At 34.7% G+C, this 60,948-nt stretch overlaps 1 protein-coding gene across 1 annotated transcript; it reads right to left on the minus strand.

Annotated features, from left to right (window-relative positions):
* Positions 1-21,334: 21,334 nt before the first annotated feature.
* On the minus strand, positions 21,335-43,644 carry LOC132543234 (GTP-binding protein REM 1-like). The gene is made up of 4 exons (XM_060206714.1): positions 42,744-43,644; positions 33,626-33,711; positions 30,112-30,295; positions 21,335-25,150 (listed from the first exon to the last, which is right to left on the minus strand). The coding sequence occupies exons 1-4, from the start codon at positions 43,459-43,461 to the stop codon at positions 24,876-24,878; spliced, it is 1,263 nt and encodes a 420-aa protein (XP_060062697.1). The 5' UTR covers positions 43,462-43,644; the 3' UTR covers positions 21,335-24,875.
* Between the last annotated feature and the right edge of the window lie 17,304 nt (positions 43,645-60,948).

The following is a 60,948-nucleotide window of genomic DNA, read 5'->3' on the forward strand; positions in this document are numbered from 1 at the left end:
GAGCGGATTTTGTAACAAACACTGCTGATAATCCCACTGTTTAACACTAATACCTACACATTTCGATCAGGTTCATCGACCGTGTTTATGCTTATGAAAACCTGTGTATCGTTGTACGATATTTATGTAACTACCATTGATAAATTCATTTACATCAAGAATGTTTCTCCTAAGGTCAGTGATCAAAATAGCTAAATGTCTTGAATAGTATCTAAATCCATATCTAGTCTTTGAGCGTGCTAATTGATCTGGTCACTGTTCCCAATAACCATTTAAAAGTTCAATGACCATAACAGATGCATTAATCTTAAGCTACGTTTAATTGAAACAAGAATGAATGAAGAAGAGGATAATGCTTCTATGTTCAATATCTAAATACCGTATACCCGGCTGTCTTTCACGGGGATGATATTCTCGTTATTTCACGGTACATTAAAGCAATCACGAAAAGGAAGCAGGTGAAATAATTGGACACGTGTGCATAAGATGTCCCTTTTACAAACAGAACGCGAATTTTGATTAAAATATAATTGGATCGCTTTAAACGGAGATCTCGAAAATTATGACCGCAAAACTATCTAGCTATACGGTATGTTTCCTGTAGTTTTGCTCATCGCTTTAATCAGGTGTCTTAATACTCGTGTTTACAAATTTATATATATATATATATTTTTCTATTTCAGTTGTATTTCAGATGTCATGTAATTTATTCTGACAGAGACACTTAAACTACAAGTCCATAATAAGCGTTTGTTCCTGATGTTAATAACCCTCCAACCCAGGATAAAATTCCATTAAGTGTTTGCCATTAAGTATACATATGCACTAGCCCTGAATTGTTGGACACATATCCACCCATACTTCAGCAGTGGTTGACATTGAAGTTAATACTGACTTAATATTTTGGAGTAAGGAAAGTTTCATATGATGCATGTATATAAGTTTATATATATTGCGATAATTACCAAGTGATACATATCTGTATTTTATAACCCGCAACTGCGGTAAAATTAGTTTTATTAAATCATTTAAACAGAGAGCATGTAATCGAAGCCTTTGTCCTATTTCTTTTGTTTTCTGCGTTTCGACAACAAAACTATGAAAAAAGACAATAGACATCAGATGAGGAAGTTAAATAATACCCAGTTATGCATGTGAGGAGTGTCGTCAAGTCATCAAACCATGTCAGGTATTCACTGATATATGTGAATTGTATCAAAGATTATACTACTGACACACAAGTGAATAACACCTTTTGATGAATAAGTGTTTGATACAGTAGAGCCAAACAATGCATTAAACTGCATGATACGGCTGTTTCGTCCTTCTAGGGCTCATCAGTGACGTTAAGAGCCTCAATTGTGAAGCTCAGGAGGCGACTGTGGAAAATCAAAAGTGATCAACAGAAAAGTCGAACTCTAGGCTGGTAGATGCAGGGGACACATAAGCAATTTTTTTGTGTATCAGAGTCAAGTACATGTGTATTTAAACGTTGCATGCAGGATACGGCAAACCTCGTGGACTTAAAATCCACCAGTAGTGCCCACTACCTGCTTTCTCAAAGAGCGTACAAAAGACACAAGTGAATAAAGCCTTTTGATAATTTAGAGTTAGACAAGGCAGAGACAAACATTGAATGAAACTGCATCATACAGCTGTTTCGTCCATCTAGGTCACGTCAGTGATGCTACATCATACAGCTGTTTCGTCCATCTAGGACTCGTCATTGATGCTACATCAGACAGCTATTTCGTTCATCTAGGACTCGTCAGTGATGTTACATCAGACAGCTATTTCGTCCATCTAGGACCCGTCAGTGATGCTACATCATACTGCTGTTTCGTCCATCTAGGACCCGTCAGTGATGCTACATCATACTGCTGTTTCGTCCATCTAGGACTCGTCAGTGATGTTACATCATACAGCTGTTTCGTCCATCTAGGACTCGTCATTGATGCTACATCATACAGCTGTTTCGTCCATCTAGGACCCGTCAGTGATGCTACATCATACTGCTGTTTCGTCCATCTAGGACTCGTCAGTGATGTTACATCATACAGCTGTTTCGTCCATCTAGGACTCGTCATTGATGCTACATCATACAGCTGTTTCGTCCATCTAGGACTCGTCAGTGATGCTACATCATACTGCTGTTTCGTCCATCTAGGACTCGTCAGTGATGTTACATCATACAGCTGTTTCGTCCTTCTAGGACCCGTCAGTGATGCTACATCATACTGCTGTTTCGCACTTCTAGGATGAATATTTTTAATATTTATGATTACTTCATCTCGTGTAACGTTATTCTTCTATGGCCGTTTCTTAATTAATGGACAGCAGGTTGGTAAAACCTTAAACGAAATTAAAAATCAACGAAACTAGATATATGAACGAAACAAAAAAAAAGCAAACGAACAAATATATATATGTATAACAGTGAAAAAAGGGGCAATGAGAAAATGACCAGGTATTCCGGATGGAAAATTATCGATAATGCCCGTTATGTAACTTTAATAACATTAGAAATGCGAACCGGGCTTATAACATCGGAACCTTTTGCCATATTATAATCGAAGAAATCTGCTCACATTATGAGAAAATGAAAGAGAGAACGAGAAAAAGAAAAAAAAAGAAAACACCAACATATCGACATAATCATAATTCAAACTAAGATTCAATCCAATTAGGGGAAAATATAACCAAAAGAATGATTTACACGGACATTACTGACAAAGTACAAGGAGATTAAGCCCAGATGTTCCGGAAGAGTAAGCGTGTTCTGCTGAATCGCCGACATCCGAAATGTAAATTAATTTATCGAATGCGTTTCGTATTACACTGACCATTCATTGTAATCAAACAGATTAGAAAACTGCGTGTTCTGAAACATCAGTCGTTGACGTATTATGATATGTTTTACCATTTAGGTCGTCATCACGGTAAAAAACTTTGATATTATCGATGCAGGTGAGGTTTTGTGTTGATAGAAGGTTCATAATAAGACAAACGATATTGGTCCTTAATTATATTATTTGAAAAATGAATTAATCTTATCGCAGTTCCATTGTTACTAAAAACAAAATATAGCTACTATAAATAGAAAAGTAATCACGGATAAATGGAAATTTAAAGGACAAAGCTTTAAAAGAAATTTTACACCACATTATTACCGAGTAATTACTGTTTTCAGCCAACTCATTTCCGATAGGATATCATTTTGTCTTCAGCGAAAGCCTTTTATAGAATGATGGCATAGTATATATATAGTGCCCTGTCAGACATATAGAATTTTTGCGTATAGGAAACATGCCTGATATATAAACATAATGTTTTTGGTCAAATTGATGGATATTTTGGATATTTTATGGATTGAATCTAACTCTAACAAGATGGTCTTTGTACTGCAATATAAAGTATTCTAAATGTCATTCTGTGCAAATATGCTACTTCAGGAGTTTACGTATAAAGGAATGTGTTTATATATTGTGATAATTTGTGCCTGATACCATTTGTTATATTGAACAAATAAAATATGTTTAGATCAAAAATAAAATTCCGTGTAAATCTTCCTTTTGTTTTTATTTTTACCTTGTTTCATGGGATTTGTGTTCGAATTTAGATTTTATTTCATTTTTGCTCTTTTACCGTCTAGTCTGGATAACTATCCTCAAAACACATATAATCATATATCGGAATAGACTCTCCCTATTAAAACAGTCATTATTTCTCGTGGTATTTATGTGTTTGCATTTGTCATAACCATGTAATACCACGCCAAATAATTAACATTAAAATGAAAACAACATCATAGTGTCCAACAATTGACGTATTTCGCCCTTTTAATGGGTATTAAGAAGTAATCTAACAAGGTTTCTTGTACTGCTATAGAGAGACGCAAGCGTGTCGTTCTGTTGTTATCATTGTCTGATAATTCGTCCACTTAACTGATATTGTACAAATATGAATAAACCACATTTTTAAATTGAATTGATTGATGAAATGAAAATACGAATATCTGATATGCAGCTCATTTCAGGAAGATAGTGGTTTAAATATAGATGTACGCTCGACATAGACATGGTAAATATAGTGCCTCTATCAGGAACTGAGGTCCGACATAAATGCACCAGAACTAGCAAAATAAGCGGTTTCTGTTTATGTATCGCACGATTGACCATAATATTGATCTAGCGTATCTTTCGATATCAGGCACGCTTTGTAATATCAAGCCGAAAGCGACAGTCAAGTAATTCGTTTTCTGTTGCCATCGTGATACCATGTCAACGTCTGTGATACCAAATAAATATGCAGTAAAGACGTGTATGTTGATATATCTTTCGCTATATAAAGTCACAGCTAATTTTTGTTACATCAACACAACAGTAAAATTTTGCAGATGTCTTCTATATCAGGAACTGAGGATTTTATCGATAAGAATTCATACATACACGTTGGACAAAAAAAAACTCCATGAAGATATCAACATGTCAACATAAATATAATTCAAACCCAAATGCAATAAAGCTAAGGTAAAATATGAACAAAAGAAAGATTTACACAAAACCCGTGCAAAAGTACATGTAGTGTTAGAATAACTGTCCCAGATGAGTAAACCTCTTCTTCAACATCGACGTCATATTCACAAGGTAAAAGCTTAATAAGTTGATAAATCAATGTCTTCATCGACTTGGTCTCTCGTTTACTATTCACTGCTCCAGCGTTTTGCTCACTGTAGTTTTTAACAGAACGGGTTGAAAAAAACAAGGATACAAACACAATTATTTTGGCTTCCTTTCATTTGTCTCTGATTTCTGGGCTCCAAACAATGCCGTCTTTATGTTCACATCTACATATACTGGTCGATTTAATTCACGTGATATTTATTGTTTAATGGCGAAGTTTGTGAAGTATGGTAGGTGCATGGTAAATTGGTATAAGTTATTTTGCAGATGCAGCTCGTAAAAAGAGCGAAAAAGACAATAACGACACATAAACAAACACGTAGTTCAATCCCGAAATCAAAACCACAAAGACAAAATATAATAATAAATATTTTTTCCCAATGAAAAGAATGAAATGTTCAAGGAAAAACAGCAAGGCCTTCTATCAACACTTACTAGGTCGGAAACAACATCAAACTGTTAATCTTTCACGTTTCAGTTTTGGCTTTTTTTTTTTTTTTTTTTTTGAGATTTTTAACGAATGAGGTCTTTTTTAGGCCTCCGTGAATTACGATACCGCAATGTTCACAAAGTTGAAATAACGGCAGTTGTCAGACCGATCCCTAATACCGTGTGTGTCCTCCCTGACCAGCTATAGTGTCTCTAATTCGACGTGACATGGAATTTATCAGAACATTATTTCATTCTTATATATACATATGCATTCAACAATACAAGAACAATAATTGAAATTGGATTCGGAAGCAAGATTTCCAACTTATATTAATCCGTTTGTAATTCGACGTGGCATGGTTTTCGTAAGGACATTGACTGTACGTAGAGCACTTCTTGTTCCTTTCATCGGTCAATATGTAGAGGACATCTTTAATGTTTGCTCGATATTGAAATCTTCTGTATAATTCATTCCACAAGTGTTCGGCTGGGGACAAATCGTGGCCATATACGGAGGCCAATCACTCGTGGCGATGTTCCGGGTTGAAAAAAGTCCCTACAAACTCTAGCAATGTGTGGGCTAGTGTTATCATACTGAAATGTCAAACGGTGCCTTATAATGAAACGCACAGCATGAGGATTTTAGGATATCATCTCGGAAGAATTGCAACCGTTCACTTCACGTTAATGAACTTGAACCTTGGGACATTTCTTCCCAAACCATACCTCCAAATTTGTTCTTCATATGCATCTGCATGACCCTCTCCGCGACGTAGGTTCATAGTTTGAAGGTCATCATCTGATCGAAGTAATGTGAATCGAGACTCCAACGTGTCATAAGGAAACGTCTGTGCACACGTGACGTCAGTCATCGCATACGACATACTTGACGTTGAAGTTCAGTGGCACGCAAGTGGCACGCGTAATGGACCGATATTGACGTTGAGACTTTACATATGGACGTTCGGATCTCGGCTTGTCATCAACTCTTGCCCTAGTGTTGATACAAAAAACTAACCGACTTAGAGTCGATTGGTGAACTCCGAAGTGAGAGGCGACCTGCTATTGAGTGCTAACTCATATGAACATTGCGAGAACCCGTCCTCTGTCAAATTGGAATAGTCGTGGCATGTTTGTAAAAAACAATTATTGATTGCAAATGCAGTGGCGACCACGCGTCTTGAAATCCACACTCTGAATTGAAAAGAAAGCAGCTATCTGTACATTCACTGTATACTGGTAATTTAGGAGCACCAGATGTGGACAATTTTCTGTCGCGGATGACGGAATTTTAACATTTCTTGGGGGGTTAGGGAAAGGTGCCCTTACATTCCTCTTAATTTTTAAACGGCTATGCATATTTTATACATAATATTTCACAATTGAAGATCAGTATCTGTACGGATTAATATTTTACGGCTCGTTTTATCCTATTTTATCTTTAATCTTTTATTCATTTCTTATTTTTTTTTAAATATTACTTTTTTTTGGAGGGGGGTGGGGAGGTAATCAATACACAAGGGACATCATTCAGAGGTCACGTGGTAATTGTCAAAACTGAACACAACGAAAGAAAAAAGTTCGTCTGAGGAAATTTAATTATGTACCTTTGTGCACTGTTTTTATTGAATAATATGTACTTTCTCTTTGGGAACAATTAAAGATAAACATACACACATAAATAAAGAAACATTACAAGTGAATGTAATTCTCCCTGCCCAATGTCCTGGTTGGCGCTGCAGTGATCATCCTAGCTGATTCCATTCGCATCGAATCCATCTTTGACCATTATACATACGTAAGGGATCCCCCCTCTCTCACGACAAATTTAAGTGATGTTACTTCGTTGTTTTATTCCATGAACACACAAAAACTTTTTCTACAAAATACTTTTTATTTGTTGCATTGAAACTACTTTTTGTGCAATTTTCGTTGCGTTTTTTCTCGGCAATGCAAGACAAGAGAAAATTGGAAGATTCCCCCAAAACGTAGGTCGAATCACTACGCACACAGATATATTGTAGCAAATAGCAATTGAATTCTCTTACTGTCATAGCCTTATGGAAATTAACTTTTCTTTAAATACTATAACTATAAACGCAGACGTAGTATGACCGATTTTAAAACAATTGTTGTTAATTTAAGAAATGAATCAAACGACCCATGTAAATGAATTCCGACATTTAAAGGAAATCATGATACAAACACAAGTACAAGGAGAATAATACCAGGCATTTCGGAAGGGTAAGCGTCATCTAATTAATCGACGATACCCGCCACAAGGCTCTTGGTCAATGAAAGGAACAAGTGTCACATCCGAAATGGGAACAAGGTAAACACCAATGGATTCACAGGTAATAAAAACGAGAATCAAGCACGTACAGCTTCATATCATCACACAAAGAAAGAGTTTCGATATTATTATAAATGGTCTATCAACATGATAATAACTTTTTATGAACACTTTTTTACTGTAAGTTCTTATCATTGGGAATGTATGGTAATACACACAAACATGATGACCAAAACCAAATATTATTGATAAATCATTCGAATTGCCATCCTCGATACTCCAGGGGTTACGGTCTCTTTTTTTCTCTGCACCCCTGGAACATTTCAAAATAAAATTGAAGGTTTTTATACACGACACCTTGTGGATAAGACGAGATATTACTTTGATCATTTGATACACGAAACCCAAGGTAGCAAAGCGATATGGTGTACCGGCTTTGGTATGAAGCGTCGTTCCTTTGTAACGTTCAGAGTAGCTTATCAGTCTGCGATTGGTCAGTTTTTTTCTCCAGAATCATGCTCTAGACCAATCAAATTAATTCGCTTGAGCATTCAATTCTGCCATGAAGCGTTCCATGAGACAGAGAGCGATAGTGAGTGTAACCCCTGAAGGATCGAGGATATCAAATTGCATGTTCGGTAATTCAACAATATATCGTCATTGACAATAACAATTAATACAAATAATAACATTGGCAATAACAGAGTCAGTGATACATTTAAATAATATCATTAGCAATACAAAAAATACCGTTATGGGCAATAGACACAAATGCATCTTTGGCAGCACAAACAAATTATATCAATATCAGAACACACTAAAACAATCATTAGAAACATACTGAAAGCATCATTATTGACAATGCACATAAATTCGTCGGCAGCTGCAGAATCAGCAACAGCAGCCGAAGAGACAAGCTGGAACATCACAAAGGAATTAATATATATCATGAAAATAGACATGGACACCATTGATAGATATATTTATTTTATCTAGGTATTCCTGCTGTTAAGTACGCGTCAATCCTCGGTGCAGGTCCTTAAGTCGCGAATCTCCAAGCATGGTTAGATTCTAGTTAGAGTACAAACATAAATGCGCCACCTACCTGGGGACACGTTTAGGAAAAATGTGGGAGGGAGTTAGTGGATAATCATTGATATATCGTTGTCGTCATATAAAGGTGCTAAAACATATGTGGTACTTTCGGTTCCTTCTCATGTACACCATAAATGATAGAGGCCAGTCGAGATTAGAAATATCATATATCATTGTAATCATCTGAGCGGCCTAAAAAGCACTTCGTCTGTGCTGCCTATCAAATGTCACAAAAACATATGCGTAATATGGTATTTAGCATTTGTTTAAGTGATGCTGATATTGGAATTGTATTTTGTTTCTAAGGTTTTCATCGCCATTCGATACTAATACGTTAATGATACTTGATACTTTTGCCGATGCATTAAATTAATTCGTTGATCTTTTGCGTGCTGACAGATACGTATCTACTGCTGTGGTTGGAATTACTGCATTCAATCAATTACATATACATAAATCGCCAATGATTCTATAATAAGAACGGATTACGAATAACGAGTCGGCGTATGTCTACATGCCAATGAAATATTGATTCTATGTACACATTTTCTCTAATTAAAGTTTGGCTGAAAAATATACGTGTATATTACCTTTGAACAGTTATCCTCCAAACTTTAGCGGTTACGATCACTACCGCTCTCTGCACCCTCGAAACGTCATTGCAACATTGAATGTATAAGCGAAGTAATTTGATTGGTTCTAGGGGAAAAAAACTGATTAAATCACAGGCTGATACGCTTCTTTTAAATATTATCAAGGAACAACACCCAACTTCAAAGCCATTATGATATAACATTAAACGACCTTGAGTTCGTTTAGTGAAATGAAAGGATGCAACTAGTCTTTTCGTCTTGTCCACAAGGTGTTGCACATGGAACCTTCAATTTTGCAGTGACATATTCAAGGGATGCAGAGAGAAGACGTGATTGTAACTCCTGGATTAAAGAGGATGAAAATAGTTTGAAATAAAAAAAGAATGACGTACTCTTTCTCTTAAAACGATTATAACTGCTTAAAATACAAATTGGAGGTAGATAATCATGGTATTTTATCGACTGATGACGTATATATGCTTATAGTATAACGATGAGGTAGACGTATGTAGGGCATTGATAATCGATATGTGACGCGATAATAGTTCATGGCATTGTTAATACCTGTACACATACTCTTCGTTCAGTGCCTGGCGTATTGGTCGGTCAATGGTCTATGTATGTGTATCAATGAGTAAAGAAAATAAGTCTTCAATATTCGGTCAATGGACTACGGTTACTGTAATAAAGATATAATTATTCGTTTTAAGTCACCACGAACACGAAAAATTAATTAAATTAGAGACAACAGGTCGCTGACACATGTCAGTAAGTGGAGGTATGTCATTGTATATGAAATTAAATTTGGGAAACTATTTATGACATATGCGTCTGTGATGACATGTCATCATCGTCAAACAATTGTCCAATAGGTATTCCATCCTGTGCCTGTGTCATTATATGGTGATTCATACCCCTCGAAATCATTAAACAGCCGTTACTCATTGTTTGTGTTTATTATTGTAGCCAATCCAATAATATGTTAAGAAATACTTTTGACGTACGTGATTACTGATATCGTCCCGCACATCTCCATCCTCTAACACCCATTTACGAACAACCTCACACTTTCACCACACACCTTTCTCCGTTTAGCTATCGTAGAGAAACGGTACCAAAGGCTACGTATTAGAATGTGACTGTATATATGATATTGAAATCGGGTTGAAGGACCCAATCTTTACCTGACGAATTGCTATTCGTTGATTATGAGTTATGGAAAGTACCAACGAAATACATTACGATGAACCGGAAATCAATTATTTTATCATAGAATGGTTTCAGGTTTTTGTATTTTTAAATTAAAATAAACCAATTTTTGCATAGACAATCATATTGATTACAATACATAGAAAACATGCTAAAATATAAGAGGCCTGAAAACATGTATTGATGGATATAGTAGTTTCACAGAAAAAACCACGCGATAAAGTTTTAGGAGAATAAGACTAGGTGTTCCGAAAGGGCAACACCAGGACCAGTTTATCGACGACACCCGTAATGTAAAGCATGGTCAAAGTAAGTAAGTAATGTCACATTCCAAAATGAAATCATGGAATACAAAACCGGACGAACAGGCAAACTAACGAGCAACATATCGCTCAAGGTAAAGTAATATTATCCTCTGAGCTCATTAGGACGAATGTAAAAACCCTGTATCGTGAGTTTACTGTCAGTTACCGAGTAGAACATCGTAAAGGCATTAATGTTTCTTTGGGAAGATTATATTTTTCCTTACAAAATAAAGGGATTGGTTATTGTGTAAATACAATTCAGAGATTACTTATAATAAGCATTGTTTTCTGGCGAAGTTCGATGTCTGATTAATGTGTTTCGTGGCGTTTGCTTGTACTATTTATTGGCTAATTCTGAATTAGTTATTGACGTAATAAGGCAACTGATTACATCAGGTCTGATCTCTTGCCATCAGTCATATGAACTAATAGATCAATAATTAAAATTATACGTCACTACTTTATGGATCTGCCTGTTGCGTATAACAATAATGTCAGATTTGGTTAAAGAACACACACACACACACACACACACACACACACACACACACACACACACACACACACACACACACACACACACACACACACACACACACACACACACACTCTCTCTCTCTCTCTCTCTCTCTCTCTCTCTCTCTCTCTCTCTCTCTCTCTCTCTCTCTCTCTCTCACACACACACACACACACACACACACACACACACACACACACACACACACACACAAATATATATATACATACTGCATAGATATATACATAGTTGTGTCAATTCCTTCATGTATTTCACAACAGTATATCGATTTATTAAGGAGAATTGATGACGGAATAAAATGTTATGAACATTACATTTACAAAAGCAAAAAGACAAAAAAGGGAACGGAAATAATCATTATCAACAACACTTACATCACCTGCTCTAACTCGAATTTTTTGTTGTTTATTTTCAATCAAATGACACCTTTTGAATTAAACAATTGAAACTTGTCAGTGATTATCAGTGATTGACGTCATCATCTGCATTTCATTTCCGTTGATATGTTTAATCGTTCTTTCCTGTATGTATATCACAGCCTCATATACGACTAATCCTGCTTTGAATAGAATGGAACTGTTACATCATAATACAAATAAATTTCACAATAATATTTAAATGTCCAAAAATGTAACTTTTGTCAAAAAACTGAACAATATTCTAAAAACTATAACTAGCAAGGATTAAACTTTAAATAGACTGTGATAAATCATGACTCCTCAGCTACAGCGTGAAGTCATTACAGATCGATGAAGGTATTTACATTACATGTAGATTGTGTGGGTTACGTGGGGATACTCATCATAAGGTTAACGATTTGCAAGAACATAAGTTTATCTTAAAATATCTTCAATCTTTTAATTACACCATTCAACACATTAGAATTCCATTATCAGATCTGACCCTTAAACCTCAAAGGACTACTACAAAATACATACAAAATTTTACAAAAGACTCATAAGTGAATAGCACATTTTAATATCAATTTTAAAGTTAACCAAAAATTTACCATCAGTGTCTACTACTTGCTATCTCAAAGATTTTATGAAACAAACCTTCTAATACAACCAAGTGGATATAAAATCTGGATACTTATGACCAAAATAAAAAAAACAACCAGACATAAAAATAGACAATAGAAAAAGCAAGAGCATACTTTGTTAAAGTCACAAGAAAGAAAAATGACACTTCATTTTTACACACAGCTTTCCGGTGTACTTTAGCATCTAGAGATGGCAGTATGATTTTATATTGATTAACAGGCTGAATTGAATTACTACTGGTGGAGAAAACCATATAAGGCATTGCTGCCTATACAATGTACTATATTAATAATGTCGGTGGTACCATTTGATTTATATTGATACACCTGCTGGCGAGGTGAGTTTATGTATTTTGAGGAGGCTTCGATATGTTCTTGTCAGCCTACTTGTCATAGCGCGAAACGGAATCCGATTTTATAGTGCTATCACACTGAATCACACCGCCGAAGACCTCCGCAGGAAACCCTGCCCGGTCACATTAACGGAATAATCAGCCCTTACTCTACTGTTATCGAGAGAATGTAACCTTTCTAATTTAGAGATAGATAGAGTTAGCAAAACAATGAATTTAACTACACCATACAGCTGTTTCGTCCTCCTAGGACTCGCCAGTGATGCGAAGGGCCAAACTTTTGAAGCCTGGGAGGCGACTGAGGAGAGTACAAAGTGATCGAATGAAAAGTCATAATCAAGAAGAGAAGGTTGGGCAAAGGAAACGTAAATACCATTATTAAAGAGGACTTCTCGGCCAAGAGAAAAAAACCGAAAGCCTGCCTCTCAGGGTCAAACACTCAACTAGGGGTTAAAAGTGGGGCAGTGTAAAAAGAACCGTTAGAGAGAAAGATAGAGTATAGGAAGATCCTAAGTTTAATCGCCTCTTACAGTACTACAATGGGGGGAAACAGCTACAATTCTTTTGCCCTTCCTGCAGTTTTCTTTACCGTCTGATTATTGTTATTACAAAATTAATAAAACCTTAATAGATTCTCTGCAATAGAAAACCCTCAACGATCGTTAATAAAGAGTAACTACGTATTATTTCAAACATGTTTTTCGTCTTAGATCCTAACTATGTATTGTTTCAAACTTATATTTCGTGTTAGATCCACTTCAAAAGCTGTAATGTTCTCAAAATGAGAACCACAGGAAAAACAACATAACCACAGGCAATTAACTTTAACTAAATTATCTTTACATTGATACCGAAATGTGATATGTACTATAATATTTTCAACTCGACTAATATGGTAGGGATGGGGAGGATGGGAGGGAGGGAGGCAAAATTTGTTATAACAATCCTTTTATATAATCCTATGAGGGTGAAATGAACCTGGGGCGAATTCATATATATTAGTACAAGGGCGACAATACCCCCGAATACAGTATGAAATAACAAAATTAATTTATAATCTCCATGCTCTAACCTAACGAATATGTCCCTTGTCAGTTATATAGCTTGTTGCACTATCGTTGTGTGGGTGGTCCATACCAAAAGGTCTCGACTATGGCGACGTCATGCTGTTTGCTTCCTGTAATCCCGGAATAGCGTCAGCTTTAATAGTTCATTTCACACTGCCATCAGGGAGGTTTTGTGTACGTGGCTCGACCATGTCTTAATATAAAAAATGTAAGTTTTTATTATTATTTGTATTTGGTGTTGTTAATCAAACATCTTTGTCATGTTAAATCCAAAAAATAGTTTCCTTCAAGTTCAGTTTCCGGTTTATCCTTAAGGATATGCATAACAAGTGTGGCATAATGATGTCTCTAATGGTCTTGTTACATTATGATCCATAAGGCATTGACAGGAGAATGTTTATACCACTGACATCTTATCTCACAGGAAAAAATAAATAAAATAAGTAACCACTAATGTCATGTAACGAAGTCCGATAAGATTTCAGTCTTCGACAAACAAACGTCTTAAGCCGATGGCATAAACAGATGTTCTGGTAATGGGCCGATGTTGACAAATCTCATGTCATTTTTCATCACATTTCCTGTCAAATACAAACACGAAAATATGTCAACAAATTTTGACGCCGTAAGGAAACATTGTAATGTCTTAAGTATTACAAATCACAACATGATATATCCTTAATTTTCCTTACATGGATTTATATATTTAAAAAAAAAAAAAACCAGTTCGATAACATCCTGGCAAGGTTTTCCCCTTTTTAATTTTTATAAATTGTGTGTGTAACTTTGGGTAACATTATTTGTTGATATATCTTCCTGTTTATGTGCAATCTTACGGATAATACAGAGGTATCTTTTGGTGAGGTGCAGTTTGGTTTGGTTTATTATTGCTTTATGTCATATTAACAGGCAGAGTCATTTCACGACGTACCATGTTTGGGAAGTGATGGAAAGATCTACATGAAGGAAATAGTCCTGTACCTTTTCAAGGGACTCCATGTCGATCTTGGTAAATCAAAACATTGTAAAAATAAGTTTTGCTATCAAATGAGAAAAAGCTTAACAAAAAAATCTTCAGCCTGCTAACACATCTAAGCCTAGTTCAAATCCAGTCCTTGTAACATCGTCCATCTGTGAAAATAAAACTGTCATAGACAGTGAATGACAGCACTCCTTTTCCTTGAAATAACATATGGTGTAATTCATAATAGATTTCATTTTTCAAGAGCAGATGCTCAAGATCTGTTTTATGAAGTCCTTCAAAACCCTCATTTTATTAATTCCAGATCGCGTGTAATTGATACCACTGTAGGCCTGTAACCCTGATGTAATAGCTCTTGGAATAATAAAACAGTAAAACATTCGATGAATATATAAACTCGACTGATAAGCATCAGAGCGATATTAACAAGGTGTCTTGCGAAGCTAAAGAATCCTCTTTGAAAGGAAAAATGTCCTTATTTTTATCGTTATCTGTCAAAATGAAAGACAGTTATATTCAACCTTTGTTAGACAATATTTAACCTTGGGAAAGTTTCGGAAATGAGTAAGTGGTCAATTCTTTGTATTTTATTTGTCGGAAATTTAAGCAATAATGTAAGCAGACAAGTAGCAAGTTGATAAAAAGCCTCATTTGAAGACACAATCACATATTTAGTATGCAATTATCATTGTGGTCCTTATATCAGGATTAAGGAATAAACATTGATGATACTGACAATAAAGATAAAATCATTCAAATGCCGGAGATGTATCACGCTGTATCTGTAACCATATATACACACAGCCATCCTAAAGCAGATTTATGGTATTTATTGCTGGCAAGACAAACTAAAAATAACCATAACTACCTCTTACGGCGAAAAGACGCCTTCTTACAACATTGTCAACATCCGACAACATCTGTCTGATCCGCGCGTTTTGCGGCTTCTTCAAGTATAGAGAAACAGAGGCGTCAGCTTCATATAAATAATGAAATTGGATATGCTCCAGATCGGTAAAGCATAAACGACTTTTTATCAAATCTTCAGACTCTTTCCAATTGGTTTTCCTACCTCATAAGACCTACGCAGTAGCATTAAAATATTTTAACACTGTGATATGTCATTGAAATAATCTATGATTTAATACAGAGTCGTAGCAAAGGTCGTTATCCTGTTTCAATATTATTCCATTGAGAAAGGAGTTCAACTGTTAGGTCTTTGATCCCTGATCTTATTATTTATGTATTGGTATATGTGCATTGTGACAATTAGGAAGGACATTATTTTGTCAAGTTTGACACAGTTTATGTAAGTGTTTTTGTTGTAACCAAAACATTTTTTGTTTTTGTTTTTGAACAGACTTCAGACAGTGATATTGAGAAAAAGATGTTCATCAAACGGGTCATATAGAATGAATAAGATGCAATTTTACAAGTACGTTTTTTAATTTTTTTATACCATAACATGAAAAACTACACACCTTCGTCACAAGGTTACTATATCAAACATCGAAACAACAACAACGAACGCAGGATTCTGTTCATGCTGTTTTCCTATTTCAATAAAGTGAATGTTTGAAAGGTATTTTGTATACAAAAATATGATAAAATATTAAAAGAAGTATCTTCTTCGTTTTGTTTCAATATAATAAATATGCTATTAAAGGATGCCGTGGTGTTAAAGTTGTGACTAGATTTAATTTGTTTATAAGGAGGTTGTAACCTTACACGTGTACGTATGATCTTTATGTATCACATACACAAAAAAGTGCTTGTTACTTCATTATTTTTAAAATGAGTTTGAATTTTTCAGTGGTTTTATGTTCTGAAATATGACATTGTAAACCTGTTTTATCAAAAAGGATTGATAAGGTGATAATTCGAGAGGATATATCATCCTGAAATAGATTTATTTCATTTCAATTTGCAGAATATATCCTTTCAGTTGTAGATTTGATACTATTCTCTGCATACAAACGTAAATTTTTATCATGATTTTATCACAAATTCATGTGCCAGTATTTTTATTGTATATTTGAATCTCTTAAAACAAAATTAAGTCAAAATGTTTAGGTATCTTCTCGATGCTGGTACTTCCAAAACCAAAAGCATTTAATTACCATTAAGCTGCAATATTTGTTTTCATGCCATTCATTCAGATCACATGAGAGTGTATTATTTTTAACAATGAAAAGAAAAGTACAGTAATGAGGACTCAGAAAACAAAACAAATTGCGAGTTTTCTGTAAACATTTAGCGATATAGCATAATCATAAAGAACTTATCACCAGGCAAAGGGAGATAACACTATCTCTTATCGGGACGATTTAAGAAAATCTATAATTTATAATGAGATGATAAGCAATATATTTCTTATATACAGGTAGATGTAGTTACCTCTCAGAATGTTGTACATCACGAAAGTGCGTCCTTCTAAAACAGCTAAAAAACATGATAGTCCTTTTTTAGGAATTCATCAGACAAGACAAAAATAAGCGATAATCAGACAAAGCCAACAGATTGCGGCATCCTCTATTTTTGACAAGATAAATACGTGCACGTGGTTTCTTATTGTGGGCGAGGTATTGTTTTAGCCAAAACAGGATGTCCGATTTCACTGACCATTGCACTATGGCCGGGTTTTGTTTCTTTCGCTGACGTCATAGCTACATGTTTTATCAGCTGTGCCACTTAAGCGTAAAGATTACTGAAAACAGAACAGCTTGGGAGGCTTTCATTGTGGTTTCATAAGACTTCATCCCACCTGGATGTTTTACAACAATTCAACATATTCTGATAACATTTTGTTATATGTATGTCTACAATGCGCAATATAAGTGTAGATGGTTCATACGGAGTGCTTTTGGTTCAAAGTTATGTAGCAGTTTTTTGTAATGGAGGAGTAACCATAATTGTATTCAGTTCCAATCAATGTCATTGTATTTAATATTCCAAACGCACGGATATTGATACCAAATATAGAAATTTGAATTATATTTATCATTCCATGAAACCCTCTGGAAGATTGAAAAAAGTCTAGAGCACAACAATTGTCCACCGTTCATGTGAAAAATCACTATGACGTAATACTTTGTTTCGAAATCAGATTTGCTACTATGTTTTCTTTTGAATATTACAAATGTTTGGGCGGAATAATTTTATTCTAAAGTCTTATTCCTTATAAATGTTGAAGGCGATTCATATGAATAATGCTTTTGGTGATGTTTTGCCCTCTGTTAGTCAGTTTTCTACTATGATTTGCTCGATTCTCTTGTTGATTCAAGGAAAGCCTACTATATGTTATATCTATCGTAAATAGTTCGACATATTGTATTTTCCTTTTCTTTGTAGTAATTGGTATACATATTTAAAAGAATTACCAGAAATAATTGCAGGATCCAATGTTTGCTTTTTATGCTAATTTGATTATGTGGTTGAGTCTCCAGATTTGTTCAGTTGCCAATCGATGTCACCAGTACATAATATAAATGTGAAGTAATGTATACGTTTATTGGAAAGCTTTTGGTTTCACAACTTATTAGGAGAAAAACAAAAGCTTTCCCGTTTCTTTAGTAAGATTGTGGTACCTTAATCATTACTATTAATTACTATAAATGTAGTATAATGAATAAATATTTGATGTAATCTGTTATTAGGTAAGTATTAAACGGGAATCAACTTATCAAGTAGATGTTTGAATGAAATGATTTCTAGAGTTAACAATTTTTTAAGATGATCTCTAATACATTATTATCTTAAGGCTGCATGTATTAGACATTGAAAAGAATACTATCAGAATATTGTTGAAATTTATTTGTTTTAAATCCTTTACTTTACTTACATAGATATATTGTGTACATTATCAGACCAAGAAGATTTATACAAAAAAAATTGTGTTTGTTTAATATTAGTAATTGAAATGGTCGATCTTGGGAGAATATTTGTCCACTCAAAACCCTATTCGATCAGAGGAAATCTATCCAATCAAAAGCCTGTTCGATCATAGGAGAAAATACGTCCAATCAAAAGCCTGTTCGATCATAGGAGAAAATAAGTCCAATAAGAAAATCTGGCTAATCAAAAGCAACATGTTGGCTTCAGCCAGATAAAGTAAGCTATAATGAAAATTCTATTGATGCGTTTGTGTTGTAGAGGGGACCAAAACGTTTTTGGAAAGTAACCCTGCGGCAGAAATTCTAAAACGAAGTTTATCTAAAAATCTAGATAGTTATACTGAGTAATTTCAATCCAATTATAAAAAACATTGTTCTCTCTTGTTGTCTTTTGTTATTTAGTGAATGATACAAGAGGTAAGGCAGACTTCTGGATTACTTGATTGTCGTTAATTAAAAAAAACAAAGAAGGCAGGTGTAACGTATGACTGCTAAATACCCTTGGGAGAGTGGGTATTTTCGTTAATTGGATAAATACGTATGTACATTGAACGGATACAATCAACAATGCCAAGTCTCTCGGCTGCAGTAATGAGAACATGAGACATTTTTTATCCCCCGCTTTCGCTTTCACCGGACGTTTGTCCTTTCGCCTGTCCGTCCATCTGTCTGTCACACATTCGTTTCCTTGTTCTAACTTCCCCAAATATCATCCAATTTTGGTGAAACGTGGTCAGCAAATGCATCATGGGGTCATTATCAGTGCCATCTGTTAATGAGTATGCATACTAATGAGGTATCCTTTGATTTCCTTAGTCGATTCATTTTCGTGCTCTAACGTCCCTAAATATAATCCGATTTAGACGAAACTTGGTCAGCAGATGCACATTAGGGCATATACGACTGCGTTCAGCAATCAGCATCATCTATTAATATCTATGCACACTAATTAGGTATCTTTTCCTTTCTTTGGTCGGTCAATTTTTGTGCTCTAACTTTCCTAAATATAATCTGATTTAGATGTAACTTGAAGTCCCACAAATATTATCAGTTTATCATTAAACAAATCATTCTACATAGCATTATGACATGTTTACTCCTAACCTCTAAAATATTTACTTAAAATATGTTTGTAAAGCGGGGAATATAAATTCCATGAATTTGCTTGTTGTATATAAATCAATGCTTAATGTTGTGTTTAATGAATACTCGTTATTGATTTATATTCTAAATAAATTTATTGTGTATTTTTTAACTTGTATTTCAACCTGATCACTTATGTGTCAATCATACTCAGCCCATGACTATCAACTTTAGTACTTATGTATTTGTCTTTTCTGTTTCAGTTTTTCGTCCAACAGGATCTGACCGTTATTTGATAACCCGAACATGATCTATCCCTGTTGTTTCTCCATAAGTCACTTTAGTTGTAAGGCTAGAATATGGACAAATATCTATTGATTAATAACGAATGTTAACGTTTCATGTGTCTTGTGACGTCCTGTAGTTATGTTATAACGTTATATACACAATTGTTCTTCTGGTTCCAGAATATTTGCAAAGTCAAAACAGTAAATTCCAATGAAAGATTTATTCTGCAAAATATGTTTAGTCTTAAAGTGAAATATTCTTTGAATTAATAAAGAATATATTATTATATCAATGAATAAAATTGTAACTTGACGTAATCCTACAGTGTTGACCACAGCAATGTTTGATGTGTGTTAATATACAGGGAGATAACTCTAATGTCGGTTATCCTGTCACTTGATATCTTCATCATCTTTTTAAATATGGTTTAACGAGATTATGTCTCCACTAAAGTACCATTTCCGACTTAAGGACCCTACGATAATCATTGTTAACACATTTGGTAAGGGGGGCAACTCTACTTAATGTATCATTTCAAAAATTTTGAAAGGTAGGCTCCTAGGCGTCTGAAGCACCGAGAGTTTCGGTCTTACTGACTTTGCTTAAGATCTTGCATGGGTTTTCATTTCGTATATAATTTTATGAAGCAAGTCTTGAAATTTTGATTTTTTTGAGTCCTGACAAGACACCTTTAGATACAATCAAATATACAACAAGTTGGCAAGTGATGTAGTCAAAGTGAGCAGAAAAATCGAACGGTGACAACTAATTTGTTCCGACACAATCAATTTATGGCGTAATGTTATTTTGTATTTTATATCACAATTGATCTCTGACTGGCACAGGCAATGGAATATGCCCCCACGGATTACCATTGTTTCCCCATTCCATATATATTACATTAATGTGTGAAATCGTCGAATATTGAATTAAAACATTAATTAAACTAAAATATTATTTTTATAACGGAATAGAGTCTTCAATAACCTTCCACCAATAGAGCATACTATATCAAAACCTAAACGCTGTCTCAACTTTGAAGTTCCTCGATTCTATTGGTCAACATATATATAGATGATCGCCAGATAGGGTCATGAAAGAGACTCTGCCCTCATAAATGAGAGTGTCCATCAATATTTATGTAGACTGTAAGTAAATACCAAAAGGCATGTATTTGCTACATTCACTATATTCAACTGTTGGAATTATCCTATCTAATAATGGTATGTCTTTACTACATTAATAGGTACTGTTCTGGGTGTCGTGGTGGTCTAGTGATTAAGCTGTCGGACTGTCTTTATCAGTTGCCGTCGACATCTGGATCGCAGGTTCGAAAGCTAAGTGGGGCGATTTTAAGGTATTAGCAGCAGGTCGTCGGTTTTCCTCCGGGAACTCCGGCTTTCCCCTACCACCCAAACCTGGCACCTCCTTAAAAGACCCTGGCTGTTAATAGGACGTAAAACAAGAAAAACCAAATCAAACAGGTACTTTTTCTGCTTTAATATGTATATATTTACATTTATCAAGACATCATTTGTGTACATTTTTACAGAACCCTTCTGCTAAGCACGTTGTTGATTTTTATGATCACTTTGTTTATATACCTATATTTACGTAAAAATAGCTAAACAAATCTTATGTTTCACCTGTTGTGCAATATATGGCGTTAAATAATGTTTCCAGGACCATGAATCCCGAACTTATAACAATTGATATTATCCTATCCAGTCACTGCTTTATATCTGCATTTGTTGTACAGCATTTCTGAACTATCAACTTCTGTATACTTACTATACATGTACATATCCTTCACTTTTGATATAAATTAACAACCATTTCTCTGTATATTTAATATATGCTATAAAACACTAAAGTTTTTATAATGTTTTGGTTTTAACAAAGTTTCTATGTTGCTTTATAATTGCACCATATCATTTCCGTTTTACGATGTATCAGGTCTTGCTGTGTATTTGTTCAAAATCATTTCTTTGTGACAATATTAGTCACTCAATAATACCTGACAGTAAATAGCCTTGAAACGATAAATAAAAACCAAAACAAAGTGAACTATTTGCACCAGTATATATTCTACAAGTTGAATATCTATGATTTATCAAAATATACAAACATATCACAAACCAATGACCTCTTAGGTGGGTCTAAACTCGTGTGTTTATTAGGAGACCAAGGAGATCAATACTGTATTGTGACGAACCATTCTCATTTGTAGGTTGCCAGCCTTCCTGACATTGAACTCTTCTTCGAGGGCAATGTCATTTAAGAGTTTTAATCTATTGGACTTACAGCATTAACGATAGAAGATTTTCCGGTCATCAATAATGTTATATATAGAACTACACAACATTTAAAATTGCATTTCATTATATATTGTGTATCGGTTACACCCATATCGTTTTGATATATTCTTACATTTACGCCAGTTTATCAACATTACATTAGACACAAACCTTTATCAAATTTTCAAAATGAAGCGATGTTCCCAAAACTAATAGTATACAAATCCACAAATGAAAATATGTTTTAGTTATACGTTATTTTAAAATGATAGAATTTATACAGCTGTGTTTGTAAACAATACATTTCAATACAACATATTTTCGTAAACATTGTTTATAAGACATAACCAACCACTTCCGCCCTCTTGCCACAGAAATGTTTCAAAATAACATGTGTCAAAACGGACAAAACGTAATTTATCTAAATTACAATACTTTTTAAAAAATATAAATTCGTTCAGCATCATCTGATGTCTTAATTTGATACGAATACTCGAACTGTTCAACAACACTAACCAGTTGTTAAGTATGATTAACATATAAATAAAACAATGAATGTTTCAGCAACAGTTTTGCTAAGTTCATTACAGGAAACATTTCCGATGAACACGCGACTTTTTCAGTGTAATTATACAATTCAATACAACATGACCATAATATTGCCACGTAAACGTAATTTTGTTTTACTTCTACTGGTGTAATTTATGCAACAAAAAGGTTTGTATTTCCACATTGAAGGCCACACCAGTAATCGAACCAACGGAAGATATTTAAGGTAGGCCCCTTCATATTCACAGTGTGTATATGTCAATGAACGTTGAAACAAATAGTGCTTTGCCAAATTACAGATCTTACTATATCATATATCAGTTGATGCATGGATACACTGTCTACAAAATTGTTGTAACCCAATGAATTGCATATTCTTATAAAAAAAAACTACAAAACTACAAGCATTGGTTTCAAATGGCTGGTATGCTGTAGTTTAACTGGTCCCGACTGTACAGCTGTTGTGTCACGCAAAAGTTGTTCTAATTTGAATTCTACTTCTATCATAGGGGTAACATTTATTTTCATTAAGACAATGTTACTGACATGTAAGTTTAATTAAAACGTATTGCTTGAGTATTGTATTACTAAACAAATGTACAATAAAACCCTCTCAACTGAACGATCACAGATAAAACAATTCCTTTATTTAATTGCAATTCTTGCAAACTCTCTTATGGTTGATGTGATGAAATATAGATATATATACTTATCACGATTGCCTTATTATTCAGTGGATGTACCCTTGTCATATATCAATATATTATAAATGTGTAATATACCTTGTTGTGACGTCACTTGACGTAATAAAATTACATTACATATTCACACATGGCATGTCACGTGACAATGGAGACCATAGATATTGACTTCAGATGTGACAAAGAAGTGTCTTATTTCTGCCTATTTGTTTGAAAAATCGACAATGTGATTAAAAAATGCCTTAAATAAGTTTCCAGTTGAAACGTGATGTATAAAACTCACTTAAATAAAGAAAGTTTTATGTTCGTTTGGTATTGTAATGTAGATAATGGAAACTTAGGCAAGATCGTATATATATCTACAGTTAGTAGTTCCATTAGCTATGTATTTTATTTTACATAATACTTGACATTGGGCACACCACGTAAAACCTGGTCTCATCTTGAACTACACTTTGTTAAAACATTGTATTTTCATCGACAAAATTGTATGATTTTCCTACTAAATGCTGCAATTATCAGTTATTATCTATTTTCTCGATTCTACCATTTTATTAATTATATTTCAAATGGGTCCCTAAGGGCGAAATTCTGTACAAAAGATTTTTTCCTAGCAGTTAGATATCAAGTGCTTTCAAGTTTGCTGATTGAGGCGTTAACAATCCAATGTTTACTTTTTAAGTCTTAATTGTTTTCATCGTGTTAAATGTCTACATACGATAAAGCGATAGACGTGTGGCAAAGACTAACAGGTTGAGGAAATTAGGTAAAAAAATATAAATAAGTAAGTTCATTTGATATTTTTATCTGCTGGCGTTCCTTGAAGTATCATCAAATTTCTTCTTTAAAAACAGTCATATCACGACAAGAAAAGCAAGAGAAACGACAATCCCGAAAACGCTTGTCTAGTCTCCGTGGTTATTTACACTTGTTCGTGCATATAAGATACAAAGCATGTGCCAAAATGATAGGAAGCAACAGTTTACATACAAAGATATAGGTCACATTGGGCTCTAGTTTCCATAAGATTTTACATTCTGTGTAAGCAGATATGTCATATACAGAATACTGAAGTCTATAGGTCTATGACGGCGTACTTAATTAGGTTTACAATCTAACTGCGGTCGAAATAATCAATGTTGTTTGTATACGTTTGAAACGTCCAAATTATGAATAAAAATATTCCGACCATGAAGAAATGTTGACGAAATGTAAACTACAACATCAAAAATATAAAGTTTTTCAGACTCGCTCACTCCCTTAAGGCACTGAACTGATCTACCCAGTCAACACTAACAATGTAAATATAAAAGTGTTTATGATACAATATACATATTAAACGCTCTACCTCTCATCATTAGCACTATATACAGCTTGCTGAAACGATCTGTCCAATTTGGTTGTCAACTGTAAATACATAACAGCACCTGCATCTTCCATTCCATGTCTATCACAAAACTCCTATAGTTGACTTCAGCGCTGAGACGTTTTGCTGTAATTTCGTTTTCCAGCCTTTCGACTTCCACGTCCGAATAAACGACTCAATAGATCGAATGGTCCCTTAAATGACATTCTAGAGATACTGGATTTCTTCGACTCAACAGCTAAAACAGGTTCCGGAAGTGATGGGTTGAGTTTAAATCTGATCTGACTGAGCATGCCTACCAACAGTTCATCAACGTGATGGTTCAGAGCAGCGGACGTTTCAGTGTATTTGGCGTCGTATTGTAAGGCGACAGAGAGAGCCTCTGAAATCAGAATGAAAATAAGACAAAACGTAAAACAGTTTGTAACTATGAAGATACTTTACTACATTAATCACTGAAATAGTAATCAGCTGTTTTACGGATGTGCTCAAGTGCTTTGCAAGATTTCCTTTTCTTTTCCTTCAACCAATTCTTAATTCTGTTTCTTCTGCTTGAAATAAAGGCATACTGCAGGATGATATCTCATTCGTAAACTTACTTTCATCATATCCTGGTTAAACTATCAAAGCTGTTGGTTTATAGAAACGACTACCGTACAATGTAGGTCCTTCACAGCAGTATATGATAAATATTTTACAAACATAAAAAAACATATAACCTTAAGTTTTAACATATCTTTCTTTTTACACAATGCATTTCTCAAACAGATATCTATAGAGGAAAGGAAGTGATTAATTGCAATATTTGTTGTAAATCTGAATTTTTAAATCCAAGATAAGATGCTTTAAAGAAATATGTGACAGGAGAAGTGCGGGTTCGATCTGTCATTGAACTATAGTTCATATGGAGGATTTTCAACATCTATAAGCGATCCATACAGAGAGTTCGATGACCTTAATATGGTTTCCCCCTCTACAGTTAGCAGCGTTAAGTACGAAGATGTCATACAAGGCACTTAAGTTAAACACCAATCTGATATATCATCGAATTCCTGGAAGCCATGCGAAACGATCTTCAGATATATTTTGTTATGTATTCTAGTTTCTCTCGAGCAAGCCGTTGTATCATTTAAAAACAACAGAAATTAAAACATCAAAGATAAGTGATTATCACACGCGATCAACGTGATTTGTGATAATGGATACGCTTCCGGCTTTCTTTAAACAACTGATAGATCTGATTATAGCTCCAGCGCTGTCCTCCACATTAATGACTCTCCTTCTTTCATGTGGGTGATGACTAAGCTAATTGTTTGTGACTCCTGCATTGATTGACTATTGATAGGGTGTCAGTTAGATAGGTCATGTGACTACCTCAGTAATGGCTATTTTTTCATGTGTGGGAGGACATGCTCTCTTCTTGTCGAAGCCAATGATTGTGTTATATGTCGTTTTCATAGCGCCATTTCGTTTTCTAAAAATACCAAGATAATGAGAAAACAGCTTCGGATTTTTCTATTTATCCTTTGAAGACCTAACTTTGTTCAAAAGATACCGGTTGACGAAAATTAAAGGAAAGAGTTATGGTCGCCATTGCAAATTTATTAAAAAATACTCTATTTCTTCATGTGACACGACGTGTTAGATGCTTGTTAGGTTGCCAGTTGGTTCCGTTGATGTATACCTTGTTCTCATTTAACAAAGACGCTTAATCTTCATTAACACCTGGTCCTATCATATTTTGCCCTAGTCGTATAGAATTTGGGTGTGGATTATGATTATTTTGCCGAGTTGGTATTTTTTTTTATTTTTTATTAAGCCTTGTTCTCATTTAACAAAGACGTTATCTCTAAAATGCTTCTTTTTATTTCAAATCAGCAATGCAAATTGATATAGTGCTTAACCTGTTTTTCTATACCTCCCCTAGCGATATCAGAAATGTAAGCTCCCTGTACTGGTTTTACTTGTTCACTTTCAACATTCTATTAATATCAGAGATGTTTTGAATTACTTACTACAAATCTTATCATAGCTAACTGTCTACCCTTGCCCATCGGCAAATTTGGGTGTGGATTATGATTATTTTGCCGTGTACTATTCACAGCCGTTCAGTTTCAATGCATTTCCAAATTGACTTGTTTGCTCACAATATCAGGCATGCTAAGAGCTATGTACATTTAACTGTTTCTCTGTGAACGTTTTCTAATGTTTATCTGGGTTCATGAGAACTATTTAAAATAAAATATTATTCACATTAACAAAAGTCTTTATTGTTGTTTCATAGCGATTTTGGTGCAAATATTAAGGGCGTGTACATTCAGTTCTATATTTGAAATGTCTGAAATTTTCACTTTAGTATCAAAATAACTGTAGCGGTACATTTCTTTAATATGTCCATGTTCGATTTGCTGATAGGTCGACATATTAATAGAAAAATGAAAAAATGATATCAAGAAATATAATTACATGAATATCATTGTTAACTAGGTTAATGAAAACATGTGTTAGCTTACATAAGATTTTTAATGATTATGAAAATGTGAGTTAGTGCATTTCTGTATCGGAAATGCTGTAATTCTACTCGTACAATTACAATCTACTTGCAGTGAATGTAGAGTACCACAAGGAGATCATTAGTATACTATTGACGTCAAGGATGCAGAGCTGCGTGTGTGTGTGAATACTAGAATTGCAAGATCTTAATTATTCACATTAAAGTCTTTATTGTTGTTTCATAGCGAAATAATTCAATATTTCAGTCAAGATAATAGCATTATTTACAAGAAATATAATTACACTGTTAACTAGGTTAATGAAAACGTTGAGTTTAATGATTATGAAAATGTGAGTTAGTGCATTTCTGTATCGGAAATGCTGTAATTAGTTAGTGTGTTCGAGACCTATTTGGTTGACATGGTTCAAAGACGCCGAATTTATTTCTGTAGCAACCTTGATATTATAAGTGGTCATCTATTTTATCATACACTCCACCACGAAGATATTTGAATCGATTTGAAAATTGCATTTACGATTATATTTTTTTATTACTGCATGAAATCATGAAAATATGTCAATTTAAGCCTAAATTAGTTGATTATCAATATGACTTACTCTCCTGTACGTGAAGGTGAAGTGGTTTATCATGAAAAATCAACTTTCTCTATGATAAATTACATTGCATTATCAATTAAAACGCTGTTTCCATGCGAGCTCTGGGTGGCAGGTCAATAAATTAAAGTGATCAGATGGTATGGTGTCTTGGCACTTAACCTGAATTTCAGTTAATCCCCCTCCTTAAGTTCATCTCATTGTGAGTGCATTTGCAGTATAAAAGTAAGCATTCCTGGCGTGCAGCAGACATTTGCAAAATATCTACATAATTTCAAAGTTTTTTTCTCTGTTCAATTAGCAAAGAGTACACTTTCTTTGGAACCTACATACACAATGTACCAGTATACTGCAGCTGCAGTGATCGAGTGCAGAAATCTAGACATCAATCAAGATGTCATGACGTGTGTGCTAAGCATGGAATCTATCTGATTTGTTGTCAAGGTTAGCTGGAATGTCAGCTACCTTGGCAGTCTAGTTATCTCATCCATCGGTGTCTATATGTACTTATGGTGCCAGGAGGTTTCAACAACTTCACCCAGACCTTGAGGCAAACTTTTGGCAAGACAACCAGAACAGGACAATACCAGGAAACAGAAATGGTATTTCCGCAGTGCGTTGGGCATGCACTCTTCGCTTACAAAGGTAAGATCTACAGCAGAATTTTTATTCAATAAAATAATAATTTTAAATAATCGCTAAACATTTGAATTTGCTAAAAGAAAATCCTCATGAGCAATTTGCTAAGATGTAGGTTACAGGACGTGAACTTTATCACCTGTATGTACTTGTTTATCAATTATTGATAATACCATAGTATCCTGTAACGTAATTGATTTGCGCGTTCGAAAAATATGCTATATGAACAACATATAAGAAACTAAAATATGCATAAGCAATATTTTTCTATAATATCACCCTTATATAATATCTATGTTTGCAGTATGTTCTGATTATGAAAATCCGACTACAAAACCATTGTCTTCTATTTTGTTTTATATACTAAAAAAATAGAATACTTTCATTGTAATTATACAATTTTATGTAGTTAACGACATAAATTATATATGAATCAAGAAGAATGGATTTGTTTCCTGACAGACTACAAAATGACATGTTTTCAAGACTGTCATAATGTTGTCACGTCATCTTGTAATGTGATTGAGCATACAGGGTCTTGGAACAGACACAAAAACGTTGTGGAACGTTTTGAAAAAAATTGTTCACTTAGTGTATGGGCGAACTTTTGAAATCAAATATTTTATTATTTGATAATATGATTCTTTTTATATAATTATTGATTATATCCTATTTTCCTATTTAAGAATATAAAAAAACTTCAATCTCTTCTTTTTTCAGAAAAAAAAGCATGGCTATCATCAATTATATTTCACACCAGTTAGGAAATGTAAGGTCTTCAGTCTTTAGTTATAAGACGATCTTACGAATAACGATTCACTTATAAACTTTCCTTAGAGATAACAGACCACTGATGAACATAAATCTTAAAAATACGTGGAAGTAGATATTTAAAAAAAAAAGAGCGAAATAGCAAAACGAGAAGCGTATATTGTGAACATATGAGATGTAATACTGAACATTTATGCATGTATTAAATATTGTAATTCTAAATCAAAATCGACATCCGTGACATTCATGAGTAATTAAATCAGCATGCTATTGGTTTCATCACAATTATGTGTTAGATTAAAGATGACATATGTTTTCAACCTTTCTGTAAAGGATGGACGCCGAGAACCAGGAAGCTATGTCATGATGAGCAGTTTGTAGGCGTGATATATAATGCTTATTGTGACAATATACATTCGTTTTGTATTGGATTTGTATTCACAAGAAGTATGTGTTCGTACGGGTTTATCTAATTTTTTTGGTAAATGTACGCCAGGGAGATGTGGACGTCATCACAATGGCGTGGGATGCGACAATTACACATGTTTCAAAACGTGATCTTAACATAAAATATTTCAAACGGTGCCTTTAACTTTAGTCGAGAGGATTTCAAAGTTGCTGACCACGAGTATATGTCAATATCGATGTAGATAAATGCAACATAACATTATATCCTGTTTTTACTTTAAACAGTGGAAGATATATGTATAATAACGCACCTTAAAATGCGGTACAAAAGAGGTGTCGCAGCCACGAATACGACAATAGTGTTAATAATTAATTGAATTTATCTTTTGGTGCCTGAAATATGAATTTCATCATTACCTTCGGTTGTTACTTTTCGTTTTCTGACCAGATCAGCCTTGTTGCCAACAAGTATAACAGTCCTATCTGTGCCGATGTCATACAAAAGTTCATTCAGTATGACAGTAGCTGCATCAAAGGTGTCCCGATGGGCAATTGAGAATACCACGATGTAGGCATCAGCTCGGAAGTCCTCTAGATCGTACTGAAAGGAGAATGCAAACTGATTAAATATAGGTGCTGGTTAATACAAATGAGATCGTCATAGATCTCTTTGAGAAATATTCTATATCTTTGTGCGATATGAAGCTGGCTCGTTAGTTTGCTTGTTGGTTGTTGTATACTTTGTTCTTATTTTGAGAACGTGACATTACTAACTAAGACTGATCAAGCTTTACATGGCGGGTGTTGTCCACGAAGCAGAAGACGATAATTCGTATGGAACGCCTGGTCTTATTCTCTTAATATATATATATATATATATTTTGCGGGGTTTCTGGTTTGTTTTTTGGGGTTTTTTCTTCAATCTCGGTGAAAGTCTTTCTTCAGTTCATATCATGCCCTAGTTTTATTGAATTCTTATTGTTGTTTTATATATTTATTTATTGTTTGTAGTGGTATGGCGTATTTCGCGGATGTCACATTTCTTGTTCTCTTATTATTTCTAAAAGTAATAGATATTACAAATCGATTTCCTTTCAGCATAATAAATTACTATAGGAGATATATATTGTGAAGTAGTGCTTTTGTTCATGGCAGCATTAAAAATCTGTCTTATGTGACAATGATTCACTACGCCATATGTTTCCCTATACACATGAAATGAAAACGCATAGTATGCACGACATTAACTGCCACTGAGTAAATGAGTAAATAAGGATATGTTCTTCCCACGTCTTCGAAGAAGCTTCCCTGCACCTTTTATGTTTATTACAGCCCGATGATCAATGCTATCACCTCCTAGGATTCGCTGTAGGATATCCTCCGTCAACTCTGCACACTCTATATGATGGAAAGCGACAACAAAACACTAATCGATAAAACGAGGACAAAAAAGTCAGAAAGCGTCACACGAAAATCTTTGAAAGAAGGAGAAAATTAATCAGATCGTGTGTGCAGTAAAATTGAGTGTCTTCTGTTTCAATGAAGAAATCAAGGTCGTAAGAAGGACCGAGAGAGTAACTGAACAACCATTCAGTGAAGGGTGCGTCTATGTAGAAAAGCAAATTGTTGAATTAATAGCCTCCACTTCAAGTTTTTGTTTTAAATTTGTGCAGATTAATATCAATATCTTAACTTGTCAATATGCATTTTCAAATTACATTGAGGAGTTACTGGAAAATATAATTGTAGTACTGAAACAATGAACCTTAGTTTGCCGGAAAAAAAATCGACGTTATGAACATGCTTGCGGATTTTATTTCTTTTCTGCGTTTAGTGTTTTTGTTTGTTGTGTTTGTTTTGTTTTTTAACAGTTACTCAACGTTAAATAAAGAAACAGAAATAATGAATCTACTTTATATAGACATATATTACTTAACAGACTTGTCGTAGACTTGGCATTACTTGAGAACGTTTTGCAATGGTCTATGTGCCACTTTGAGGGATATGATCCATAGAATTCAATGAACCTATAGAAAAGCACGCCTCGATAGATAGTGTGCATCAATGAATACCTGACTATAGTCGAATATTAAGATTTGATTAAAGTAAAACAATTTCATTGCAGTTCAAATTGGGACCTAAAACCTAATAGAGGGTATACACAATCTATTCTGTTCCCCTAATTTTCCCTTCGACGAAAAAAGAGACAATCATGTCTGAGATGTGATCAACAACAAATTGAACAAATGATCGACCTAAATAAACTGGGTCTCAAAAAGTAATGAAGACATTTAATTGATAGTTTTGTCTTCAATTACAACGTCCCTTGGAGGTGTACCGATACAGAGTAAGAATATTGATCCCTGTATGAATGAGGTATTGCCAATATTCAGAATTGTTAAACAAACATAAACTTCCGCTGACTACGTGTAGTACAATTCACGCCCTTGGTCTTTTCGCCTGATTTTGATAGATTGGAGTGTTACAAACTGAAGATAATCCCCACAGGATGTCTGGCACAGTGGGCTTCCCGCTGTCCCCTCCGTCTACAAACATCGTGATCGTGCAAAGTCCAGTCACCAACCACCTTCATGTGGAGACTAATATTTGTTTGGGGACCACAATGCAGAAACATATGGAAATAGCAGATGATAATTACTATATAATGTCGTTACATTCTCTGATTTAAGAATACCAGAGAAACCAGGGGAACCATAATATCAAAGATCAGAGGAAAATACCACAATCGTGCGAAGACCATATTAAAGCGTGTTTGTCGTAAGGAAACAAACGAGTATCGCCTGAAAGTCTGTATATATCATTTTGAAAGTGAAGAAGTTCTCGATAATGTGTTACAAACACACCAGCTCCTAGGACATCACAGTGTTAAGGACATAATACAGTTTAATGATGCAAATAATTTACCAAAAAATTGAAAACAGACTGATGTACATCACGTAAAAAGCCTCAGTCATAGTTCCTTGTAGGCGTAAATCGGTGACAGTGGTTTACAAAATAGAGCCAACTGTTATATCGATAATAAAATTAAGATATGTTGTTTAAATTTGATACTGTAATTCCAAATTATTTGACGTATTGTAAAACGTAGAAAATTTCTCTTTACGTTAAAAGAAAACAGTATATTTCACCACAGAGCAAGACAAGTATTTTCTAATATTATATTCTCTAATGCATTAAATTCGCTTGTTTCAACATCATATAAGATAAAAAAAATTAGTAGAAGCGTAGATTTATAGTTCACATCAAACATATGCAGTCTGTTTCCAAAGAGATTAAATATGATATCGGCTGAGCACACCGGCAATGTAATAAAATATATAGTTGATTTTATCAATCATTCGGCGACAAGTATAGAACAGTATGGACTTTTACATACGCATTCATACGAGTATTTACAAGAAATAAAAACCAAATAAAATTGACCACAGTGTGGCCTTTCATTCGTATTATTTGTACAGAAATCACAGATACGCCAAACATACATCAGCCCTATCTATTGATATCTAGCCTGGCTTTATATCTACCATCGGGTTCCTGTTTCCTTCTGACTATCAAATTACCCGCACTGAGATGTTTATATTTACAAACACGATCTTTTACACACGCTGTTGTTTATTATGGTCACGTGCGTTTTGACGTTTCTTCCTTCAGCTATCCAACGGCTGCTATCAGTCATCGGGAATATTATACCAAACAACGGGAGAACCCTACAAACAATCATTTTATATTTGTATCGCATCACTCATTGAGTAAGTGACAGTCAGGCCCCGGTCCGACATCCTCATAATATGAAAATTCAATTCATCTTCATATGATTGCTGCTTAAAAAATCACTTGAAAAAAAGAATTTAAGAAACAGCTGTTTATATGTTATACGGGGGGTCTCACGTTTAGTTTGCCGAATACTTACTTCCGGGTCCAATCCATCTATACATTCTAATGTTGACTCCTCGCCGTTGAGAAGAACAGATACCGTGTTTTCCTCCTCGTCCCTATCTGTAAAACAGAGCATACATTTTATAGCCATGAACTCTTGGACTGTAAGATCCTCTCGAGTAACAGACAAATGAAGCTGATACAAAATACAATCAAAGATACAAGAAGAAAAAAAGAAATAGCAACAGGCCAGATAATTAGAGCGAAATCCAGATCCGACAGCAAGACGTTCCGATCTATTTTTAGTTAAACTTGAAGAAAAGCTGTTCTGTGAACCTGAAGATGGAAGCCAGGAACTGTAACAAGCCAAGTCATTAAAACGTTTTGCTCTATGACTAAAACAAACACGAAACCTCAGCTGCAATATCGCACGAAAAGTCTCACAATGAGAACAAATCGAAAAGACATATGGCCAAAATGAGAATAGTGTTGGAACCTGCCGTGATTATGGATTGATTCTCTGTCCGTTGTCTACGCGATAAATTTATTGGCTAATTTATCTGCACTTAAGATCACATTAGCCATAAGGTTAGCAGATAGTAACACGTGCGTGCAATCTCGTGCTCACGTGCTGCCACATTGATATGTTTATAGTGCTGCTGCTCAACGTGATCTATACAATATATACCTAAGACAATTCCATCAGACCCTCTTGTTCTCCGAAAATAAAGAAGAAAATGCCACATATAAACTACAGATTCACGCAGAATGCGAGTGTGATTATGCATATGTGGACTCCTCGCACCTGCATGTGTATTTTGTCTATAGCACGATGGTGTCATGTGTAATTTGTATTTCATAAAGTTGAATCCAGATTATCAATATGCATGAATTTCATGTGTACCATACACGGAGTTTATGATATTGTGTCCAGACATCAAAAAGCACTTGGTTCATCGACACTTCAAATGAAGGTCATAGAGGCTTCCCGTAGAAATTATCTTCACTGGTTTGTCTTTATACAAACTTGTTTGTTTCACCCTATTAAGATACTCATTAGTTTTAAATACTTCTGATTACGCCGTGATCAATGTAATTATCAACCTCTGAAAAAGAAACAACGATAGTACACAAAATCCTCAAAACTGAAACGATATGGAAATCTTTTCGCTAATAGGGACGTCAAAGTAATTGGTATTTTGAGTTGTTTCATTTGCAGTCAACATGACCACAATCAACACACACTGAAAAAGAAATAAACATTTCTCGTCTCATCGCTTCAGAAAATCTTTAAGAGTCCAACCACTTGAGAAACTTGAAGAGCACTCTACTGTAGTTATGAGTACAGGTAATCCCACCCCAGACCAGGTCATTTGATGTTGTAGAAGGCGAAGATAAACGATAACTCGGAGGATATTATCAAATGTTTACTTCCTGGATGTTATTCAAGCTTTAGAGAATTAAATCAAGATATCGTGTTAAAAACTTAACTAAACAATACTTTCTTTTATAAGTTAGGATTTTAACATTTAACCTCGTATAGTGATGTAATGATTAAATACATCCTTCTAAAATATTTTATATAACTTGATAATATCCTAAGCGATAAAGTTGCCTATACTCCACTGCTAGGGTATTGGTGCACGTGTAGAGAAGTATACCACCCCCTTGCCATCCCCAGCAGTACTAATGTACCCAGTGGAACAGAATTCAGTGTCGGTTAGGGTTAGAAAGATAACTAACACCGAAAGCGTCCACCACATACCAGTTTTCACAGCCAAGTCTTAGTTAAAATGTCCGACCTACGTCACGTGTACCATTGAAGTACACAACACCTTCCTGTATAAAAATCAGTACACACAACACTGTTAAGTACCAGTTTCAACACTCATCTGAAGTTTCTTAAGATTTTATGCATGTTTTAAATAAATAAATTTAAAAAAAAAATCAATATGTCAACTGAATCTTAATTCAAAATTTGTGAAACGAGGACAGAATATGAAAAAAATCAATAGTTATACCGAGACCCTTAAATAAGATTTAGACCAGGTGTTTCGGAAGAGTAAAAGTATTCTGCATTGTAATTCTTTTGTTCATATTTTGCCCTAGTTTTATTGAATTTTAGGTTGGATCAAGAATATGTTGATATATTGGTATTTTCTTGTTTTTTGTTATGTACTGTGCTGACTAATTGAATTTATTTCTAGTTACTGTAGATATATACATCACTATTCAACTTCTGACTGTTTAGGTATTCAATAAAGAACACACATATATGATAACTTTATCCCACACAGGTGAACCACGTGACCTTATCCATGATGATGTCAAGCTCCATCACATGAACATAATAGATTATTTCAAAAGTTCCTTATGAAATGACTGCAGTGTTCTTTACTCTTAATGTATACCTACAGGTGTACTTTCCAAGCCTTGACTTTACAAATAGTATTTATGTATGTCACACATATATATATATTGTGATACATGTAAACACACCACCAAATTTCCTTAATCAACATCATATTTACGAAATATTCGTGTAAGAGATGGAAGAAAAATAGTCAACCATATCTGTTAGTAGGATAATGAATGTTCAACCCTCGGATATAGAATTTGGGTTCAGACCCTCGTCAAAGCCTCGGTTCTTACCTAAATACCATCCGTCTGATATTAAAACCCATTATCCCGAATACCATACTTTATTAATGTATTGATATGGAGTAGTTATTTATATTCTGTAATTGAAGTACTAAATGCTTAATGAATATCCGACCAGTATGTCATGGTGTTAACACGGCAAAACACATTATTCAATAACTTTGTTCCATGCCAGCAGCTTGCAAAACCTCAAGCAGAATGACTAACCCTCTCCTTTAACTATACGACTATGTAACATAGAGAAATTCTTGTTATGATGTTTATTTTCAAACTCATAAATTCTGATAGAGGGTATTATCACAATGTTTTTATGTATTTATAAATGTCATTACACATAATATAGAGTTATTTACATTTAATACAATACCGATGTAATATAGCCGGTAAATTTCCGAGTTTTCCACGAATGCAGTTGCTTAAGCCATTTACAGTACATTTCTAAAATACACAGCTTCGTAAATGGTTAAAACACCAAGAGACATTCATTTTATTTAAGTTGCTCTGTGTAGAACGATATTTTAACCCATCATCCACTTTTTCTCATAGATCAATTGTCATTCATTCTCTATGTATGAAAACTTTCTTTTCATGTGTGATTTTTTTCCTTTTTATCAGATTCTTCAAAATTTCGTCAAATTACATTTCGCTCTATGTGTTAACACTTCAAATTGTGAACTTCTAAAACGATGGAAAGTCCTATATAAATTAACTCATGAATTTATTGAATAATTATTCGAATAAATGAAATAAAATTTATCTTAACAGTCAATACATGTAGAGTCGTAAATTCTAAGCCAGGGATATGAACTAAATGAAACAAGTTCATCCCGGTACATTGTTTATATACTGAAGCAAAACACGTGAAATCAGTTTCTTGTTGTTACATGTAGCCTTCAGAAGCTAACCCATATCGAAACATATTCTCGTTTGACGGGACTCTTTGTTCCTGTAGTCCTTTCCAGTCAAAGGGTCCGCAGAACGCTTTCCACAGCGGTTCACAAATACATTCTTTTCCTGAACGTGCTGGTAAACAAGTGATGTCAGCCTTACATCAGGATAGAATAGAGATACATGAAATGAAAAACGACCTCCGGTGTCGAAACTTGTTAAACATAAATACCTTGATGTTTTTTCTGTCAGAGATATATTGGAATCCAATAATATTTGTTTTCAATTACCGTAACCTCATCGATACCGCTCCCGAACTAGATACAGGATGTTCTCATTATATATATTGCTCGCTTTTTTTCCAAAAGAGTTCTAAATGGACTTAAAAGTCTTGAATGGAAATTGTAGCTTTGTTGATAAGTTAAGTTTTCAGAACACCAGTTCCTTGCAATATGTTTACTCTCACCGCTGCCAGAGTGTTTGGTATCGCTTCGAAAAAAAAACTTATGCAGGAGATCTGAGGTGACAATTCATTCTCAAATTACAGAAATTGTATACATTTTTATAGCTGGTTAAAAAAAAATGTTTGGTGTGTGTTTTTATGCACTAACATTTCGCAAGAATAGAGTTGAGGTAAAATTGATATTTCTTTTTGGTGGAAAAAATATTTACTTGCATTTGAATAAAGAAAATAATTGATCACGTTTTTAACCTCCTTTTTCAATACTATTTACACTAATCACAATACCAGTTTTCTACTAGTCACTTAATTTACTAAAAGCTTAACAACATGAAAAAAACGAGCATGTGAACTAATGAAAATTCGAGGTCTAATATCTTCCCAATCTAAGCAAGTACATGAAGGTTTCGTTTGATGGAGATAATAGACTTAATTATAGTAATATACACCAAGGTTACGTATTAGCGTCTAGGTCCTGTTAAATAACAAAGGTGCACAGGTGCAAAAGCCGATTTAACGATACAATTATATACTGAATTATCGGTAAAACTACATGATTCTTGACAGACACCATATGCAAAATTGTCTTTGGTTTCCTAAGATATAACTTGGTAATGTTCATTAGTTAATACGCGTGTACGGTGTGATAGGTAAAGACATTTATCTCCGTAAATTGGTTAACAACAATGACGTAAACGAGACTGAGGCCTTTTCTTCCCATGACGATTCCCCACTCCCCTCCTGAGCTGCGATTGAATTGGAGAAGAGGCTTTGTGGATCTGGTCTGTCAGAGAGACCAGTCTCAATGGCTGCCAAGCGACGAGTGAGAGGAACCAGCAGCACCAAAGTTCTATTTTAGTTCTAACGAGGGGCACATATTCGTCAGCTCATTTACAGGTCGTTTTTTCGTATTCATCGAGGGTCTGTGTTTCACTGCTTCCTAAAAATCCTGGTATGTGACCCGCTAGAATGTACCATTGTCCGTAGATCTTGACCTTATTTCAAGATCCGTCTTATTTGATAATTAAGGAGGCCGTAAATTTATACTCCAGACACTAATATATGATGAAGCTAATTTGGTGAGAAAATTCTATGTTTGTTTTTGTTTGATTAACTATGTGTTTGATACTGTATTCCATTATTTTCAAGACGACTTTCAAATACGTGACAAAATGCATTCAGCATTAGGCGTAGATTAATCCTTCGCTTTTTATGATGTTTACCAATCGTCACCGAAATTCCTCATTAACTATCTTTTATACATCGCTATTTTTATCAACCATTTGTAAACGTTGCTATTGTTTATCAACTGATGGTAAGCGTCACTATTATTTACCAACTGTTTTGTGTACGTCGCTATTATTTATCAACCATTTGTGTACGTCGTTATTGTTTATCAACCGTTTGTGTACGTCGTTATTGTTTATCAACCGTTTGTGTACGTCGTTATTGTTTAGTAACCGTTTGTGTACGTCGCTATTGTTATCAACCGTTTGTGTACGTCGGTATTGTTTATCAACCGTTTGTGTACGTCGCTATTGTTTATCAACTGTTTGTGTAGGTCGCTTTTGTTTATCAACCGTTTGTGTACGTCGCTATTGTTTATCAACCGTTTGTGTCCGTCGTTATTGTTTATCAACCGTTTGTGTACGTCGCTATTGTTTATCAACCGTTTGTGTAGGTCGCTTTTGTTTATCAACCGTTTGTGTACGTCGCTATTGTTTATTAACCGTTTGTGTACGTCGGTATTGTTTATCAACCGTTTGTGTACGTCGCTTTTGTTTACCAACCGTCTGTGTACGTCGCTATTATTTATCAACCATTTGTGTGCGTCGTTATTGTTTATCAACCGTTTGTGTACGTCGTTATTGTTTAGTAACCGTTTGTGTGCGTCGCTATTTTTATCAACCGTTTGTGTACGTCGGTATTGTTTATCAACCGTTTGTGTACGTCGCTATTGTTTATCAACCGTTTGTGTACGTCGCTTTTGTTTAGTAACCGTTTGTGTGCGTCGCTATTGTTATCAACCGTTTGTGTACGTCGGTATTGTTTATCAACCGTTTGTGTACGTCGCTATTGTTTATCAACCGTTTGTGTACGTCGCTTTTGTTTATCAACCGTTTGTGTACGTCGCTATTGTTTATCAACCGTTTGTGTAGGTCGCTTTTGTTTATCAACCGTTTGTGTACGTCGCTATTGTTTATCAACCGTTTGTGTCCGTCGTTATTGTTTATCAACCGTTTGTGTAGGTCGCTTTTGTTTATCAACCATTTGTGTACGTCGCTATTGTTTATCAACCGTTTGTGTACGTCGCTATTGTTTATCAACCGTTTGTGTACGTCGCTTTTGTTTATCAACCGTTTGTGTACGTCGCTATTGTTTATCAACCGTTTGTGTACGTCGCTATTGTTTATCAACCGTTTGTGTCCGTCGTTATTGTTTATCAACCGTTTTGTACGTCGCTATTGTTTATCAGCTGATGATAAGCGTCGCTATTGTTTACCAACCGTTTGTAAACGTCGCTGTTGTTTACCAACCGTTTATGTGCTTCGCTATTGTTTACCAACCGTTTGTGAACGTCGCTATTGTTTATCAACCGTTTGTGTACGTCGCTGTAGTTTATCAACTTCGTTAAGGAAATATCGATCCATGTTGCAATTTTTATTTAACATTTTTATATGTTGCGTTTGGTAAACATATTTGTGTACGACTCTGTTTTTTATCAATCTTTACATGTTTCCGATGTTTGTTTGTGTTTACCACCATAGCTGTACTTCCTTTGTGCTAACTAACCATAAGCATATGTTGCTAACATTTACCAGCCATTGATATCTTAGCAGCGTTTACGTATCCTCAACTCCTGTCCATGTAATTCCCTAACCTGGATTTTTGTCATCAACACTAACCAATCATACTTTTTCAATAGCGTTGGCTAACATTTAGTGTTTGTCAAAAAAAATTACTAACGTCTTACATGTATGATCGGAATAGTTAGCGGCCACAACCCTTTCTCTCAGTACACTTAATAGATTTGATATGTATAAATGTATATATAGCTTCTGCACTAATTAGACAGTTCGCTCTATCTAAAATTACTTGCACTGAAGCAATCATGGGCACATCGAGATTATTAGTAAAATGTTGTTGTGATGTCGAAAACCCATTAAGAAGTGTATATCTGGGAAAGAGGAAACTATAATCTTAAACCAAAATAGCTTTCTTAACCAGTACCATTGTCTTTGATACGGTAAATATGTAATGCATTGATATTTGGCAATTTTCCAGTTAAAGTACACGTATCCTACAGTCTGTCTCAGGTGCAAATTTAGGCAATGCTTCGCAATTAATTATGTATATATGTGTACTGCATTATATTCCAACACAACTGTTCTGGTTTAAAGTACACCTACACTAATCGTAAGGACGGTAGAGAAGAACCACAATGAGGTGATACACTGCCAGCGGTATGTTAAAACATCATTTGTCAAAAACAACAAAAAATATATAAAAATGCTAACGAAGACTCGATCCAATCTTGAAATCGACAGCACCAGTCCTAATAAGAACAAGAAAAATATCTAGACGTAAACTCTTAAAAACTTCCCCTTGTAACATTGATTTTATAGTGCTTTCAAGTAGGGCTGCGTATTGACAGACAAATCCACGACACGGGGTTTAAATGAAGATTAACCGGATGTATCACATGCGTTATAGTGATTTCATAAGGAAAAAGTCGATTTACTTATGCGATATCAAGCCGGAAGTGTTCGAGGCTTCTCAGTTCGCGTGGCGGTTTCATTGTTGTTTACCTTGTTCTCATTAGGGAACGTGACATTACTTACTTCAGGCTGACCAAGATTTACATGGGTGTCGTCATTGAAGCAGAAGATGCTTCCGGAACTCCTGGTCTTATTCTCCTTAAAATTTTTGCAGGAGTCCCCTTGGATTAGTCGTAGTTTCATTGAAGTTAATTTTGTTTATTTATATATTGGTATTTTATTTGTGTACATTGCATCTTATCATTATTTTTTCCTGATAAATAATGTGTCCAGATGTTTCTACTTCATTCTTATTTGAAACGCGTGATACAGAGGCAGTGATAGAAACCAGTTCCCTTAACCTGTGAAAGTAATCATAGCCCTATTGCTAACTCCACTAGGCCTAGACTTTATCTCGGTACAACCACGCCTAGCTGAACACGTCCGTACGGACCTATCAGTGCAGAAGATTGTACAACAGTATTTAGCCTGGATTTCACCGCAGAACTACAATTGTTTTTATAGGTATTGACCTTGACCTAAATAGATTAGAAACATCTGAGGTTTTCTAATTACGTGTTGACCTAAATAGTTATGAGAATACTACACAATTATTTTATTAATAATATCATTGAAATTGCTTACGACATGGAGAAAAAAAACGCAATGCAACTTTGAATCGAATACAGGACAAAGTAAACCAAAAATTCCTGCAAACAATCTGTTTTATTTCTTAATAAGAAAGGGAAATGATTAGAACGACTTTACTGTAAGTAGAACGCCTCATCAGAGGTGGACTGCGGACTCTGTAACAATGTTTCAGTAAGTGTAAGTTATGAGGATATCAACGTTTATGCTCTGAAACAACTAACCTCGTGGCACGGTTTCCTCGTTAAAGACAGGAAGGGAAGAATGTTCTTTTTGTGTAGTAATAAATGTCATGTATCTACAAACATTCCGATCGCTGTTCTTCTGTACGCGAAATGAACGTTTGCTCACAAAGTATACCTTAAAACTAGAACCGAAAAATAAACAGAATTCTTTAATACGACGGTGCCATTGTGTCTGAGCTGAGGTATTTATTGGAAATTCATTTAAGTCTTTATGTTTTCGTTGTTACTATATTCTGATTTGATAGCAATTAACTCTAATTCGGTATTTTCAATTTTCCAGTTTTTTTATGCAAAGTACATTAGATGCATGCCTACAGTTACACTATAAGAATGAATACCCGAGGTGGTTACATCTAGTAAAAATCACAACGATTATCGATGAAGGTTTTTGGCTAAAGTTTGAAGTGGTAGATTCAAATACATTTATAATATGTATCATATTTTGAGTGTAATACAATTTTAATATTATATTTACAATGTTTTCATACGTACCCATAGAATTGTCGAAAGCAACATATTCAGACGTCATGAACTGTTGTGTGATTGAGGACTTTCCGACCCCTGTGGCGCCTAGGACAAGCACCTTAAAATAAGAGGCGTTGCCGGAGATTGACGTCTGCGTAGTAACACGTGGTGTCATGAGCGGGAAAGGTCGCGTGCTGCCACCACCATGGCCGACATTGTCACGTGAATGTGTGATATTGGTACTGCCAGAATTACGACCTCCCTTCTTCCTGAAGGAATCACCTCTGTTGACTACTCCTTTCGAAGTCGTTTTGAATGATCTAACTCGCCTTATGGAACTGTCTTTGCCTTCTCGTCCATCACGAACATCGTCAAACGACACAGACAGGTAACTAGGTTGTGTTCCGGAAGTTACACTTCCACGTCTGCTACTGTCATCCTTTACTTGACGAGATTCCGACACAGTCTGACGTGACTTTAACTCACCAGCGACCTTGAAAGATCCTGCACGAACATGTGACACATGATTTCCAGGTAGCAAGTGACTGGATGAATGATATCCTGGTTGCAGCCCAGATGACTGGCTGCTAAGATGTCCAGCGGAAGGATATCCTGGCTGTAAATGTCCGGAGGAATCCGTCATTGAATCTTCGGTCAGCATATGTCTATGATGAGAACGCGTATAATTTTTCTGACTTTTTACAGGTTTTTTAGATAAATTTTCACTGCTCCTTTCAACAGTCATGTTATTTGATAGTGCTGACAAAATGAAGATATTTCCTTGCTATCGTACACAATTTACTAATTGTATTAACGTTTTCAATTACACAGCATTACTTGATGTTATAACGTCGATTTTGATGATAAAGTGGTATCTCGCACGTAAGCCATAATTAAAGTTACTTTTCAATGTTTTGTGAAGTAGAAAATATCCCGTATGAGAGTGCGATGCACGCGCGGCTACTCTCCGTATCAAATAGCGGTGTTAGCCCTTCCGACAGTCTACCAACATCCAAACCACAAGATCCCCTTATAAACAAACTCTCGCACGTAAACCACGTGCAATGTACGTTGTGGCCGGTTTAGAGTGTTAGTCATACCATCTCTATCTCCTCATCCTCCTGTGCTTTAACGCACGCGTCAGTGTGTGGTCGCTTATACCTCTCAACATTTTCTATTCTGAATAACTTCCCAGAGAATTGTCGAATTCAAAACATCTTAAAATGTCTACAACTTTGTATACTTGATACGAAAGTGCCAAAACCTTCTAGCAATCCCAATTTCTTCCAAGTGTTCGAATTTCAACAACTTTTCCTTCCAAGTGATCGTGCCAAGAGTCATTAGACTTCATAATCTAACTAGGAAGTGATACACGAAACTTGTTTATGGTTAAGAAAAGCTATAAATCAAAACAGAATGTACTGATTCCAACATCTTTCCTTAATATAACCACTTCTTTCTTTTTATATTTTGTAACTGGCATTGTCTCAAATAAAACAACATTGATATCTAAATCGTTTCAATCGGAAACTTGATAGCAAAAAGAAAAACAATGAATTTCATAACATAGGGATCTCCTACATAGCATGTTTAAAGGATTTAAATCACATTTGTACTATTTTGTGCACTAATGATTGACAGCCTGTTGTGTTCCCTAATGTTCTCTTAACTTGGGATTTACACGAATATTTGTAAGATATTTCAGATAAGATCCATTTTTTTAAAATCACCACTGTTCAAGAGTAATCACCAACTACGAAATATTTTCTGTTTTAGACGCAACCAAATATTTAGTCGAATATTTTATAATTGTTACTGAAAACGTAACTAATTTGGAGGTTATCTTATTTTCGCGCTTTGTCTGTGTTCCGCTAAAATATGATTGCACTAATTGTATTTTCTATATGTTTCAAAATGTTGATTTACAAAGCAATTATTTTAGAAATCCTAATTCGTCATTGCGTTACTTTAAAAAAAGAAGAAAAAAATACGCTCTAAAATTTTATTGCGCGAAGTTCAGTACCTTTCAGTATATTTCTTTCAATTCAACGATAGTAACATGCAATCTGGCACACTTTCATCCAATTAAAAGAGCGAAGCGTCAAACATAGCTACTGTATACCATAGCATAACATCTTGTTTATATGAGATGAATTTATCACTCTGGGTTCTAAGCATGTGTCGTCCAGAGACTTTGCACTTTTAACAGACCACCCCGAGTTATCATACTGTGTATTATAGTGCATATCTTAGTCAAAGAGTATTACGCAATGTTTTATTTAGAAAACGGAGGGTGTACACAGCTCGTGTTACCGTCTCTCTAGGAAGTCCTCACGCGGCTGCCACTCCAGTCACCTTTGCGTTAAACGGAATCTGATTGGAAAGCTGTCTGTCTGTTGTCAGAAACAATTGGTAACGAACAGAGGCATTACGTAAACAATCATATATTGTCCTGTTACTTCATTCTCAGAAACGCACGATACTGTATAGAACTAGACAAGTTTACTAGGGGTTGTACTCGTTCATTTTCAAAAACAATATTACCGGACGTGTTTTGTCGGAATTATGCCGATTACATTAAGATGTCGGCCACCGCTTGTCCGATGTCAAAGTCGATGTTGTTGATAAAGTGCACTGTTTCTATTTATGAGAACTTGAAATGGGAGAAGGACAATACAACTTAACTAGAGACAAATTATAATTATGTTCGGTAGAGCAGGGAACAAGTCTTCAGTTCTGTAAGCCTTGTACGTTACTGTTTAATATCAAAGTGTCCTTTTAAGTTTATTTTGTTTTTTATTTACAAACGTGACATTTCTTACATATGGATAGACCAAAATTTATAAAATGGATTCCCTCAGCTAAGCATAAGACGCTTACTCTTCCGGAACTTCTTGCTTATTCTTCCCTCACATTTTCAATAGCATCCTTGTATTTTTTCTTTTGATCATATTTTGATCTAGTTACATGATTTCGAGTTTTAGATAAAAATTCAGAAATATGTTGATACGTGTATCTTTTTGTTTAAAGAACGAACGGGTGAATATTAATATTAATTTATTTATATATAATTATTTCATATTTACATATTTATTTTCCTATTTTATAACTATCAAAAGCAACAGATGCATGCACGAAGATGTATTTTTTCATGTGGTGTCTTTACATCAAGAGTTTTAGGACGGAAGCATTGCAGATCGTGGGTTGAGTTTATGACTTTGAAATGCATCTCTCATCTTTCAAAGATCATTATCGATAGTGGGTAAAATATATGATGCATTGATGATGCTGCGAAGAGATGTTTATTTAATGAACTGATTCACTGGAGTAGTCTCAAATTCATCTCACTGTTCCGATAATAAAATCCCCGCAGCGTAATTTTAATACCGCTTTTATTTATTTACAAACTTGTGATAAAAGAAATATATCTTAAGTGTTATGATTTCACCGTTAGTAAACTTCATAAAAGTTATATTTGTCTCTTGTGTCTATATTCCATAGAAAAACAACACAGGGCGTAAATGTATACGGGTTCAAACAAGAAGTAACGCGGACTTGACTGTAAAACTATCGCCGTGTGTTTTATAACGATACGCACCTGTATGCTCACACATTAACATCCTTCACAGAGTGAATCAATTATTTCCAAAAGTCAAATAACATTTAAACTGTTCCTGATTCTAGACAGGAAGGTTCACAGGTACATTTTATATCGAAAATACATTTTTGATGTAAAAAGTGATGAAAGGCTCCCGAATTACGCAACAATTTTGATGTTTATCGATACAAGTACAAATTACAAAGGGAAGTGTTTATATTGGATACAAAAGTATATGTAAACTTATATGACGAGTCCCTGTCTCACAAAAAAACTTTGGCCTCTCATTTAACACTGCTATTGGACTTTTAATTCCCAATGTTTGCCGTAATCTGCATCCAACATTTTAATTCATTCGAATAGTGACACAGTTCAGAATATACATATGTACTTGACGTTGTTTTAAATCATCTAAAATATGAAAATTACTTATAAAATCATGGAACTGTTCCATCATTCTGTCTAAGTACGGGAAGTATAATCTTATAACAATGCAATATTACATCATTAGATGTCAACAACGATGTAATGTTACATCGTTAGATATCAATAATGATGTAATGTTACATCATTAGATGTCAATAACGATGTAATGTTGCATCATTAGATGTCAATAACGTTGTAATATTACATCATTAGATGTCAAAAACGATGTAATGTTACATCAATAGATGTCAATAACGATGTAATGTTACATCATTAGATGTCAATAACGATGTAATGTTACATCATTAGATGTCAAAAACGATGTAATGTTACATCATTAGATGTCAATAACGATGTTATGTTACATCATTAGATGTCAATAACGATGTAATGTTACATCATTAGATGTCAATAACGATGTTATGTTACATCATTAGATGTCAATAACGTTGTAATGTTGCATCATTAGATGTCAATAACGTTGTAATGTTACATCATTAGATGTCAATAACGTTGTAATATTACATCATTAGATGTCAATAACGTTGTAATGTTACATCATTAGATGTCAATAACGATGTTATGTTACATCATTAGATGTCAATAACGATGTCATGTTACATCATTAGATGTCAATAACGATGTCATGTTACATCATTAGATGTCAATAACGATGTAATGTTACATCATTAGATATCAATAACGTTGTAATGTTACATCATTAGATGTCAATAACGTTGTAATGTTACATCATTAGATGTCAATAACGTTGTAATGTTACATCATTAGATGTCAATAACGATGTAATGTTACATCGTTAGATATCAATAACGATGTTATGTTACATCATTAGATATCAATAAAGATGTAATGTTACATCATTAGATGTCAATAACGATGTTATGTTACATCATTAGATGTCAATAACGTTGTAATGTTGCATCATTAGATGTCAATAACGTTGTAATATTACATCATTAGATGTCAATAACGTTGTAATGTTACATCATTAGATGTCAATAACGATGTTATGTTACATCCTTAGATGTCAATAACGATGTAATGTTACATCATTAGATGTCAATAACGTTGTAATGTTACATCATTAGATGTCAATAACGTTGTAATGTTACATCATTAGATGCCAATAACGATGTAATGTTACATCATTAGATGTCAATAACGATGTAATATTACATCATTAGATGTCAATAACGTTGTAATGTTGCATCATTAGATGTCAATAACGTTGTAATATTACATCATTAGATGCCAAAAACGATGTAATGTTACATCAATAGATGTCAATAACGATGTAATGTTACATCATTATATGTCAATAACGATGTAATATTACATCATTAGATGTCAATAACGTTGTAATGTTGCATCATTAGATGTCAATAACGATGTAATGTTACATCATTAGATGTCAATAACGTTGTTATGTTACATCATTAGATGTCAATAACGATGTAATGTTACATCATTAGATGTCAATAACGATGTAATGTTACATCATTAGATGTCAATAACGATGTTATGTTACATCTGTAGATGTCAATAACGATATAATATTACATCTGTAGATGGCAATAATAATGTATAGTTACATCATATGACTTTTGAAGAATATCTTTTGGAAACACTTTTACTCCAACGATGTTGAATAGGGTTGATCCTAAACCATTTTAGGATTTCGAGCGCCATGCTGCGGCCATGGCACATGAAAAGATCACGATTCAGCGGTCATGGCGTTGTTTACTTGTGGTCGTGAAATTGAGTTCTCCATGCTTGCGGGGGCACGATCGTTGCCCCTTTTTTCACACCATGCACTTGTTAGTAAATTACTAGAACGGAAACTATAAAGCGTTGTGTTCTGTATTGTCAATGTAGCAAATACAGGATAGCCATCTTGGTTTGACAGTTAACGTTATTGGAGCATCGCAGAAACGCCACGATCAATCAGCGCCAATACGACGATCAGTCTCTCTTTATTATCGTAATTCGGTTAAACCCAATGTAGGAGAACGTGGATATTTACTACAGATAAGACGGAGAATGCATGTTGAAACCGGCTGTGGCGTTCTTTTAGAAATACCCGAGCAAACCCCATAACCTTGACAACGCATGACACATAAGATCGTCTTAAATCAGCTGTTAACGATACAGTAGCCAATTTACCGGTAATGCATGCCTCTTCATGAAGTCAGACAAAAACAGCTGCATCAAACAGGAGTTAGAGAGTTGAGATACAGCGATTTAATATTGATAGTAAAATTTGAAGCTTTGTTAGAAGACCTGCAGGGAATCTATTGTTTAGATTCAAACAGCCCACGAAGCATTCTGATTCATCAGTACACATCCTACTTCATGGTATAAAAAGATCTTTTCTAAAAGGCTGAGCAAAAAACGTATCATATGTGGAAAAAAAACTATGCTCGTTATTCATAAACTGGAACCCGAAACACGCCTTCCTATCTCATTGTTACAGATGCTATCAAACTTTTATTAATAGATGGGAGATGAACATACGCTAAGCTAAAAAATATCTGACTAGTACCATAGTGAGCTAGTAAAAACAAATAGCGACACTGAACCTGAAAATTACCAGTGGACAAGGTCATCTTGTACTGAAATCTTTATGAAACTACGTATTTATAATAATGGACGAATTTATAAAAAAAAGATAAATAAATACCAAATACATTGATATACAAACACATATTTCTCACCGATATCTTACGTCAGCGTGGATCAATATTTACATCACACTGCTTAAAATATTTACATGATAACCTTACAGATAATGCGACGTAAACATCTCAAATATAACATCTGAAGCTTAGAATCCAGTGGCTGGTCCTATCAGCGAATATTGGTGAGTAAGTCGGGGGATGTCCTGTCAGGCAAAATTTACAGCAGGATTGTTTATGATAAAACCTATATATATACGACAGGTGTAATTATAGAAATATATATAACATTGATGTTTACATTACTTATCTCAACATAGCTAAGTTAATAACACGTGATGACGTCATCGCACGTGAACTCTATACGTCTTTTAATGAACTACACATAAATATCTGTCTCATACATCATCGTGTATGTTTTACTCAATTAGTTTTAGTTAAATCTAAGATGTCGTGTTTTGTATACTTTTCGAATATTTCAAATAGCTACATGTATTATTGTGTATTGTGGTTCACCATGTATATTCTCGGAAGTTATTAATGTTTTAGTTTTAGTTAAATCTAAGATGTCGTGTTTTGTATACTTTTCGAATATTTCAAATAGCTACATGTATTATTGTGTATTGTGGTTCACCATGTATATCTTTCGGAAGTTATTAATGTTTCGTAAAAAAAGATATTAAGTTAAATGTTTGCACTCCGTTTGGTTATTTTTGCGTTCCTTACGCACCAAGTCACACCAAAACTTACCCATATCTTGTGTTTTATATCCAGAGCAAATATTTAATCAAATCAGATTCCACCGTGATATTTATCTCCAGCCGACTGTAGGGTAAAACAAAGTTAGATGGGGATGGAGGATACAACTTAAATGATCGCCTACAGAGGGTATTGAATTATAAAAACGCTTTCAGTACACACTAAAATGATAATAATGTGTATCAACCGCTCTGACGTGTTTCGATGACGTCACTATTAAGTGCGGGTCAATGAGGGAAGGCCCATTAGCGTAGCGGTAAAGTCCTACTAAATCCGTTATATGTAGTTCCCGTTTTCTCACGCTCTGTTACAACATTTGGGGTTGACTGGGATTCTTTTAGACTATCTGTATCACGTTTTGGCTAAAAGCTTCACTTAACAGAAGTTTCAAACTAATCATGGATTTCTGTCAGTTAAATTCCGATAATATGAAACTAAGAACAAGGTTACTGATATTTTTTTAATTCAATTTACCTAGAAGACGTATTATTTCTGTGGAGTCATGCTCACGCGCATATATAGTTGTGATGTCAATAAAATAAAGGGTATGTCGTGCAAATGTTCAGATCTAGGCGTTCCAACAGCGTCATGGCTTAGCTTTGTTATAATTGACATGCCCTGTAGTAAACTGTATGCTATGTTAACTTCTAACGGATATGACACGGATAAAAACGTGTAATTTCTTGTGTGCTTTTCACATATTAAATAATGTTTTAGTTAGACGCTCGTTGTTAAATATTTGAGTCTGGCGATGGACATTCAAGAATCTTATACCTGGTGTTGAGAGAGTTCACAGTGTAGAACGGGGGAAAATTCTGATCGTTTGATTACTTGTTTGTTCAATAGTCAGGTAACTGTAAATGACGTGTTATTTACCCATCTGAGAAACTTTTGTCGCAACAATATGATCACGAAATGTTGACCACCCATCCAGATGTTTACCAGAAGTATTGTTATGGTTAATAGGTATAATTGATGTACTACGTCATAGATAGTCTTGTGTACACAACTACTGAGTACAGATAGTCCTACACGGGAGGGCAGAAAGTGATACACGTATAATGAGTAATTATTTGAGTACTTAATAACGAGTATGTAGACAGAGATCATCTACTTCAAACACAGGAGCACACAACATCTCATCGATTAATTAGCATACATAATTACACATATATCGCACGGAGGAGGTCCGGCGCTGTGTAACCACCGTACGCGTTGATGCACGTGCATTACTCGACATCTTGTTTGTCTTTCTGCCGGTCTGTCTGATTAGTCTCTCGTGTATATAGTCGATAACTAAATCGATACATCGGTCTTGTCTACTACTATTTGATACTGTAAATCACTTTGATTTCGCGTGGGATTTATTCAAATCCTCGCGACTATTTGTACAGAAATAATTCTTGGTGGCAACCATGTTGATTCCGTAACAGTCATCGGAGTCTTACAGAATCCAGATATTTAATAGCTCATCATTCGCGAATTTAAAGTGATTTTTAGATCAGCGTTCGCGAAATCATGTATTCGCGAATATGTCTGAAGTAAGTTTGCGAAATGAAGAATTCGCAAATTCTAAGTAGCGTGAGAACAGATATTGTCCTGGTGGAACTTCATAAAGGACACAAAAATGAAAATTAACAAGAAAAAAATTTAATATGTTGTTTTGAATGTAAACATGACATTTAATTTCACCTATCTAAAATCCATTGTACCTACCACAAAGTGCATTTCAGCATATTCTGGAATCACCATAGATGCCCAGAGAGATGCATTTCTCTCAATTCTCAATTGAAAGCATTGAATGATTAATGATATTAAAATAGAAATGTCAGTTTAAAAGTTAGGTACAGCTTAATTGTCTACCTTTCCAAACAGCTGTGACACAATTTAGTTAACCGTACTTTTGATACTTAATATTTTGTGTTTATGTTAAATTTGTCGTGAACTGACGCAAAGAACTACCTTTGAACATTTTTCAAAATCTAATGTAGTCCTATCCTGAAATAGACATAACTCATACGCTTGATTAAAGATGTACAGATTACACACAAAAAAAACAAACCAGTGATTAACATCTTTTAATACAGATTTTCACTGAGATACGTTATATCCAGACTGTTGATTAAATTGCATTACTCAACTGCTTAGAAATTAAAAGGGCTCGTGATGAATATTAGGGTACCCCTTTTTGAAAAAGAATATCAACAACTAAAGAGGGTAGTGCCTTGCTTAAAAAACACTCAATTGATTTCCTAGTTTGCAATACCGATTGATTCTGAATTGTGTCACTATCCAAACGTGATATAAAACGTGTTGATTAATTGGGCTGTAAGATTGCTTCATTAGAACCTTCCATTCTGTGATCCTCATGGGGCTTTAAGCTGTTTCGTCCTTCTAGGACTCGTCAGTTATGCTACATCATACAGCTGTTTCGTCCTTCTAGGACTCGTCAGTTATGCTACATCATACATCTGTTTCGTCCTTCTAGGACACGTCAGTGATGCTACATCATACAGTGTTTCGTCCGTTTAGGACTCGTCAGTTATGCTACATCATACATCTGTTTCGTCCTTCTAGGACACGTCAGTGATGCTACATCATACAGCTGTTTCGTCCTTCTAGGACTCGTCAGTAATGCTACATCATATAGCTGTTTCGTCCTTCTAGGACACGTCAGTGATGCTACATCATACAGCTGTTTCGTCCTTTTAGGACTCGTCCGTGATGCTACATCATACAGCTGTTTCGTCCTTCTAGGACTCGTCAATTATGCTACATCATACATCTGTTTCGTCCTTCTAGGACACGTCAGTGATGCTACATCATACAGCTGTTTCGTCCGTTTAGGACTCGTCAGTTATGCTACATCATACAGTTGTTTCGTCCTTTTAGGACTCGTCAGTGATGCTACATCATACAGATGTTTCGTCCTTCTAGGACTCGTCAGTTATGCTACATCACACAACTGTTTCGTCCCTCTAGGACTCGTTAGTGACGCTAAGAGCCTATGTTACGATGCCTAGGAGCAGAGTGAGAAAAATCCAAAATGCTCGAATGAAAAGTCAAAATCTAGGCGGGTTGTTGCACAAGCCACATCATTCAATAAATTTTGTGATTATCATGTATCAAATAAATCAGTTGTTTTTGTTGTTATTTTTGGAGGAGTGGGGGGAGCTAATAACAGTTATTCTTGCAAGAATATCATACTTAATACAGTAGCTTAGCATTAGCAGCACCTCGGTAGGTGGACACAGCATTAATCAAAGCACGTGTGTGTCACGTTTTCACATTACCTTTAATATAAATAATAAGAACATCGACTACTACACCTTATCTTTATGTCTAGTAACAACACCTGCAAGCCTTTTAATTTGCCTATTGCATGAAGTTAAGTAATCATTGAAGAATATCCCCACCTGTTAAACACCATAGCAGTTACTATTTGTCTACAGTATAAATGTGACGCACGATCATTTTTACACGTGCAGTTTGTACTTACTCCTCCCGAACGGCCTTATGCACTGCCAAAGCCCGTGCCAAATCCTGACGCTAGGATATGAGGAAGTGGCTGTACACACGATTGTAGTGAAGGTTTGCCACCAGCTGGGGCGCTCGTTACTTCAGATATCCCAGTGAAGCTGAAAGACCAGTGACATTTAGTTCAGTGTTCCTTATATCCCTGTAATTATTTTCAAAACAAAAATAACCGGAAAATAACAGCCCATTACAGCCGTACTCAATGTAAACAAAACCCGTACCATCATTGTTGTATATGACTAGGTGAAAGGATCCATTATCACAGAAAACCCCAAAACGCAGACAGTTCTCCTAGATGTCTGTGACAAAATTATCCATCTTCCCGTTTTTTTTCTTGGCCTATACGAATCTTGTAACAGAGGTCATAATTTTCTTCAATGCCGCAGATAGGATTCGAACCCGGGACCTCAAGCCGAGTGGTATATTGTACCTAATATTTACCAGGGTTACATATGTTTACATTTTGTATTTTAACTTCAAATCTATATGCGAAGATCAAATCACAACCGTTAAATTGGGCTATATGAAGACTTTCTCTCTCTACGACAGATCTGAAATGTTCTCCAAATCCTCTGTCCTAACCAGAGTACTATGGAACTGCAAAGGACAGGAGTTACTTTCAGGTCTATAAGAGTAAGTGAAAACCTTGTCACATTTGAAAAAAAAATTTCTTAACAATGACTGTTTGGTTACAAAAAAATGATGGATTCCTGACATTTCACTTAAAGATCACGCACAGCTGGGATCTCTAGCCGTTGGTAATTATATGCGATCTGTATTCGTTGTGACGCATGCGCGGAAAATATATTTTGATATGAAAATAGAAATAGTATTGCAAGTGTGACAAATAAAACAATTAACCTTTTTTCTCAAGTTATCAGTTAATGTTTCGTCTATATTTAATACAACAAAATTATATTTTTACCATAAACAATTACGCATCAAATCTATGGCGCACATGATATTAAAGATGATTGTACAACAACACAGAACTGAACAGTGCCCTCCAATACCTAATGAATAAGTTATGGAGAGCGAACGACAAGACAAATATGGAAAAATATACAATAAAACCATAAATCAATCAAGTTTTTAATTTTCGATATTAAATCATTTCAACACATTATTAATTCGAACAAAGATGTGAATACCCGCTTAAAAAGAAATCAAAGAAATATTTCCGTCAGGTAGCAATGTGCTATTAAAATATCAACTATTCTGAAATCCTGTTTCATTTATTTACCATTTCTATTCTTTATAGATAATATGCTAATGTTTCCCCATGTGTTTTTTTTTTTTTTTTTTTACATTTTTCGGGCAGGCATTGCGTGTGTTTGTTCATTACCTGGTTATTAACTAGCTGGAAGTCTAGACACACTAGAATATCGTCAAACTGGTCAGAGATTTATCGATAAATTATTATATGCACGTAAAAGATATCGTTCAAAATATGAAATGTGATTCACAAGGCGTTCACTTCGTTTGACTGAATTTTCGTCAACATTTGATGTTAAGATATGTTGAAAGTGATATGGCTATATTATCTATATGGCTGGTGTGATTCCAGGGACAAATTTTTGTAGATCATCAATTGTCTGGCTATGGTGATTCTGGAGACAAATATTGCAGATCAACAATTGTCTGGCTGTGGTGATTCTGGAGACAAATGCTGTAGCTCAACAATTACTATCCAAAATTCATTGAAAAAGTGTTAACAACCCCTGTTTCTTTTAACTTAAAGTCACAAAAAAGCATTGTGTTTATAGTAGAGGTGAAAGACATCGAAACAACTAGGAAACATCATATGATTTACGATCTACACCAAATATATATCATATTTAACTCCTTCCACTGACAAAACCGTTGTCTTTAGGTTGGTTTAGTTAATGGATAGAAACTCACATATCAGAGACAATTAAATGTGACGTTTCCATGACTAAATTTTCACCTTCATCAAATGAATGACTTGTGAGTGAAGTCAATTACGTCAGAGAATACACTTCACACAGAAAATTCGTGTGATGAACGTGACAACTAGTGTAGTCACAAAAGTATATCTTACTGGTTGTGATAACGTCAATGATTCAGGACCTTGAATAGAAACTTCTCGGCTAAGATATCTAACGCTGAACAATATGAACTTGTGACACTTCGATCGTCGTTCCATCAAGTTTAACACACCCAGGTATCAGGAAAATATATCATTTTGACTAGCATACTTGGTGTCACCGTATAAGATGTCAGTTACCCATGTAACATGTCTGTCTTTCGGTGTAATTTGTTTATGATAGGATTTGTCAATGTAATATATCAAATATCATCTATAAATGTTACACTGTAGACACATCACTTCAGACTTAATGTATTGAATGTGACAGATGTAAGATAATATCTAACACGTGAAACATTCAATTCACAAATAAAATAAATTTCAAACAGAAAGTATTTAATCTTACGTGTGGAGTATAAAAACTTAAACGCTGAGTATTGGATCTAACACGTGCGAAATATCAAATTTTACACGTGCAGTACACACAGAATATTAAGATTTTACACGTAATATATAATTTACATTGCATTTGATACGTGAAAAATATCACATACACATGATATATTGAATATTACGCTTGAGATATTACATTTTACTTGAGATAAAATGTGAGAAATTGAATAATGCCCATGAGATATTGAATATTGCACTGGAGATAACAGATTTCACTTGAGATAAAATTGAGAAATTGAATAATGCCCATGAGATGTTGAATAATGCACTTGAGATATTGAATATTGCACTGGAGATAACAGATTTCACTTGAGATAAAATATGAGAAATCGAATAATGCCCATGAGATGTTGAATAATGCACTTGAGATAACATGTGAGATGTTGAATACTGCTCGAGTACACGTTTTACGATAGACAATAGAATTGTGCAGAATCTCATGTGAAAGCTTTCTACTGGGGGTTTCGTTTTGTGGAAGATTGCATTGGACTCGGTATTAAGAGCTAGCGTCTCAGTGCAGTTAAAACCTAAAGCAGGAAGGCCTATTGTCAGGTTTCAGTGTAAGTGACTTTGTTAGCTGCTCTCTGTGATACCCTCGAAGATGCTTGATAACTTCATTACATTCTGCCCGGTCCTGCCAATATCATACACGTGACTGTACACGCAAAATCTGAGCACGTGACTGACCGTCACGTAAACAAAAGTTTCGGAACACATGTACATAATGTATTGACAAACCTCACGCCATGAAATGTCTTTTCATTACTCGGTAAGATAAATGTACGATGATGTAAGTATACATTCTGGTATGTGTGTTAGGGATTTAATTTAAGCAGACTTTTGACTCCGTTTCGAGAATGTTAATTTTGTAACTTTCATGCTTGCGCGAGAATGACACGAGAGGCAAAACATACATGTTTTATCACTTTTAAATAAGATGATATGGTTGCACGCAAATGTCATGGGGCATGGCATACTGTAATTCTTACCGGCAAATGAAACAAATATTCCATGTAATCTACTCATGGTGGTACCGTCAACACACACCCAAAATGGCTGTGTTATCAGAGGACAATTATCATTTAATTCAAACCTGTTTTCTATTTATGTCTTTAAAATCTATTCCGATCACGCTCGAGATTGAGAGATAAACACCATCTACCGACCATATATTGCGATGCTGGTGGTGTTCTAGGTGATCAAGGCATCTGTTTCTAAATGAAGATTACTTATTTAATTTGCATCTAAAAATAGATACTGTCTCTTTGATAATTTGGTTCACTGAAGAGCTTGACTAACATCCGGATTTTTCCTGACACCACGACACCATCGATGATGACTAACACCTCAGTCTTTCTCAAAGATTGACCGGAAACGCCCGGTCAGTTCAACAGCATGGTCAACAATACACAGCACAGGTTAATCCACGTAAAACGTAATATCCGAACCAATTACATTGATTACTGTAGTTGTTGATAGCAAATTAAAAACAATACTCAATTCAACACATCTGATGATCTGAAGCGAATTTTTTTTATAAGATATTAATATATTTGATATCCATCTTTCAAATACTAGAAATGCTATTTTCTTACAATTTGAGATAATATGGATTGGTAGCAAAGTAGTTTTGAAATATTTTACAAAATATGTATACATGTACAAGTCATTCACATGTTTGAGTTCTACGCCTTGAACTTACCATACGTATATAGACATTGCCTACTGCAATGTATATTTAAGGTGACATTAAACACATTTTGTAGATAAACATGTTCAGGACTTAATTACAAACATGTTTGGTCACTTATCACTTCTTTACCACTTTAAAATCAAATTTACTTACATATTTTCTTAACGTAATTATAAAACACACACACAGGAGAAAAAAGTTAGGCTAATAGTTTGTTTAAGTGTATACTATGAAAACACAATGGAGTAAGACTTTACTTTAATATGCTATTAAATTCGATGGTTATGTCCATCAAAGTCCAATCGGGAATTTTTTTCTTTTTTTTTTCCTCTTCTTTTAAGTCTCTTGAGATTAATAATCTGTCGACATTTTAAAAATATTTCCTGAGTCAATATCATTGCTAACTGAATAGATTTGAAGATTGCTTATCGACATAGCTTCCATTTCAATATCGTTATTGTCTTCTAATGAGTGTTAAGCTAGCTAGTCACATTCATAAACCTCTGCAAGATATGGGTGCAGCATGTCAAAGAGAAAAAAGAAAAAGAATCAGATTAGTGGGTTAGGTTCATTAAGGAGGGAGACTTCACTTCCTTCAGAAGAGCTATATTACAATAAGGTTTCCTAAAACAGATAAAAAAAAATCTGCTTTTATGTCTTCTAAGAGATGCTCCAGGTCCTGTGGAAACCGTACTGAAAAATAAAGGTAATATAGAATGCTCGCAATCTCTACTATCTATTGGAAGACTTTTCAGGCTTTGAATGTCAAATCCGGCTGACATCAGGCAGGGAATGAATGATAGAAACATACGACGAAGGTCACTGTGTTTGGCGATACATACTGTTGAATTGATACTGATAATTTGATACAACCATGTAGACGTGCATGATTCTGTTTTACAATCCAATCAAGTTGCTAGACATTTAACTTACTCATACAGTTTGATATTTAAGACAAGTAAGGTCTGGTGGGTGGGATAAGATTTCTTAAGGATTGTACAAATGACACACAAGTGAATAGCGCGTTTTGATCATTCAAAGTCAGATACAGTAGAACAAAACAATGAATTAAACCTCATCATACAGCTGTTGCGTCCTTCTAGGACTTGTCAGAGATATAATCCAAAGTGATTGAAAGAAAAGTCAAACTCTAGATGGGAAGGTGTAAATGTAAAGATGAAAAGTACCTAATCTGTATTCTATGAAGTTATTACACAACAACAGAAAAACAAGGAATGTTGATTTTACTGGGGGGAGTAATATTTCCTGATATGTCGGGTGATGCTTAGACCGGAAATAGTCCTCAATTTTCACATCTTAAAAAGGCACTTAGTGTCACAAAACTGGTATTTAATTCATCATTTCGATATAGTCTAATTCTAAATCTGTATTGAATTATACTATTCATTAATTTAAAACATAACAAACGATGGTTCAATTTTCTATTGATGATAACAACTTTTAACTGAGGCTTTTCATTACTTCAAAACATTAAGTGCAATATCAAGATAGTGGTGACTGTTGCACTTCTAAATCACTCCCTGTATCAAGAAAAAAAGGAAAAACAAAATTTCAAAATAAGTCAATATCTATCTATATTTTCTCTTCAACGTGCATGTAGTACAAGCTGAGAGGCCGTTTAGAGGAAATGTCGTTGGTCAGTGCCATCTCGGGTTGCCATCACTATCAGAACACATTCTGAAGGTAATTCGTCAACACGGTTTTGTTTAAGTGTATAGTTCATGGAAAATATTTTAGGGACACTCCAATTCTTTGCTTACGTATCTAGTGTTAACCAAATGGTGAAACATATTCCTAAATTTACCTACATGAAAAAATCAAATCCCATTTTAGGAACAGCCAACCGTACAGCTGACATTATCAGAATCATCTATTAGCTTAAAGTAACCATTGACTTTATATCACAGCAGGGCTTGTCATTATACAACTTAGATATATATCATTAACTAATTTTGATCCAGACATATACACAATCATTATTTCAACGTGTATTATTAGTGTACTGCGTAGGTAACATCATTCTCCATTGTTGAATTTTATATATTCCATATTGCGGTAGAGTGCACGGACTGTTTTAGTTGACTGTATATCAATGTCAACAAAAATGAAATATGTATCATACCAATTTCTTGATTAAAAAAATCTGATTCTTAAAAATTCCTCTATAGTATTTAGTTGAGTATCTCAAGTAACAGATAACACAGGTAAATGAACTCAGGTAAAATATATGGTTAGTATGGAACTGACTGGAACTGACTAGAACTGGTCAGCACAAGTCTTAATAAAACATAATCTTTCTTTTCTCATAAAAAGTGGACCAGCCAAAAACCGCCCGTTAGAATGTTAAACAATTAATTATCGTCATCCAATTTTTTGTCAGTAACAAAGAACCATCAAACAGAGATGTTAGTCACACATAACTCATGTAAGCATGTTGGAATAAACACGAATCAAACCAGGATAATGTCAGGAAAACAAAAAGCAGATGTTATTTGTAAAATACAACTAACAAAGATGTTTCAGAAAATCATACTGCCCTCGTAAAGACCTTGTCAGGGACAGACACTTAACACATACGTCAATTATGCTGTTATAAACCTAAACAGATGTAATTAAGATTATAAGTCGGTTTGGTGTTTGTTGTGTATTTAACAATGATATTGTTTCTGTAGCAGTAGCAGTTGATCGAGTTTCGTAATAGTACCGAAATCGCGAGGTCAAGAGGTCATCTGTCTGACATCCTAGGTTTTCGCCGAGCCTACAGTGTTCTCCCATAGCCAATATCCTGGGAAGAGTGATTTTAATAAGTCAATCTATGTTATACTGATTTTTTTTTTTTTTCATTTTCATTATAAAATAAAATATTTATTGTTTATAGTTTCCTTTTGTCTGTATATCGTGGATATTGATTCACTAAGGTCAATAGGTACAAGTAACAACACAGATATGTTAGTAGACTTGGCCTCTGTTGCGCTTCGAGTGTGTACAATATGGAGACA

Source organism: Ylistrum balloti, unplaced genomic scaffold, assembly GCF_031769215.1.
Source record: "Ylistrum balloti isolate Yb309-2 unplaced genomic scaffold, AGI_CSIRO_Ybal_v1 Utg369746, whole genome shotgun sequence".
Lineage (NCBI taxonomy): Eukaryota > Metazoa > Mollusca > Bivalvia > Pectinida > Pectinidae > Ylistrum > Ylistrum balloti.

Coding starts and splice junctions, on each gene's coding strand:
- LOC132543234 (XM_060206714.1), bottom strand. CDS start 43,461: ATGACTGTTGAAAGGAGCAGTGAAAATTTATCTAAAAAACCTGTAAAA. Junction 30,296..33,625: donor TAGATGGATTGGACCCGGAA/GTAAGTATTCGG, acceptor TTCTCCTTTCAG/TACGATCTAGAGGACTTCCG. Junction 25,151..30,111: donor ACGAAAAGTAACAACCGAAG/GTAATGATGAAA, acceptor TTCTGATTTCAG/AGGCTCTCTCTGTCGCCTTA.